The following is a 71292-nucleotide window of genomic DNA, read 5'->3' as shown; positions in this document are numbered from 1 at the left end:
ATACAGATCTTTACAATCTCTTCCTGAAAAGTTCATAGACTTCAAAAAATGCGTTTATTCATCTTCTGTTTTGTTGTTTTCGAGTTGGCACTTGTGTGGCAGTTTTCGGTCAGCATGTGGCAACAGCTGTTAAGTTCTATGGCAGCCAGATGGTTTCTGCCAAATGCAATGAAGACGAGCCTGGCAATCGGGTAGTAGAGTGCAGGAAAACAGTGCCATGTTGTTTCTCAAATTGGAGACCTGTGGAAGACAAGAACTTGCAACTTATTGATATACTGTAATACACTTCCAGTAGAGTGTCTTTAGAAAATGCAACAGGTATGAACAAAGTGTGAACAGTTGGATAAGTGACTCAGAGATGCAGTAATAATCGCATTGGGACATCTTCAAAACTACAAGACATGACTTGTGAAAGACCAAAAGTCCACTATTCTTACCCTGAAAAAGTGAAGCTAGATGCAGCTTGATAAAATTCACTCAAAGGCAGTCTCTTGGCTCTTTCTTACACAACGGGCCACTTTTCTTTTGAATTCCCCATGTCGGTCTTCCCTCCACTCTTTCTGCAGGGGGAATCAAAGGTGCAAAAACATTTAAGTTCAAAGATGATGACAGTTCTGCTCTCCACAAAAATATGTTAGAGAACCTGCAACATTCAGAATATATTCAGAATTATGTGCACTAAAGAGACAGAATCTAAAAATCCCCATTTACTCCTTTTGTACCAAACAACAATCCACTGATTGTCTATGTATAAAGAACTAATCCGTGTGAGCTTAGACCAGTGATTTGGCCCCTCGGGTGAAAATGAGACTCACTGCAGCGTCGACATTGGCAGGCGAGTCTCCGTTCGGGTCCGCCAACATAGAGATAACACTAATCATGATGGTTTCCACTGTGTGGATGGGCAGCCAGCGCTCCTCAGGCTTCTCATAGCCATACTTATCCTCACCAGGCTCGTGTAAAATAGATATACATACGTCTCCGTTCTTGTCAACTGCAAACAGCACAAGAGACATGAAATTAGACTTGTGTTCTATTGAAACCTTTCATGTAAACATCTATCTATATATATATATATAATTTTTTTTTTCCATACTGAATAGGTATTCAATTCAGATCGATGAACCCAAATATCAAGTTAAATGCCATAATCTGGCTACACAGGTGGAAAAAGGGGGGGAATAAATAAATGTGACACTGGATTGTTTGTTGTCATGACTGATAATGGCCCATTCATTCAGTGTCTGACATCATTAGCAACATGATCATTGAATAGGTAAGAAAAGCACCACTTATTTTTAAAATTAGGAATCCAATGTGCCACTTGTTTTATCTGTGTTTACGTGACTAATGCTACTACTTTTTGGAAAATGTGTTGTACACTTATGTATATGTATACGTATATATATATACATACACATATACGTACATAACAGTACAGTACAGTACAGTAATACAGTCATACATACATATGTGTGTGTGTGTAAACAAGGATTTTGGTGAATTCCATAAAAATCTTTACTTTAATGAGAAACACAACTGATCCTCCAGAGGGATAGCTGACATTTCACAAACAGTAAAACAGACCCCCCCCCCAAAAAAAGGTACTAACACTGAGGAGAAAATAAACAAAAAACAGCCAGTACAATTGACCCATACTTACCATTAGGGTGCCATATATCTGTGATGAATGTCATTTTAGGTGGCCTGAGAGGGTAGTCTTTGGGAAACGTGAGGTGTGCTTTGAACACACCACCTTCACTGTGAACATGAAGGCAGAGAGAAATGCCTGTCGTTATGGTCAAATAGCAGGGGGTTGGTAAGATCAAGACATTTTGACAGACAACTGCTGTACATGACGTATACATTAGTGGTGCTCGGGTTGACTCATAACCCGCAGTCCCCATGGTCATGGGGAGTTAGGTCTATCGCATTTTCTCCCTGGTCCCTAAACGTCTTTGCTTCGAGACTGAAGCAGAGAAAACAGATGGGTTGTTAGCGATAGCTGAACCGCGCACCGCTAAAATACATACCCACATACAAATACTCCCCAGCTGACTCATCAACCCATCCACACAGCAAACTCAAGAGTGGAACTGGGCTGGCAGACTTACTAGCATGTGTCTGGTGGGCCGATGATTAAGACTTCCCATCTGTAGAGGTCGTTATCGTCTATCAAACCTGCTGAGAATCCCTCCACTGGGTTCTTATTGAGCTCTGGGAAATAAAGAGAAAACATTCTAACAGTTTTTTTTCCATCCGAAAAACACACAAAAAATATAGTAGTGTCTCTACGGTGATGTTTGACAGTGCTGTTCTACGGTGCTGTTCTACGGTGATGTTTGACAGTGCTGTTCTACGGTGCTGTTTGACAGTGCTGTTCTACGGTGCTGTTCTACGGTGATGTTTGACGGTGCTGTTCTACGGTGATGTTTGACGGTGCTGTTCTACGGTGATGTTTGACAGTGCTGTTCTACGGTGATGTTTGACGGTGCTGTTCTACGGTGATGTTTGACGGTGCTGTTCTACGGTGATGTTTGATGTTCGGTGATGTTCTGCTGTTCGGTGATGTTTGACGGTGCTGTTCTACGGTGATGTTTGACGGTGCTGTTCTACGGTGATGTTTGACGGTGCTGTTCTACGGTGATGTTTGACGGTGCTGTTCTACGGTGATGTTTGACAGTGCTGTTCTACGGTGATGTTTGACAGTGCTGTTCTACGGTGATGTTTGACGGTGCTGTTCTACGGTGCTGTTCTACGGTGATGTTTGACGGTGCTGTTCTACGGTGATGTTTGACGGTGCTGTTCTACGGTGATGTTTGACGGTGCTGTTCTACGGTGATGTTTGACGGTGCTGTTCTACGGTGATGTTTGACGGTGCTGTTCTACGGTGCTGTTCTACGGTGCTGTTTGACGGTGCTGTTCTACGGTGATGTTTGACGGTGCTGTTCTACGGTGATGTTTGACAGTGCTGTTCTACGGTGATGTTTGACAGTGCTGTTCTACGGTGATGTTTGACAGTGCTGTTCTACGGTGATGTTTGACAGTGCTGTTCTACGGTGATGTTTGACAGTGCTGTTCTACGGTGATGTTTGACAGTGCTGTTCTACGGTGATGTTTGACAGTGCTGTTCTACGGTGATGTTTGACAGTGCTGTTCTACAGTGATGTTTGACAGTGCTGTTCAGGTGATGTTTGACAGTGCTGTTCTACGGTGATGTTTGACAGTGCTGTTCTACGGTGATGTTTGACAGTGCTGTTCTACGGTGATGTTTGACAGTGCTGTTCTACGGTGATGTTTGACAGTGCTGTTCTACGGTGATGTTTGACAGTGCTGTTCTACGGTGATGTTTGACAGTGCTGTTCTACGGTGATGTTTGACAGTGCTGTTCTACGGTGATGTTTGACAGTGCTGTTCTACGGTGATGTTTGACAGTGCTGATTGACAGTGCTGTTCTACAGTGCTGTTCTACGGTGATGTTTGACAGTGCTGTTCTACGGTGATGTTTGACAGTGCTGTTCTATGGTGATGTTTGACAGTGCTGTTCTACAGTGCTGTTCTACGGTGATGTTTGACAGTGCTGTTCTACGGTGATGTTTGACAGTGCTGTTCTACGGTGCTGTTTGACTTTTGAACTCTATCCAGTCAATAAAGTGAGACATCAATCTCACTAATTAGTATGTGGAAAATGCTGAAGTCAGCCTTCTCAGACTGAAAATGTTCCTCTGTGAACATAAATCGTTTATTCCACAAATCATCCTTATCCCTAAAACTTCAAATAAAAAGTGATATCCCTATAAAGTGCCCATTATACCAAATAAACAGCTTCCTAAGTAGCAGTTTAAACTGAACTCAGAAGTTCACTGTGGTTTAGATGTGCTGTTGCCGTGGCAGCCAGTCTCCTGCTGTGCTGAAACACCAGCACAGTCAAACAACTGTACCCATCTGTCACACCCTGGGCTCTGGTCCTAAAAGAATCAACTTGGTATGTGGATTTCAACCATTTCATTTCCTCACGAAACAACCATCTCAACAGTGAAGTCAACCTATAGAGGGCATATTAAAATTTTTCCAATAACGCACCTCTTATTGTGTAAATAAGTAGTCAAGCATTCTAAATACAGCAATTATTCATAAACGCTAACTTGATCAGGGCTTGCTCAGCTCCACCTTCACCTCAAAGCACAGAGTAGTAAACAGTGACTATTGCTGTTACTGGGGGGGTGAGCGACTATTACTACGACTGCTGTTACTGTGGGTGGAGCGACTATTACTACGACTGCTGTTACTGGGGGGGTGAGCGACTATTACTACGACTGCTGTTACTGGGGGTGGAGCGACTATTACTACGACTGCTGTTACTGGGGGTGGAGCGACTATTACTACGACTGCTGTTACTGGGGGTGAGCGACTATTACTACGACTGCTGTTACTGGGGGGGGTGAGCGACTATTACTACGACTGCTGTTACTGGGGGGTGAGCGATGACAGTGCTGTTACTGGGGTGGAGCGACTATTACTACGACTGCTGTTACTGTGGGTGGTGGAGCGACTATTACTACGACTGCTGTTACTGGGGGGTGAGTTATTACTACTGTTACTGGGGTGAGCGACTATTACTACGACTGCTGTTACTGGGGGTGGAGCGTATTACTACGACTGCTGTTACTGGGGGGTGAGCGACTATTACTACGACTGCTGTTACTGGGGGGTGAGCGAATTACTACGACTGCTGTTACTGGGGGTGGAGCGACTATTACTACGATGCTGTTACTGGGGGTGGAGCGACTATTACTCGACTGCTGTTACTGGGGGGGGTGAACTATTACTACGACTGCTGTTACTGGGGGTGAGCGACTATTACTACGACTGCTGTTACTGGGGGGTGAGCGAATATTACTACGACTGCTGTTACTGGGGGTGAGCGACTATTACTACGACTGCTGTTACTGGGGGTGAGCGACTATTACTAACTGCTGTTACTGGGGGTGAGCGACTATTACTACGACTGCTGTTACTGGGGTGGAGCGACTATTACTACGACTGCTGTTACTGGGGGGAGCGACTATTACTACGACTGCTGTTACTGGGGGGAGCACAGTCAATTACTGTGGGTGGAGCGACTGCTGCTGTTACTGGGGGTGAGCGACTATTACTACGACTGCTGTTACTGGGGGGTGAGCGACTATTACTACGATCTGTTACTGGGGGGTGAAGTCAACCTTACTACGAGGGTTACTGGGGGTGGAGCGACTATTACTACGACTGCTGTTACTGGGGGTGGAGTCTGTTACTAAAGCAATTATTACTACGACTGCTGTTACTGGGGGGTGGAGCGACTATTACTACGACTGCTGTTACTGGGGGGTGAGCGAACATTACTACGACTGCTGTTACTGGGGGGGGTGAGCGACTATTACTACGACTGCTGTTACTGGGGGGTGAGCGACTATTACTACGACTGCTGTTACTGGGGGTGAGCGACTATTACTACGACTGCTGTTACTGGGGGTGAGCGACTATTACTACGACTGCTGTTACTGGGGTGGAGCGACTATTACTACGACTGCTGTTACTGGGGGTGGAGCGACTATTACTACGACTGCTGTTACTGGGGGGAGCGACTATTACTACGACTGCTGTTACTGGGGGTGGAGCGACTATTACTACGACTGCTGTTACTGGGGGGTGAGCGACTATTACTACGACTGCTGTTACTGGGGGTGGAGCGACTATTACTACGACTGCTGTTACTGGGGGTGAGCGACTATTACTACGACTGCTGTTACTGGGGGGTGAGCGACTATTACGACTATTACTGGGGGGTGAGCGACTATTACGACTGCTGTTACTGGGGGGTGAGCGACTATTACTACGACTGCTGTTACTGGGGGTGAGCGATTACTACGACTGCTGTTACTGGGGGGTGAGCGACTATTACTACGACTGCTGTTACTGGGGGTGAGCGACTATTACTACGACTGCTGTTACTGGGGGTGGCGACTATTACTACGACTGCTGTTACTGGGGGTGAGCGACTATTACTACGACTGCTGTTACTGGGGGTGGCGACTATTACTACGACTGCTGTTACTGGGGGTGGAGCGACTATTACTACGACTGCTGTTACTGGGGGGAGCGACTATTACTACGACTGCTGTTACTGTGGGTGGAGCTATTACTACGACTGCTGTTACTGGGGGTGAGCGACTATTACTACGACTGCTGTTACTGGGGGTGGAGCGACTATTACTACGACTGCTGTTACTGGGGGTGGAGCGACTATTACTACGACTGCTGTTACTGGGGGTGGAGCGACTATTACTACGACTGCTGTTACTGGGGGGTGAGCGACTATTACTACGACTGCTGTTACTGGGGGGGGGTGAGCGACTATTACTGCGACTGCTGTTACTGGGGGTGAGTGACTATGACTATTAATAGGGGTGAGCGAGGAGTCAAAGGAAAACTGATGTAGTACCAATGATGTGTATAAACCCTGGACTGACAGGGGGCGCTGTATTGAAGCCAAAAGGGTAGCCATCTTGGCACTCAATTTAAAAAATATATTTATGAAGCTCTAGTAATGCATTTATTAACGTCTACACTAGTTTTTGCAACGTTTATTCTGACACCACACTGCATACTTTAAAACTACAATATGTGAGCTAAATATAAAAATATATAAAAACATTTCTTTAAAGCATTTTATTTTGAGAGTAGTAATGTTACTGCCCCCACCACAATAGAAAATATGTGATTGTTTCCGTGAAACATTTAATTGAAATACTGTAAAACTCCATTTCTAGAGGACTGCTATCCTACTAAGGCGTACCAATATGGCCGACTGGTGGCTTCAAAGCCAATCACTGGCCAATACATAGCATCAGCAATCCAGGGTTTATATCCAGTACTAGTCAAAAGTTTGGAAACACCTACTCATTCAAGGGTTTATCTTAATTTTTACTATTTTCAACATTGTAGAATAATAGTGAAGACGTCAAAACTATGAAATAACAGATATGGAATCATGTAGTAACTCAAAAAAAGTGTTATACAAAATGTATTTTATATTTGAGATTCTTCAAAATAGCCACCCTTTGCCTTCATGACAGCTTTGCACACTCTTGGCATTCTCTCGACCAGCTTCATGAGGTAGTCACCTGGAAAGCATTTCAATTAACAGGTGCCCCTTGTTAATTTGTGGAATTTCTTTCCTTCTTAATGAGTTTGAGCCAATCAGTTGTGTTGTGACAAGGTAGGGGTGGTATACAGAAGATGGCCCTATTTGGTAACAGACCAAGTCCATATTATGGCAAGAACAGCTCAAATAAGAGAAACAACAGTCCATCATTACTTTAAGACATGAAGGTCAGTCAATGCGAAACATTAAAGAACTTTTAAAGTTTCTTCAAGTGAAGTCACAAAAACCATCAAGCGCTGTGATGACACTGACTCTAATGAGGACCGCCACAGGAAAGGAATACACCTCAGATTGCAGCCCAAATAAATGCTTCAGAGTTCAAGTAAGACACATCAACTGTTCAGAGGAGACTGTGTGAATCTGGCCTTCATGGTCAAATTGCTACAACAACAAAAAAAACTACTAAAAGGACAATAAAAACGAGCCAAGAAACACAAGCAATGGACATTAGAACCGTGGAAATCTGTCCAAATTAGAAAGATTTGGTTCCAACCAACGTGTCTTTGTGAGTCGCAGAGTAGCTGAACGGATGATCTCCACATGTGTGGTTCCCACCATGAGACATGAAGGAGGAGGTGTGATGGTGCTTTGCTGGTGACACTGTCTGTGATTTATTTAGAATTCAAGGCACACTTAACCAGCATGGCTACTACAGCATTCTGCAGTCATACACCATCTCATCTGGTGTGTGCTTAGTGGGACAATCATTTGTTTTTTTAACAGGACAATGACCCAACACATCTGCAGGCTGTGTAAGGGCTATTTGCCCAAGAAGGAGAGTGATAGAGTGCTGCATCTGGCCTCCGCAATCACCCGATCTCAATCCAATTGAGATGGTGTGGGATGAGTTGGACCACAGAGTGAAGGAAAAGCAGTCAACAAGTGCTCAGCACATGTGGGAACTCCTTAAAACTGTTGGAAAAGCATTCCTTGTGAAGCTGGTTGAGAGAATGCCAAGAGTGTGCAAAGCTGTCATCAAGGCAAAGGGTGGCTACTTTGAAGAACCTCAAATATACATAGTTTGATTTAACACTTTTTGGGGGTTACTACATGATTCAATGTGTTAATTCATTGTCTTTATGTCTTTATTTTTACATTGTAGAAAAGTCTAAAATAAAACCTTTGAATGAGTAGTTGTGTTCAAACTTTTGACTGGTAGTGTACGTTATGAAGTAGTACATCCCCTTTGAACAGCAACCCTGGCGATCATGTTTAGGGCCAGCGAAGGCCACTGGAACACAGCCACATGGGGCTTCAGATTGATCTGTTCTCAGCTGAGAAGCTTTGGCAAGGTGCAGCAATAGCCAAGTAAAACACAACGATAAAGTGTAACTCAGACTACATCGAGTCACTGTCAGTCGCTACGAGGAAACAGCCGGTGGTTGTATTTTACGAACGTTTTAATGAAAAGTATGGATTACAGCAAACAAATTAAGGCACGCCGCTACGGAGTTTCAACAGATGTACACGGTAAGGGTTTAGATTTCGACCTTCGGCGACTCGATGTAGTCGGAGATAGTCCACACACACGTCTCCGCTCAACTTTGTTGAAGTCAAGTACATCGTGGAGTTTAATTGTAATTGGCGAGAAGCAGCAGTATGTTTATGCATGTCTGTCTAGCTTTTACATGTGTATGAAAAAGGAAATAAAATAGCATAGTGAAATCATGGGCTATTATACACTTTCTATATCCCCCTTAACATAAAACATTTTTGAACAATATAAACATGATATCTATCACTGAATAGGTAATTGAAGTTTGACAGACACAGCCATATTAGGCTAGCTAGGTACATTTCTGAATGTACACCAGTCACCTCGGTTATTTGCGGTAGCTGGCGAGCTACGCATTGCCGTCAATCCAGGAAATCGGTGGCGTGCAGGGATTATGCCATGCCTAGTTAACCAGACACTATGCTGCCCTTTACTGTCAAGAGACAATTTGTTCTGCATGGAGGGGAAAACACATATATAACGGGTGGTTCAGTAAAACTCCTGCACGGCCCTTAATTTAAAAATCAAGCTGCCACCTGTCCAATGACCACCGACTGATAGTTGACGTGTGTCTAACGTTGAGTTAGAAATCGACATCACGTTCAAAACAAAGGGGTGGGATATTACACACGTTACGTTTAGCTTGCTATCTAGTTAGCTTAGCTAAAGTTGAACCATGTAAAACGTGAACGTTACCCCCAAACATACGTGGATGGATGGCTGGCCACCGAACGACTAAATATTACCCCAAACTTGGTGGAAAGATAGAAAATAGTGTAGCGATGTTAGTTAAATTACTGCCAACTGTAACGTTAGTTCGCTGCCACTGGTTAGCTAACGTGAGATGATTTAGTTTAACGTTGACACAACAAGGGAGGGGGTTTAAAGACCACATTTTATGACTCGCTATATTCAACTATCAAAATGAAGTAAGCCAAGATGTGACATTTCACACCATATACACGATAGTAGTTTGATTAAAAGTAAAAGCCGAAACAAAGATTTTACGTGGGCCAAATGAGATGGATTAAGCTAACGTTAGCTAGCTTAGCAACCCGACCAGCGGAAAAAAATAAACCGTTTACAACTAAGTATAACGTTTTAAATGAGTTGACGTTAGCCACCAGTTTTATAAATTACCTGCCAGCTGTCTCCTGAGTAATAGTGCTGCCTGAGGCTCCGTCATGTTTGTTTGTTTTAACAACTTGGATTACAAAATGACAAATGTTAATATTGCTTGGTGAGAGAATTAGCTAGCTATCTATTTTCAATAAATAACGACAGCGCCGGTGCAGTTCTTCTTCTTCGGTATAACAGCAGTCCGTAAACAAACGTTAGCGGTGCATGCCACAAACCTACTGTGCTGGAGTGTGTGATTAATCCCGGTCTACAATTCTTCTTCATCTTCTTTGATGAGGTTTAACGGCGGTTGGCATCCAATACATGTTACGTTAGCGCCACATACTAGACTGGAGTATAACTCCCTTACACTTTGCTTGAAAATAATAATAATTTATAAATCCTCCTACTTAATTTAGTACGTCTAAAAAAAAATAAAAAAATAAAGAGCCCTACTAACTTCTAATAGACCCTCCCCGTCCCAGAAAGAAAAATACAACCCCGTCCAACCTCAATGATCCTACACTTTCCCTCTCTTCAACATACTGTAATGATAGAATACTTACAACAATATAGCAACACATGCTCCACCGTTTCATCGACCATACACTCCAGACACAAACCACTCACGTGCTGCCAATCAGATGTAATGACGAGTTCAATGAACAATGTCCTAAACGCAATCGAGCAAACAACACCTCTTCCTTCCTAATCTGACTTTTCAATCTTTGTCCATCCACCTTTCTTTGTGAAGCATATAAATGCCGGCCCTTGGGCTCAGAGTCCCATCTCTTCTGCCACACATCAATCAAAATGGCTCTGATCTTACATTTGTCCTCACCTCTGCTCAGTGGAACATTAATTATCAATTATATCTTGTTTCAAAGCTCTTTTAGCTAACTGGTCTACAATTTCATTCCCTTCCACACCCGAATGTGCTGGGACCCAACAGAATCTCAATAATACACATATTCTCTCAATTCCCCATAATTACATTAATACCTCCAACAGTAGGTCACTCCTATTAGATTTAGCAGATGATAAACTATTTAATACAGACAGAGAATCTGAGCAAACTATAATTCTAACAGGCTGTACGTCCTCCACCCACTGGAGGGCAACTACTACGGCCAACTGTTTAACTGAGTATACCGACAGTTCATCTGTTAATCTTCTGCACATCAAATTCAGGAATGTAAACGCCTGCTCCTGTGCGCCCACTGTCTGGGTCCTTGGATCCATCTGGGCCTTTGGATCCATCTGGAGCCTTTGGATCCATCTGGGGCCTTTGGATCCATCTGGGGCCTTTGGATCCATCTGAGGCCTTTGGATCCATCTGGGGCCTTTGGATCCATCTGAGGCCTTTGGATCCATCTGGGGCCTTTGGATCCATCTGGGGCCTTTGGATCCATCTGGGGCCTTTGGATCCATCTGAGGCCTTTGGATCCATCTGGGGCCTTTGGATCCATCTGGGGCCTTTGGATCCATCTGGGGCCTTTGGATCCATCTGGGGCCTTTGGATCCATCTGGGGCCTTTGGATCCATCTGGGGCCTTTGGATCCATCTGGGGCCTTTGGATCCATCTGGGGCCTTTGGATCCATCTGGGGCCTTTGGATCCATCTGGGGCCTTTGGATCCATCTGTGAAAAGCTGTAAAAAAGCATAACTCTACCAATGTAATAGTCAACCAGTTTTCCTATATCAGTGGCTTCGGACCACTCTTTATTTTTCTCTACCAAGGTTAGATGGACGACAGGATCTGGGAGTGACCATGGAGGAACATCCCCTATCACCACAGAAGGGCCAACCTCCAACTCCCCCAAACCACTCTCATAAGCAAGCTTTCCAACTGTCCAACCAAAACCACTGCCTTGTCTACTAGTATATTCCAACAGTCATCTAGAACAGTAGCAGTGGGATGCTCAACCTCACAGCATTCGACCTAACACTATAAGCAAATGACAATTTTGTTGTGCCTTATTTTCCATCTAGGGACTGAATATACTCTCCTGCAACCCGCCTCACCCAATGTGGTACGGATCAGTTAGCCAATGCTAGCAGTCTTCACTGTTAACTCGGACAACACTCAGCTCGGTCAATACCTGCCAGTCTGCACAGCGCAATATCAACTCAGAGCATATCGGACTGCTTTTTCTCTACCACATCTCCGGATTCCTACCACAAGCTCTGAACCTTTACCACGGATCGTCGCAGCTAGCGAGCTGCAATCCAAATGGCTGACGCCTCTGTCCCGAAGCAAGCATCAGTTAAGCTAGAGCTAGCCTCGAGCTAGGCCCATCTCCCGGCTTGCCGAAGAGGTCCACCAGCTAATTCTCAGACAGAGTTCAGTGTGTCAAATCGGAGGGCCGGTTGTCCGGACCTCTGGCAGTCTCGTTGGGGGTGCCACAGGGTTCAATTCTCGGGCCGACTCTTTTCTCTGTATATATCAATGATGTCGCTCTTGCTGCTGGTGATTCTCTGATCCACCTCTACGCAGATGACACCATTCTGTATACATCTGGCCCTTCTTTGGACACTGTGTTAACAAATCCCCAAACTAACTTCAATGCCATACAACACTGCCTCCGTGGCCTCCAACTGCTTTTAAATGCTAGTGATTGCTGCCTGCACCCACCCGCCTGACTAGCATCACTACTCTGGACGGTTCTGAGTTAGAATATGTGGACAACTGTAAATGCCTAGGTGTCTGGCTAGACTGTAAACTCTCTTTCCTTACTCACATTAAGCATCTCCAATCCAAAATTATATCTAGAATCGGCTTCCTATTTCGCAACAAAGCCTCCTTCAGTCATGCCGCCAAACATACCCTCGTAAAACTGACTATCCTACCGATCCTTGACTTCGGTGATGTCATTTACAAAATAGCCTCCAACACTCTACTCAGATTACATCCAGTTTGCTATCACAGTGCCATCCATTTTGTCACCAAAGCCCCACATAGTACCCACCACTGCGACCTGTATGCTCTCGTTGGCTGGTCCTCGTGGAACAGTATAGCTTCCGTCCCTCTCCTCGCCCCTACCTGGGCTCGAACCATGGACCCTCTGCACACATCAACAACTGACACCCACGAAGCATCGTTACCCATCGCTCATCAAAAGCCGCGGCCCTTGCAGAGCAAGGGGGACAACTACTTCAAGGTCTCAGAACGAGTGACGTCACCGATTGAAAAGTTATTAGCGCGCACCACCGCTAACTAGCTAGCCATTTCACATCGGTTACACTCACCCCCCTTTTGACCTCCTCCTTTTCCACAGCAACCAGTAATCCGGGTCAACAGCATCAATGGAACAGTATAGCTTCCATCCCTCTCCTCGCCCCTACCTGGGCTCGAACCAGGGACCCTCTGCACACATTGACAAATGCCACCCTCGAAGCATCATTACCCATCGCGCCACAAAAGCCACAGCCCTTGCAGGGCAAGGGGAACAACTACTTCAAGGTCTCAGAGCGAGTGATGTAACCACTTTAAACGCTATTAGCGCGCACCACCGCTAACTAGCTAGCCATTTCACATCGGTTACACTCGCTACATATTCGTCGCCAAACCCACTGGCTCCAGGTCATCTATAAATCTTTGCTGGGTAAAGCCCCGCCTTATCTCAGCTCACTGGTCACCATAGCAGCACGCGCTCCAGCAGGTGTATTTCACTGTTCATCCCCAAAGCCAACACTTACTTTGGCCGCCTTTCCTTCCAGTTCGCTGCTGCCATTGACTGGAACAAATTGCAAAAATCACTGAAGCTGTAGACTTATATCTCCCTCTCTAACTTTAAGCATCAGCTGTCAGAGCAGCTTACTGATCACTGTACCTGTACACAGCCAATCTGTAAATAGCCCACCCAACTACCTCTTCCCCATATTGTTATTTATCTTCTTGCTATTTTGCACCCCAGTATCTCTACTTGCACATCATCATCTGCACATCTATCACTTCAGTGTTAATTCTAAATTGTAATTATTTGACCTCCGTGGCCTATTTCTTGCCTTACCTCCCTAATCTTCTACATTTACACACACTGTACATATTTTTCTATTGTGTTATTGACTGTACGTTTGTTTATGTGTGACTCTGTGTTGTTGTTTTTGCCACACTGCTTTGCTTTATCTTGGCCAGGTCGCAATTGTAAATGAGAACTTGTTCTCAAGTGGCCTACCTGGTTAAATAAAGGTGAAATAAAATTACAAATTAAAAAAAATATCCAAAGGCATCGCACCTGCCTCCACTAGTAGGCACATACAGACATTGATTTAAATGCATCAACATATATCCTTAAAGCTATATACTGGATTTTGTCCAGCCTGTGAAGCCATTTCTTCGCCGCTTGTTCCATGAACTAAACACCCGTCATAAATTGTCGTCCTGATCAGAGCTCTTTAAATATCCACCCACGACGGTCTATCATCACCCCGTTTATAACCAGAGACAAAGCACATAAGATTCACCACCTTCTTACACTATGATTGAACTTTTCGGTAATATTACAGGTAATATTACTGCGTGTTTCCAACCACAAGGTATAACCCCCTCACTCCAAATCTTATTCAATAATCCAAGGGGAACATGTATGACCTCGTCAGGTAGACGCTTAAACATTGCGTAGCCCAACTGATCATGACCCGGGTCTTTTTATTTTATTTTTTTATTTTACCTTTATTTAACCAGGCAAGTCAGTTAAGAACAAGTTCTTATTTTCAATGACGGCCTAGGAACAGTGGGTTAACTGCCTGTTCAAGGGCAGAACGACAGATTTGTACCTTGTCAGCTCGGGGGTTTGAACTTGCTACCTTCCAGTTACTAGTCCAACGCTCTAACCACTAGGCTTCCCTGCCGTCTATATATCCACAGCATATTAAGGCTGAGCACATCTCATGTATGGTTAAACCAGCATCCAAAGAAGAGTCAACAGTATCCCTTTTCTTATACACATTAACATAAGCGTTTACATTCTCAAACCTGCATTGCTTATTTATATACATCATCCAAAGTCACCCCACCATGTATCCTAGCAAATGTCTCCCCCAACAAGTCAGTTTTTTTCTTTATCAGATCCCGGACCTTTTTTGACCCATAACCAAAACTGGAAGTCGAGCATCTTCCAGTCCTCTTCTTCAACATAGAGCATACATCCACCAGCTCAGTACCCTGCCTATTGTAGAGCAGAACTGTCTCCATGCATTTCTCCCGACAGACTTAATGACACTACATAGTAAAGCTCTCTTCTTTTGAAAATCAACTATGTTCTCAGGAGTCATATTTGCACACAACACTCTGTAAACCTTATTTAGTTCTCGTATAGCAGCAGTGCACTCTTCTGTCCACCAAGGAACCACCTTCCTTTTCTCACCCACTTCACACACTGGCACATGTACATTTGCAGCACTTAAAGTCAGAGGTCACAGAAGGCAGCACATACATCAACCCGGCCTCTCTAAAGACAAACTGTCCAACAGACTTTAAGTAATGATCACCAAACTTTTCCCAGTCTGCTTTATGAAATCACCATCTTCTGGATGGTACTCTATCTGGGGCGGCAGGTAGCCTAGGGGTTAGAGCGTTGGTCCATCGAATCCCCGAGCTGACAAGGTAAAAAATCTGTCCTTCTGCCCCTGAACAAGGCAGTTTAACCCACTGTTTCTAGGCCTTCATACCCCATAATGACAAAGCAAAAACAGAAGACTGAAATATAACAAAACATTAGATTATTTTTTATTTTTTTGCTGATTAATTATGAAAAATATGAATAACATTCCACCCATGAGGCCACTAGAGGGCGATTTGGTCATTTGACTTCAGGAAAGGATTCTACTCAATGGTGTGCTTGACACCCCCTCATTTTCATATTAGAGGAATAAATGAAGAAATAATATAAATGAATGAAAATGGGATTTATTATTGAAATTATTAGTGATGTATTTATGTTTGCATTCATTCATTCATGTATTTATGTATCTATTTATATGTGCATTTATTTATTCATGTATTTATGGGTGCATGTACCTATTTCTAAATATGGCAGGTTTGGTCCTCCATACATGGAAGGTGTAGGGGCCTGGTCAACCAGACAAAACAGGAAGGTGTAGGGGCCTGGTCAACCAGACAAAACAGGAAGGTGTAGGGGCCTGGTCAACCAGACAAAACAGGAAGGTGTAGGGCCCTGGTCAACCAGACAAAACAGGAAGGTGTAGGGGCCTGGTCAACCAGACAAAACAGGAAGGTGTAGGGGCCTGGTCAACCAGACAAAACAGGAAGGTGTAGGGGCCTGGTCAACCAGACAAAACAGGAAGGTGTAGGGGTCAACTTAGACAAAACAGGAAGGTGTAGGCCTGGTCAACCAGACAAAACAGGAAGGTGTAGGGGCCTGGTCAGAGACAAAACAGGAAGGTGTAGGGGCCTGGTCAACCAGACAAAACAGGAAGGTGTAGGGGCCTGGTCAACCAGACAAAACAGGAAGGTGTAGGGGCCTGGTCAACCAGACAAAACAGGAAGGTGTAGGGCCCTGGACCACAACCATGGATTCCATTCCGATGACCACACGGATTTAATCTGCAATAATAACTTTAAAAGTATTCATGTCGTGTTTGTCGAGGATTAGACGGCTTTTAGGACTAAGCAGGTTATTGAGAGTGCCCTCCTAACACATTTTCAACAACTTTATTTTATTTTTATTTTTAAATCAGTCAGCGACTAGAAGCTCTGTGGAAACACCGTAGCACTTTAGAAAGTGAGAACGGGGATATTTGTGTACAACTTAGTCAATATGTTTTACTGTAGGCCTAAACCTGTTTCAAAATAGTAAACCGGAATCATGTCATTAACATTGTTCAGTTTTGATTATATTGTTTCTGTAAATGCAGTAAATGTGATTTATTTACATGTTACACATCTTTATTTCACCTTGCTTATCAACCATTTTAGGAATTTTATAAGTTATTATTTTTTACCTTTATTTAACCAGGCAAGTCAGTTAAGAACAAATTCTTATGTTCAATGACGGCCTCGGAACAGTGGGTTAACTGTCTGTTCAGGGGCAGAACGACAGATTTGTACCTTGTCAGCTCGGGGATTTGAACTTGCAACCTTTTGGTTACTAGTCCAACACTCTAACCACTAGGCTACCCTGCCACCCCAAAGTGAGAATAAGTGAGAATTCACTGTTTTTTAAAAACTTTTCTAGCCATATCAATCAAATGTATTTTATAGAGCCTTTTTTATATCATCAGTTGTCACAAAGTGCTTTACAGGTACCCAACCTAAACCCCTAAAGTGCTTTACAGGTACCCAACCTAAACCCCTAAAGTGCTTTACAGGTACCCAACCTAAACCCCTAAAGTGCTTTACAGATACCCAACCTAAACCCCTAAAGTGCTTTACAGGTACCCAACCTAAACCCCTAAAGTGCTTTACAGATACCCAACCTAAACCCCTAAACCCCTAAAGTGCTTTAAGTGCTTTACAGATACCCAACCTAAACCCCTAAAGTGCTTTACAGATACCCAAACCCCTAAACCCCCCAACCTAAAGTGCTTTACAGATACCCAACCTAAACCCCTAAAGTGCTTTACAGATACCCAACCTAAACCCCTAAAGTGCTTTACAGATCCCCAACCTAAACCCCTAAAGTGCTTTACAGATACCCAACCTAAACCCCTAAAGAACACACAATGCAGGAGCATTGGGAAAAACTCCAGAGAAGGAAGAAACCTAGAGAGGAACCATGCTCTGATGGCTGGCCAGTCCTCTTCATAAAGGTGCATTTATACAAGCATATTCTTATTCCTCTTGTATGTCTGTCCACAGAGCCCAGTATAGGAGTACCCAGAAATGTTGTGCATCTATTTTCACCAGTAGATGGAGGAGGAGATACCGGTCAGTGATCATATCTTCAAAACAAGCTTGGGTAAGTTCATGATACATTGTCACACTTGACTGCACTGTAGGTATGATTCAGAAAAAAGCTCTTGATGGGACATGATATAAATCAAATCAAATCAAATTTTATTTGTCACATACACATGGTTAGCAGATGTTAATGCGAGTGTAGCGAAATGCTTGTGCTTATAGTTCCGACAATGCAGTAATAACCAACAAGTAATCTAACTAACAATTCCAAAACTACTACCTTATACACACAAGTGTAAGGGGATAAAGAATATGTACATAAAGATATATGAATGAGTGATGGTACAGAGCGGCATAGGCTAGATACAGTAGATGGTATCGAGTACAGTATATACATATGAGATGAGTATGTAAACAAAGTGGCATAGTTAAAGTGGCTAGTGATACATGTATTACATAAAGATGCAGTAGATGATATAGAGTACAGTATATACGTATACATATGAGATGAATAATGTAAACATTATATTAGGTAGCATTGTTTAAAGTGGCTAGTGATATATTTACATCATTTCCCATCAATTCCCATTATTAAGGTGGCTGGAGTTGAGTCAGTGTCAGTGTGTTGGCAGCAGCCACTCAATGTTAGTGGTGGCTTTTTAACAGTCTGATGGCCTTGAGATAGAAGCTGTTTTTCAGTCTCTCGGTCCCAGCTTTGATGCACGTGTACTGACCTCGCCTTCTGGATGATAGCGGGGTGAACAGGCAGTGGCTCGGGTGGTTGTTGTCCTTGATGATCTTTATGGCCTTCCTGTGACATCGGGTGGTGTAGGTGTCCTGGAGGGCAGGACACCTACACGCCTACCACTGTTGTGTCGTCCGCAAACTTGATGATTGAGTTGGAGGCGTGCGTGGCCACGCAGTCGTGGGTGAACAGGGAGTACAGGAGAGGGCTCAGAACGCACCCTTGTGGGGCCCCAGTGTTGAGGATCAGCGGGGTGGAGATGTTGTTGCCTACCCTCACCACCTGGGGGTGGCCCGTCAGGAAGTCCAGTGCCCAGTTGCACAGGGCGGGGTCGAGACCCAGGGTCTCGAGCTTGATGAAGATCTTGGAGGGTACTATGGTGTTAAATGCCGAGCTGTAGTCGATGAACAGCATTCTCACATAGGTATTCCTCTTGTCCAGATGGGTTAGGGCAGTGTGCAGTGTGGTTGAGATTGCATTGTCTGTGGACCTATTTGGGCGGTAAGCAAATTGGAGTGGGTCTAGGGTGTCAGGTAGGGTGGAGGTGATATGGTCTCCTTGACTAGTCTCTCAAAGCACTTCTTGATGACGGCAGTGAGTGCTACGGGGCGGTAGTCGTTTAGCTCAGTTACCTTAGCTTTCTTGGGAACAGGAACAATGGTGGTCCTCTTGAAGCATGTGGGAACAGCAGACTGGGATAGGGATTGATTGAATATGTCCGTAAACACACCAGCCAGCTGGTCTGCGCATGCTCTGAGGGCGCAGCTGGGGATGCCGTCTGGGCCTGCAGCTTTGCGAGGGTTAACACGTTTAAATGTTTTCCTCACGTCGGCTGCAGTGAAGGAGAGGCCGCATGTTTTGGTTGCAGGCCGTGTCAGTGGCACTGTATTGTCCTCAAAGCGGGCAAAAAAGTTATTTAGTCTGCCTGGGAGCAAGACATCCTGGTCCGTGACGGGGCTGGTTTTCTTTTTGTAGTCCGTGATTGACTGTAGACCCTGCCACATACCTCTTGTGTCTGAGCCGTTGAATTGCGATTCTACTCTGTCTCTATACTGACGCTTAGCTTGTTTGATTACCTTGCGGAGGGAATAGCTACACTGGTGTTAAACAGACGTTAAACAGACGTTCTCCAGAACAGATCATGTGTCTACTTTTGTTTATTTACTCCTCTACAGCCAAAAGGGTTAAGAAGACAGATAAAATAACAAACAAGATTTTGCAGGTAGCAGAGACATGGGTGTTTCTAATAGTCTTTTTGGTAAGGTAATATCTTTTATTATTATTTTTGTAGTTGAAGGCAATGAAGGATATTGTTTGAGTGCAAGACATTTAACTGACTGCCAAATGGATATCACATATTATCCATGTTTATTGTTGTGAACAACATGCAATATGATTTAGACATCTTCACGGTTGTGTCCAAAGGCTACAGACAAACAACAGCACTGTCTCTCTGTGTTATTTAATTTCAAAGTTGCATAATGGCCTGTTATGTTGTCCTGGTAACTGCTTTGCAGGACACATCAAGTTAAATCTGTTAGGATATCTGGGCTGTGAAGAGGTATCCCAAATTCTGGTGTGTCACTTAGTGTTTACTCCAAGTCCATTCTGCATTTTGAGAGCTTTGAAATCCTATCATTTTGAATGCACAACTAGTCCACTCGACTTATATGTTGAAGTAGCCTAAAGCAGTTGAATGACAACAGGCTTTTTTTTTTGTGCTTCAAAGTTACCTTGTATTTGGCTCATTTATTGAGCTGTTGGATCCGAACATTTAGTATTGTATGTAGAGTGCAGTAAGAGATAGCAATGTGTTAGTTTCCAATGTGGCCATTGGCTTGTTTTCAACATTGCATCACAGTGAAGAACTGTGTGATTGCATATGCCCAACCCAGAGGGGGCTGGCCCCTTGTGCTAACTGTTAACTTAATATCCCCGCAGCATATTACCATTTGAGCCTGCGGAGGATTTCCTGCATGCTCTCCGTCTCTGTCTCAGCTTTGGAGACAACACACTGTGACTTCCCATCATCATCTAGAAACAACATGTTCAAGATTTCAAGACTTCATTAACCAAAATGTAAGATATATTTGATTTTTTATTTATTTTTTAATTCAGTCTGATCGTTAAAGTAGCCTACTGTTGACGTTGCCATTACGCTGAGTTCTACAACTGCGTTTTTGACCTGTCATGACAAGAAAACTCAAGTTATATTCTAACTACAGAACCCCATGTCCATGTGTGTAGGCTATATCATGTTTAAAAAACATACCCAGATGCAGTGGTGTAAAGTACATAAGTTAAACCTACTTTAAAGTACTACTTAATGTAGTTTTTTTAGGGTATCTGCACTTTACTATTTTATATTTTTTACCATTTTTACTTTTACTTCACTACAGAAAAATCATGTACTTTTTACTCCATAACATTTTCACTGACAATCAGTTGTAGTCATTACATTTTGAATGCTTAGCAGAACAGGACAATGGTCCAATTCATGCAGTTATCAAGAGAATATCCCTGGTCATCCCTTCTGCCTCTGATCTGGTGGGCTCACGAAACAGAGAATATCTCTGGTCATCCCTACTGCCTCTGATCTGGTGGGCTCACGAAACAGAGAATATCTCTGGTCATCCCTACTTTCTCTGATCTGGTGGGCTCATGAAACAGAGAATATCTCTGGTCATCCCTACTTTCTCTGATCTGGTGGGCTCACGAAACAGAGAATATCTCTGGTCATCCCTACTTTCTCTGATCTGGTGGGCTCACGAAACAGAGAATATCTCTGGTCATCCCTACTGCCTCTGATCTGGTGGGCTCACAAAACAGAGAATATCTCTGGTCATCCCTACTGCCTCTGATCTGGTGGGCTCACGAAACAGAGAATATCTCTGGTCATCCCTACTGCCTCTGATCTGGTGGGCTCACGAAACAGAGAATATCTCTGGTCATCCCTACTGCCTCTGATCTGGTGGGCTCACGAAACAGAGAATATCTCTGGTCATCCCTACTGCCTCTGATCTGGTGGGCTCACGAAACAGAGAATATCTCTGGTCATCCCTACTGCCTCTGATCTGGTGGGATCACGAAACAGAGAATATCTCTGGTCATCCCTACTGCCTCTGATCTGGTGGGCTCACGAAACAGAGAATATCTCTGGTCATCCCTACTTTCTCTGATCTGGTGGGCTCTATCTCTGGTCATCCCTACTGCCTCTGATCTGGTGGGCTCACAAAACAGAGAATATCTCTGGTCATCCCTACTGCCTCTGATCTGGTGGGCTCACGAAACAGAGAATATCTCTGGTCATCCCTACTGCCTCTGATCTGTTGGGCTCACGAAACAGAGAATATCTCTGGTCATCCCTACTGCCTCTGATCTGGTGGGCTCACGAAACAGAGAATATCTCTGGTCATCCCTACTGCCTCTGATCTGGTGGGCTCACGAAACAGAGAATATCTCTGGTCATCCCTACTTTCTCTGATCTGGTGGACTCACGAAACAGAGAATATCTCTGGTCATTCCTACTGCCTCTGATCTGGTGGGCTCACGAAACAGAGAATATCTCTGGTCATCACCACTTTCTCTGATCTGGTGGACTCACTTAACACAAATGCTACGTGTTGGAGTCACTGGCTATCTGTAACATACAAACACAAGAAAAGTGTGCCATCTGGTTTGCTTAATATAAGGAATATGAAATGATTTATACTTTAAATTTTACTTTTGATACTTAAGTATATTGGAGTAATTACATTTACTGCTGATACTTAAGTATATTTAAAACAAAATACTTTTAGACTTTTACTCAAGTAGTATTTTACTGGGTGACATTCACTTTTACTTGAGTCATTTTCTATTAAGGTATCTTTACTTTTACTCAAGTATGACAATTGAATACTTTTTCTACAACTGCCCAGTTGTTGGTGTGTTTATGTCTGAACAATGCCAGTGTATTGTAGTATGTTGCTCTGGGAAGAAGAAGCTGCGCAGATAATTGTTGTATTGTTGCGCTGGACCTGACAGATTCTCTCAGACTTTACTGCTACTGTTGACGTAAACAACCACCGCAGCTTATCGTTTTAAAAAGCATCAAAATGTTTGATTACATTGCATATTTACAACACACAGTGTGATATTAGTGAACTATGTCAATATTAGTCAAAATGTCAATGTATTTCATTTGCAAATCACTGAGGTGTTGAAATAGCTGATACGTCGAGGACAACAAGATTAAAATAATTATATCTTGCCCCACATTCTTTTGCATACCACTTTTGATTGAATCGAGATCTAACTACATCCTACCATTAGGCCTAACGGGGCCTTCTGTTTACATGCTCTAAATCAATAGCTTGAAACACAGAGCACATCCCCATCAATCAGATCTCCTACTATATTCAGAGGTTATCAGCCCAGAAAAGTCTATAACAAACACAGGAAAGTTAAACATAAACAGTTTTGATAAACATAAACCCTTTTGAACTCTGGCCACCATTGTTACACCATAAATTGCCTGTTTAACAACACACCTTGTGTTCTGAATGACATAGTGATGTAACTATGGTTACTTCTTTGCGAGAAACCCAGGAGGAGGAGGCTGGTGTATCTGTGGAACGTTGACGCAGACAAATACTATTGTACGTTGAGACACTTTGTAGAGGATTGCTAAACTTTTCTTCCTTCCTCTTCATCTAACAACCACATTTATCCGGTTTACAGCGTTTTAAAATTAGTTCCCACTATTCTGATTGGTCTGTATCACAAGGGTGATTTGCAGTGTTTCCTCAAACAAGATAAACATATTTTGGCATTGACTAAAATAGAAATGTCCAATGACATTTGTTGGGGGCGGTGAAACATTTTATTTGTCACATGACCCAAATACAGCGGGTCTAAGACCTTCCTAAAGATACTGAGTTAAAAAAGAATCATCCAAATAAAAATAGTAACACGAGAAATAAAATATACAAGAATGGAGCTACACAGGGAGTGTCAGTAGTAGATGGAAAAGGTATCCAGAAAACAGGAAAGCACTCACCCGGAGGCGGCGCTCCTAGTGGCTGGGGACTTAAATGCAAGGAAACTTAAATCGTTCTTACCAAATTTCTATCAGCATGTTAAATGTGCAACCAGAAGGGGAAATTAAACTCTGGACCACCTTAACTCCACACACAGAGACGCATACAAAGCTCTCCCTCGCCCTACATTTGGCAAATCTGGCCATAATTCTGTCCTCCTGATTCCTGCTTACAAGCTAAAATTAAAACGGGAAGCACCAGCGACTCAATAAAAAAGTGGTCAGATGAAGCAGATGGTAAGCTACAGGACTGTTTTGCTAGCACAGACTGGAATATGTTCCGGAATATGTTCCTCCGATGGCATTGAGGAGTACACCACATCAGTCATTGGCTTCATCAATAAGTGCATCGATGATGTCGTCCCCATAGTGACTGTACGTACATACCCCAACCAGAAGCCATGGACTACAGGCAACATCCGCACTGAGCTAAAGGCTATAGCTGCCGCTTTCAAGGAGCGGGACTCTAACCCGGAAGCTTATAAGAAATCCCGCTACGCCCTGCGACGAACCATCAAACAGGCAAAGCATCAATACAGGACGAAGATCTAATCATACTACACCGGCTCTGACGCTCGTCGGATGTGGCAGGGCTTGCAAACTATTACAGACTACTAAGAGAAGCCCAAACTAGAGCTTCCCAGTGAAGCAAGCCTACCAGACGAGCTGAACTACTTCTATGCTCGCTTTAAGGCAAATAACACTGAAACATGCATGAGAGCACCAGCTGTCCCGGAAGACTGTGTGATCACGCTCTCCGCAGCCGATGTGGGTAAGACGTTTAAACAGGTCAACATTCGCAAGGCCGCAGGGCCAGACAGATTACCAGGACGTGTACTGTGAGCATGCGCTGACCAACTGGCAAGTGTCTTCACTGACATTTTCAACCTCTCTCGGTTCGAGTCTGTAAAACCAACATGTTTTAAGCAGTACTTCCGGCGCCGACAGAGATGGCCGCCTCGCTTCGCGTTCCTAGGAAACTATGCAGTTTTTTGTTTTTTTACATGTTATTTCTTACATTAGTACCCCAGGTCATCTTAGGTTTCATTACATACAGTCGAGAAGAACTACTGAATATAAGATCAGCGTCAACTCACCATCAGTACGACTAAAAATATGACTTTCGCGAAGCGGATCCTGTGTTCTGCCTTTCAACCAGGACAACGGAATGGATCCCAGCCGGCGACCCCAAAAAACGACTTCGTAAGAGGGAAACGAGGCGGTCTTCTGGTCAGACTACGTAGATGGGCACATCGTGCCCCACTTCCTAGCATTCTTCTCGCCAATGTCCAGTCTCTTGACAAGAAGGTTGATAAAATCCGAGCAATGGTAGCATTCCAGAGGGACATCAGAGACTGTAACGTTCTTTGCTTCACGGAAACATGGCTCACTGGAGAGACGCTTTCGGTGGTGGTGCAGCCAGCGGGTTTCTCCACGCATCGCTCCGACAGAAACAAACACCTTTCTGGTAAGAGGAGGGGCGGGGGCGTATGCCTTATGGCTAACGAGACGTGGTGTGATCACAGAAACATACAGGAACTCAAATCCTTCTGTTCACCTGATTTGGAATTCCTCACAATCAAATGTAGACCGCATTATCTACCAAGAGAATTCTCTTCGATTATAATCACAGCCGTATATATTCCCCCCCCCAAGCAGACACATCGATGGCTCTGAACGAACTTTATTTGACTCTTTGCAAACTGGAATCCATACATCCTGAGGCTGCATTCATTGTAGCTGGGGATTTTAACAAGGCTAATCTGAAAACAAGACTCCCTAAAATGTATCAGCATATCGATTGCGCCACCAGGGCTGGCAAAACCTTGGATCACTGTTATTCTAACTTCCGCGACGCATATAAGGCCCTGCCCCGCCCCCCTTTCGGAAAAGCTGACCACGACTCCATTTTGCTGATCCCTGCCTACAGACAGAAACTGAAACAAGAAGCTCCCACGCTGAGGTCTGTCCAACGCTAGTCCGACCAAGCTGATTCCACACTCCAAGACTGCTTCCATCACGTGGACTGGGACATGTTTCGTATTGCGTCAGGCAACAACATTGACGAATACGCTGATTCGGTGTGCGAGTTCATTAGAACGTGCGTTGAAGATGTCGTAAAGTGACTAGACATCAGGATATATAATAATAAGGTATTTGAGGTAGATATGTACATGAAGGCAGGGTAAAGTGACTAGACATCAGGATAGATAATAATAAGGTATTTGAGGTAGATATGTACATGAAGGCAGGGTAAAGTGACTAGGCATCAGGATAGATAATAATAAGGTATTTGAGGTAGATATGTACATGAAGGCAGGGTAAAGTGACTAGACATCAGGATAGATAATAATAAGGTATTTGAGGTAGATATGTACATGAAGGCAGGATAAAGTATCTCATCTGAGAAAGCATCATAGCGAGCTAAACAGCGCCCCTCTTTCTCTCTACAATATAGGCCATCTATCTGATACTGTCTTGACAACAAAAAAAGTATAACAATGTGCCAATCAGCGTTGAGCTGAACTGAGCAAATCAACTGAAAATGGTCCTGGCGAAAATTTAAAAAATGTCAAGGGAAGTCCGTTTTTATTTGGCATCTCTACTATCAAATCGCTTTCAGGGCATATGTCATGGACAGAAACAACTTGAATTGTTTCATCTCGTTGTGTTGTTGTCCTCCGGTGGCTGGCTAGCTAAACTTGTCCCTTTCCTCAATTAGCCATGGATGGAGATAGGGATATGGACTTGTGGTTTTACTTCATTCTCCGTACTGGCCAATGATTACAACATGATTCTAATCCAACCATTAATTCATACATTGTTGTGCCCCTGGCCTGAGAGGATTTGTACAGAAGCTAGATGTAAGAAAGCTTATGTTAACTAGCTAATGTTGCCCATGAATGGAAGTTAGGCTATTGAGCAAGCATTTTAGCCAAGTAGCCTTGGACAACAAAGAATAAAAGCATGTACGGTGTGACAGAGTGATAGACCATTTTCTCAACATGAAAGAGAGGAGGATGGCATTGGCGTTTCTCTACATGTAGGGTGAGTCAACTGCCTTCGCCAGAGCACATGCCTCTTTGTCCTTCCAGTCTCCAAAGTGCCCTTTTTGGGTGGGTGGTGGTGTAATTTCCCCACAAACGTGTTTTTTTTGCATACATTTTTTGTAATTGTTGTTTGGGAACCCACTGCCCACAAGTCATTGTCAAGTTCGCCACCCCATCCGTTGGTTGCACTGGTTGATCTGCCCTGTATGGAGATTGCACCGTTATCCCAAACATGCATGGCTTGAGAGATGCGTTCACCGGTCCAGTGTGTGTAGCTAGCAACCTGCTTTAAATATCAACAGCACTGCCACAGCAGCATAACACTTGATTTAGCATACATCTTCATCAATATACGGTCTGGTTGGCTGATATGCGCAGCAGAGAGATATAGAGAGCGTCTTTCATTTTGAGCACCTGTCCCCTGAAAAGGTCTGTGCACTGCCCTCATAAAGGCTGCCCAGAAACTGCAGCCTGGTCTCATAGACTAGACGTAACATAGTACACGTTCATGGAAGGTTACTTTAGGGTGGTTGGTTAGAGTGGATCAGACTGGTCCCATAGACTTCACATAACATAGTAAACGTAAACCCCGTATACTCAAATCAGTATGATATGTTACGTATTATAAACTGGGTGGTTCGAGCCCTGAATATTGATTGGCTAAAAGCCGTGGGATATCAGGTATATTTTTACCATTCTAATTACTTTGTTTAACAGTTTATAATAGCAATAAGGTTTGTTTATATATGGCCAATATACCACGGCTAAGGGCTGTATCCAGGCAATGCTCTTTGCATCATATGTATAAGAATAACCCTTATCCGTGGTATATTTGCCATACACCACATCCACGTGGGCTTTATTGCTTAATTGTATGGTTACATAAGACAGGCGGTTACTTAAGGAAAAAACGAAAAGTAGGGTGGTTGGTCAGACGAATATCTAGCAACCGAAAGCTGGCGAGTTCGAATCTCATCATGAACATATTTAGCATTTTAGCTAATTAGCAACTTTACAACTACTTACTACTTTTCAGCTACTTTGCAACTACTTACCTTTGCTAACCCTTACCTTAACCCTTTAACCTAACTCCAAACCTTAACCCCTAACCCTCTAAAGTTAGCTAACATTAGCGTTAGCAACCTAGCTAACGTTAGCGACAATAAATTGTAATCGGTACATATTGTATGAATTGCAATTCATAACATATTGTATATCATACAAATTGTAAAGTAATCAGGGCATAATGAGAAGCCACACCCCCTGAATCAGTCTCCTAGATGTTGTTGTTTACTTTCTCACTCAGTAACTCAATTATGACTGAGATTTCATCTTAAATGTATGTTTGCGGTAGTATGGTAGACTCATTTCTCGTGGACAGATCTACTTAAACATAACTGGTACCATAGAATTTGTCAGGAAAGAACGGGATGTGTGTGCTAACGAGCAGCATTAGTTCCGGTGTTTGGGTTTTTCTGTCACTGGTTATTTGAACAAATCATGATTTCGCCGGTGTTAGCATCTTTCGAATTTTGGAAGGGGAGGGGACATTCGGCCTGGGTTAACTGAGATTAGCTAGACTCAAACCTAGCTAGACGTCACATACACACTCTTGATTTTTACCAGTGGTATCTATGAATAAATGTGATAAAGCAATAGTCTTTCTCATCACCGGAACTCTGAGGAGCATGTCACTCTTAGTCAGAGGCGTTATGTCAACCTTAAAGGTGCAATCTGCAATACATGTAGTTATATCTATAGTTCCATATATGAATTTGGGAGTTGATAGAGTTTGGCCCACCCCTCAAATTGTGTCACCCTATTCATATGTTCCCTTCCTTGTTCAGATCTCAGGGTTGGGAGCCATGGAGACGAATGGTTCAGTGATGTCTCTGAAGGATGAAGAGAAGACTCGTCTGAGTTCAGTTTCCAATGAAACTTCCACACGCTACGGTTCCATAACTGACAGCCTTCCTACTGATGAACCATCCACAGCGGAGACAACAGTCCTCTCTCCACGACGCTCCTATATAACAGTAGCTGTGCTCTGTTATGTCAACTTAATCAATTACATGGACCGATACACAATCGCAGGTGAGAGTCTTTCAGCACTTCTCTTGAAAACAGCCAACACCTGTAGTCAAGCAACTTCCCCTTTTTGTGGTGGAACTGGCCACTTTTCAGTCAAGCGCACAACGTCACATCAGGGATTCGAACCAGCAACCTTTCACTTACTGACCAAAACGCTCATAACTGCTAAGTTTCCTGCCACTAACCTACATCAAGCTTGTGACTCTATACACTTGTTGGATGCATTTGTAGTTTGTTTTGTTTTAGATAATGCATAGGCATTCCCAGTGGCGATTTTAGCATGTAAATCTTGGTGGGGCAAACAAATGTAATAAAGTGGGACGCATGCTAGCAAAGCCACGACACAACACTAAACATTAATTACACTACAGCGGTGACAAATGGTGTCCACAAACTGTTAGGGCCTACATAAAGCTGTCCCAATAGCAGTCCCAACATCTTGCCACTGCTACACCTGGCTGTCAGCAGAGCCTTGTCTGGCAATGGAACAGTTAATTCAGCCTAATTTACTGCCTTTTAAAAAAAAACATAGCTGATATGGCTGAACAAATGTGGTTTCTAATGACAATTCAGATCTACAAACTCTGGCATAAGGGGACGACAAGCGGATAAGAGGCCATTTGTAATTTCGATTAGGACATTAATGAGTGAGCTAGGATGGACGTTGTCAATATAACTATTTGTTTAGTGCTTTTAAAATGTACAGCGGCACAATTCAGAAAATGGTCTGTTCTTACAGTGTTCTCCCTGTACACCAAGTCAGAACGTTAGGATAAATAAAGGGGGCTTATACGCAGACAATGAAAGCTCTTACAACATTCAATGATTACATTTCTCTGAAACAGGTTATAGGCTACATGTGCACCACCAAGTCAGAACAGTAGGAGAAATTAAGAGTGGTAAATAGACCAAATTATTAGAGCACACTACCAACACCTAAGCTCCTTATTTTCCAATGGCTGCCCAACCATCACAAAAAGCACTGAGCTAGGCTGAAACACCTGCATTTTGGAGTTGCCTCACCTGCCCTGAATGACTGGTCACCACTGGGCATTTCTGATGCTGATAAGTATTGGAGGGTCCCTTTTGTACTAACTAATGCAATACTGTTTATCTTTTTTGTCTCACAGGGGTCCTTCTCAGTATCCAGAAGTTCTTTGATATAACTGACAGCACGTCTGGACTACTACAGACAGGTATATGATGATTCAAATGTACATTCATTTCACACCCTTTTCTGTTAATGTGTTCACAACCACATTATGCTGAGGGTGCAGACTACAGATACCCTCACATTACAAGAAAACAGGAAGAAAATAGATCAACGATTACTTCACTTCCTGTGCAATATGCATTGACACCATCTCAGATAATCTGTTTTTACAGTGCCTTCAGAACACTATTCATACGACTCTTCACATGTTGTTGTGTTACAACTTGAATTGAAAATGGATTACATTGAGAATGTTTGGTTACTGGCCTACACAAAATACCCCATCATGTCAAAGTGTACATTTTTACAAATGAATAAAAACTGAAATGTCTAGGCAACTGTATTCAAACAATGGTACGCAAGTATAAACACCATGGGACCACACAGCTGGCATACCGCTCAGGAAGGAGATGCGTTCTTTCTCTTAGAGATGAATGTACTTTGGTGCGAAAAATGCTAATCAATCTCAGAACAACAGCAAAGGACCTTATGAAGATGATGGAGAAAACAGGTACAAAAGCATCTATAGCCACAGTAAAACGAGTCCTATATCGACATAACCTGAAAGTCCGCTCAGCAAGGAAGAAGCCACTGCTCCAAAACCTCCATAAAAAAGCCAGACTACGGTTTGCGTCTGCACATGGGGACTAAGATGGTACTTTTTGGAGAAATGTCCTCTGGTCTGATGAAACAAAAATAGATCTGTTTGGCCATAATGACCATCGTTATGTTTGGAGGAAAAAGGGGGAGGCTTGCAAGCCGAAGAACATCATCCCAACCGTGGAGCACGGGAGGTGGCAGCATCATGTTGTGGGGGTGCTTTGCTGCAGGAGGGACTGGTGCACTTCACAAAATAGATGGCATCATCTAATTTAAAGGCAATGTTACCAAACACTAATTGAGTGTATGTAAACTTCTGACCCCCTGGGAATGTGATGAAAGAAGTAAAAGCTGAAATAAAGAATTCTCTCTACTATTATTCTGACATTTCACATTCTTAAAATAAAGTGGTGATCCTAACTGACCCAAGACAGGGAATTTTTACTAGGATTAAATGCCAACATTTGAAGTATACAAGCAGTGGACACTATTTCTGTGCTTTTAGGGCCCATAATGCACTTCTCCAAAAGATGGGCGTGGCTTCACACCATTTTCAGATTTGAAGAAAATGGCGTTCGAAGTCCGACGAGATTGGAAACAAATTCATTGCTTTAACTAATTATGACAAATGTTAAGAAAATGTTGCGCAATGTAATATAAAAAGTAATGACTTTCCAAATATGTTACTGTACGTTCCATGTTACGCTGGCTGACAATTTGTTAGCTTTGCTAGCTTTATGAACTGCATAGTATATCATTACAGCTGTTGCTTGTATGTACCCTTATGTTAGCTAGCTACCTATATGCAAACTATACGCGAACTACCAAACGTTTATTCACTTGATTATCCGTGTCTTTCTTAGCATAGCGAAGTGGTATAGTCGTTGTGCTTTCTCAATGGACATTGTTATTGAAGTCATAAGATGTCTAGCTAGTAGTTTGTTATGCTAACACGCTAGCAAGAAGTTGCATAGCAACGGCATCAACTTACGGTAGACCGGTGAAGCGCTATACTAAAATTAACCAATAGTATGTAGTATACAGTGTGTTAGGATAGGTATTTGAACACAGCTCAGGTGTTGGAAATCTCTTACAGACTTACCCAAAAAGACTCACAGCTGTAAAGGTGCTTCTACAAAGTATTAACTCTGGGGTGTGAATACTTATGTAAATGAGATATTTCTGTATTTCATTTTCAATAAATAAGCAATAATGTCTAAAAACATGTTTTCACTTTATGGTGTATTATGTGTAGATGGGTGATAGAAACAAAATCTATTTAATCCATTTGGAATTCAGGCTGTAACACAATAAAATGTGGAATGAGTCAAGGGGTGTGAATACGTTCTGAAGGGTCTGTTCATGTGTGTTTTTACCACATGTTTTTAACTCCTAATCATGTCCATTTAGTTCTGGGTCTGTTGGTCCTGATTGTGTTTTCACATGTAACATATTGTCCAGCGTTCTTCACGGAGATCAAGTATTCTGGCGACATTCATACTTTATCTACTCCGACTGAATCCTAATGACCATCTGCTCCTGTGGACCAGCACGAGTGTCGGAAAACAGAGCACCTCTTACTCTAACACTGACTGGGCCATTTAATGAAGGCATTGTGGAGATGCACCACCGAGGTAGACTTAACCAATACAAGCTGATTTAGGCAACAACATTCGACTACCTCAGAGACTTTTTTGTTTTCACCCCTAGGCTTTTCAGTCAGAAGCATAGTGCAGCAGTATTTGTCAAAAGTTTTAACGATGCTTTCCTGACTGTGGTGTATTGCATTATCAACATAAACATTTCCCTTGCATTGTGGCTGCAGTTATTGGTAAAACGAAACAAACTGCAGTGTCATGATGGCAGGCATTTTGTTTTGAATGCCTTCATGAGGAGATAGTAGTATGCTTTACTACCCACTCAGTTCCTCACTCTGACAAAATGAATCATCCAGTCTCATGATCTTGCATACTGTGAAACATTATTTCAATTTAAACATTTTTTTTGAGGGGTAGATAAACTGTAATATTGCAGATTGTGGTTTCTATCAATGTAGTAGTTGGGATTATTTTCAATCCACATATATATCTTTTTCTGTACATACAGTACCAGACAAAAGTTTGGACACATCTACTCATTCAAGAGTTTTTCTTTTTACTATTTTGTACATTGTAAAAATAATGGCGAAGACATAAAAAACTATGAATTAACACATTGAATCATGTAGTAACCAAAAAAGTGTTAAATCAAACTATATTTAATGTTTGAGATTCTTCAAAGTAGCCACCCTTTGCCTTGATGACAGCTTTGCACACTCTTTGGCATTCTTTCAACCAGCTTCACCTGGAATAATTTTCCAACAGTCTTGAAGAAGATCCCACATATGCTGAGCACTAGTTGGCTGCTTTTCCTTCACTCTGCGGTCCAACTCATCCCAAACCATCTCAATTGGGTTGAGGTCGGGCTATCGTTGAGGCCAGGTCATCTGATGCAGCATTCCATCACCCTCCTTCTTGGTCAAATAGCCCTTACACAGCCTGGAGGCGTGTTGGATCATTGTCCTGTTGAAAAACCAATGATAGTCCTATAGCGCAAATCAGAATGGGTGGTATTTCACTGCTGAATGTTGTGGTATCCATGCTAGTTAAGTGTGCCTTGAATTCTAAATAAATCACAGACAGTGTAACCAGCAAGGCACCCCTACACCATCATACCTCCTCCTCCATGCTTCACGGTGGAAACCACACGTGGAGATCATCCATTCACCTACTCTGCATCTCACAGAGACACGGCGGTTGGAACCAAAAATCTCAAATTTGGACTTATCAGACCAAAGGTCAGATTTCTACCGGTCTCATGTCCATTGTTTGTGTTGCTTGGCCCAAGCAAGTCTCTTCTGCTTATTGGTGTCCTTTAGTATTGGTTTCTTTGCAGCAGTTTGACCATGAAGGCCTAATTCACACAGTCTCCTCTGAACAGATTATGTTGTTATTGTTATGGAACCTTTATTTTAACTAGGCATGTCAGTTTTAAGAACAAATTCTTATTTACAATGACTGCCTACCCCGGCCAAACCCGGAGGACGCTGGGCCAATTGTGCGCCACCCTATGGTCCTCCCAATCACGAACGGTTGTGATATAGCCTGGAATCGAACCAAGGTTTGTAGTGATGTCTCTAGGAGTGAGATGTGGTGCCTGAGACCGCTGCGCCACTCGGGAATCCCCATGTTGAGATGTGTCTGTTACTTGAACTCTGTGAAGCATTTATTTGGGCTGCAATTTCTGAGGCTGGTAACTCTAATGAACTTATCCTCTGCAGCAGAGGTAACTCTGGGTGTTCCTTTCCTGTGACGATCCTCATGAGAGCCAGTTTCATCATAGCGCTTGATGTTTTTCACAAATTAACAAGGCACGCCTGGTGGCTACTTTGAAAAATCTCAAATATAAAACACGTTTGACTTGTTTCACTTTTTTGGTTACTACATGTTTCTATATGTGTTTTTTCATTGTTTTGATGTCTTCACTATTATTCTACAATGTAGAAAATATTAATAAAAAAAAAACCTTGAATGTGTAGGTGTGTCTAAACTTTTGACTAGTACTGTGTATTATTTCCCCCTTAACCCTAATTCGAGTAAACTAATGGACAACAATAAGGCTTCCACCTCCACCAATACTTAGGTTTCTACTTCTCACAGGAATAATCCTGTCTCATGATATTGCAATCTGTAAACACACTTAAATTGTTAATGCGTTTACAGTTTTCATCTGCAGTTTCATTATTTTGGCTCCAATCTTTGGGTACCTTGGCGACCGCTACAACAGGAAGTTCATCATGATTGGTGGGCTGAGTGTGTGGGTGGTGATGACCTTGTGCAGCTCTTTTGTCACAGAATCGGTAAGTAAAACATTGGCCGGAAATTGTGGTGTATCATGGGTAAATTGTGACTGAATGATCTGCAAATAATATTTAGTAGTTATTTATGATGCAAGGTGATTTGTAGATCAGTCAGGCTCAACACACATTTACATACACCTTAACCAAAAGCATTTAAATTCAGTTTTTAACAATTCCTGACATTTAATCCTAGTAAAAAAAATCCCTGTATTAGGTCAGTTAGGATCACCACTTTATTTTAAGAATGTGAAATGTCAGAATAATAGTAGGTTTAAGTTTGAAGGTAGGCCTTGAAATACATCCACAGTTACACCTCCAATTGACTCAAATGATGTGAATTAGCCTATCAGAAGGTTCTAAAGCCATGACATCATTTTCTGGAATTGTCCAAGCTGTTTAAAGGCACAGTCAACTTAGTGTATGTAAACTTCTGACCCACTGGGATTGTGATACAGTGAATTATAAGTGAAATAATCTGTCTGTAAACAACTGTTGGAAAAATTACTTGTGTCATACACAAAGTAGATGTCCTAACCGACATGCCAAAACTATAGTTTATTGACAAGAAATTTGTGGAGTGGTTGGTCTTTTAACTTCATCGCTTCACTGAGGGGGGCAGTCATTCTCCCCTGGAATGGACTGGTAAAGTTTCAGTATTGTTGCATTGTCAGTATTTCTGGCTGCTGGTGCTGTTGAGAGCCCTGGTGGGGACAGGAGAGGCCAGCTACTCCACCATCGCCCCAACCATTATAGGAGACCTGTTCTCTGGAGCCAAGAGGACCGTCATGATCTCTGCCTTCTACATCTTCATCCCTGTTGGAAGGTCAGATTCCACACCGTAGCTTATTAATCCTCATGATGCCCTCAACACACTACTAATGGTGTGTGGCTGAAATGGCACCCTATTCCCTATTTAGTGCACTACTATAGCACCCTATTCCCTATATAGTGCACTACTATTGCACCCTGTTCCCTATTTAGTGCACTACTAGAGTACCCTATTCCCTATATAGTGCACTACTATAGCACCCTGTTCCTATTTAGTGCACTACTAGAGCACCCTATTCCCTATTTAGTGCACTACTAGAGCAACCTATTCCTTATATAGTGCACTACTATTGCACCCTGTTCCTATTTAGTGCACTACTAGAGCACCCTATTCCCTATTTAGTGCACTACTAGAGCACCCTATTCCCTATTTAGTGCACTACTATTGCACCCTGTTCCCTATTTAGTGCACTACTAGAGTACCCTATTCCCTATATAGTGCACTACTATAGCACCCTGTTCCTATTTAGTGCACTACTAGAGCACCCTATTCCCTATTTAGTGCACTACTAGAGCAACCTATTCCTTATATAGTGCACTACTATTGCACCCTGTTCCTATTTAGTGCACTACACGATTTGACTAGATCCACGTGGAATAGGGGAGCATTCAGACTCTCATCTTGCTCTAGTGGTTTTGCAAAATAGCAGAAATCTCGTAATCAAGTCACAGGCAAAAGGGGAATCACACTGGAGAAAGAAAGCAAACAAAGTCTAAAATCAGTGTCTCTGCACCCAAACAGAACGTTGGGCACTAGCATTCCTTTTGGGCATTAGGCTCGTTCACATTCCAATGTCAATGTCCTCCTGTTTGTGTTTTTCAGTGGTCTGGGATACATAATAGGATCCTCTGTTGCCAATGCCACTGGAGACTGGCGTTGGGCCTTACGGGTAAGTCCCAGAAACACAACCTATTGTATTGAAATAAAGCAGCACACCTCTAGTTCTCATGTTGTGACACGCACATCTTTATAACACACCTCTAATCCACACACCGTGGCACATTATCTTCTCAATATTTCATCAGGTGTGTATTCATTCCGAAAAAAACATTTACCGTGTAAGAACCAAACGGAATGAAACGGGGCAGGACCAACAAATTCCTTAATTTGTCCAATATGAACTTTTGTTTGTGTTTTCCATTTGGAGTGAACGGTTTCTGTTGTAACAGACAAAACTTTTTGCTACAGAATCGGCATAATGTTTAGACCCCTGATGTGTTCTTGCAGCTTCCTGTTCACAAGCAGGGTCTGTCATGAAATAATGTCATTTGAGATCGGACAGTAGTTGTTCTATCTGAAGAAGCAGATGAAATCATGCCATCCCTCCTTGAGTCCTGTTGCCTGGCGACAGAGCGCAAGAGCAGTAGACATTCTCTCCTGGTTTGTTGACTCATATTTGTCTGCCGTTCTCACTGTCTGTCTGTTGGTATCTCTGTCTGTCCATCTGTCTGTCTCAGCTCAATCCCATCCTGGGTTCCCTGGGTCTGCTCCTGCTGGCTGTGTTGTGCCCCAACCCCCCACGAGGGGCCTCTGACGGCCATGGAGGAAGTACCATAGAGCACACCTCTTACCTGGAGGACGTCAAGTATCTTCTGAAGAAGTGGGACAAAATGAGAACACATAATGCATCTTGTCTCCTTGATTGAATACTGTGTCTCCGACTCAGGGCCGGCAGTAGCCTTTTCGGGGCCTACCCACCTCGTGGGCAAAACATATAGTAACCCCTCTCTTGGCGGTGGAGAGAGAAGATAGCAATTTTACAGCTACACTATATATACAAAAGTATGTGGACACCCCTTCAAATTAGTGGATTCAGCTATTTCAGCCACACCCGTTGCTGACAGGTGTATAAAATCGAACACACAGTCATGCAATCTTCATAGACAAATATTGGCAGCAGAATGGCCTTACCGAGGAGCTCAGTGACCGTCATAGGATGCCACCTTTCCAACAAGCCAGTTCGGAAAATGTCTGCCCTGCTAGAGCTGCCCTGGTCAACTGTAAGTGCTATTATTGTGAAATGGAAATGTCTAGGAGAAACAACGGCTTAGCCGTGAAGTGGTAGGCCAAACAAGCTCACAGAACGGGACCGCTGAAGCGCGTAGCGTGTAAAAATAGTCCGTCCTCGGTTGTAACACTCACTACCGAGTTGCATCCAGAGGCCGTTTGGAACATCAACACAAGAACTGTTTGTTGGGAGCTTCATTTAAATGGTTTGTATATTTTATTTAACCATTATTTAACTAGGCAAGTCAGTTATCATATTCTTATTTACAATGACAGCCTACCCCGGCCAAACCCTAACCCTGATGACAATGGGCCAATTGTGGGTTTCCGTGGCCGAGCAGACACACACAAGCCTAAGATCACTATGCGCAATGCCAAGCTACGGCTGGAGTGATGGAAAGCTCGATTGGACTCTGGAGCAGTGGAAACGCGTTCGCTGGAGTGTTGAATCATGCTTCACCATCTGGCAGTCTGAAGGATGAATCTATGTTTGGCGGATGCCAAGAGAATGCTATTTGCCCGACTGCATAGTGACAACTGTAAAGTTCGGTGGAGGAGAAATAATGGTCTGGGGCTGTTTTTCATCTTAATGCTGCAGCATACAATGACATTCTAAACAATTCTGTGCTTCCAACTTTGTGGCAACAATTTGGGCAAGGCCCTTTCCTGTTTCAGCATGACAGTTCACCTGTGCATAAAACGAGGTCCATACAGAAATGGTTTGTTGAGATTGGTGTGGAAGAACTTGACTGGCCTGCACAGAGCCCTGACCTCAACCCCATCGAACACATTTGGGATTAATTGGAATGCCGACTGCAAGTCGGGCCTAAACGCCTAATATCAGCGCCCGACCTCAATAATGCTTTTGTGGCTGTATGGCATCAAGTCTCTGCAGAAAGCCTTCCCGGAAGAGTGGAGGCTGTTATAGCAGCAAAGGGGGAACCAACTCCATATTAATGCTCATGATTTTGGAATGAGATGTTTGACAAGCAGGTGTCCATATACTTTTGGTCGTGTAGTGTATTTTCACATTTTGTAGTTTTAAGATTATTTCCTGCAATTATACACATTTTGTCATGATTTATGCCATGTTAATATGATGAGAGGGACTAACAAAATCAATGGGGGCCCTCAGGAGGTCCGTAGCCTGCCTGCCCGGTTGGTAATTCAGCCAGGATTACTACCAGGTTTAGATAGCTGGCTTGACTAACTTACCTCGCAATCTAAACATTTTAGCTGACATGGGCTAATTGAGTGACTGTCAGTGACTGACACAACAAGAGGAAAACTGCTGATGCACAACCACATTTCAAAATTGCACCTTTGTCTAACTAAGTTAAGACCCCGACTGAGTTCCTTTAAACAAAAACAAAAAAGTGGGTGGGAGGCCCCTAGCCCCATGCCGTAGAGTTACAAGGGAAGGGTATATTACCGGTAACTTTCAAAGTTTACCAGTAAACTACCGGAATTTTGGAAACTTTCAGGATTTTATGGAATTTTCATAACATGTCAAATGTATAAAATTATTTTAAAATAAAAAAAATAGAATGACAAAGCTGTGAAACATTCTCCAAAATATAACTCACCAACTTAGTGAATGCTGTTTGTTTAATATGTCTGTTTGTTTCTCCATGCAGTAAGAGTTTTGTGTGGTCATCACTGGGAGTTACTGCCATGGCTTTTCTGACTGGAGCTCTGGCCTTCTGGACACCCATCTTCCTGAGCCGTGCTCAGGTCGCTCAGGGCATCCAGACACCCTGCAACACTGAACCCTGCGACACCTCTGACAGGTATGAACGAATAAATTAATGAGTGGATAGATTAATGAACAAATTAATGAAAGCCTTTTTTTTGCCTTGAACTCTGACCTTTTTATTCTCTTTACTTGAATTCCTTAAAACAATAACATTTCAGTTACATGTTTCAACTGTTTAAAAAAATATATCTTTCTGTCCAGTTACATCTTTGGGGTCGTGACGGTGGTGACTGGTATTTTGGGTGTTTCGTTGGGCAGCACCATCTCCAGGAAACTGAGGGACAGGGTGCCCAACGCAGACCCCCTCATCTGTGCTGTGGGCATGCTCAGCTCCGCCCCCTGCTTCTTCGCCGCCATCGTACTGGCGTCTACAAGCATCCCTGCCACTTATGTATGACAACAGCTCTTTAGCTTTTCCTGCTTGCTCTTTGGGGTTGCCAGGTTACTGTAAAAATCACTTTGTGACAAGTGCTGATGGACAAAATACTTCAGAAATTAATTTGATTGAGGTCCTGCTCTCACTAGGAGCTGCTAAAATGCTTTTGAACAAATGTTACGTTGACCAGATGTTGTTTTGGATACCTGTGAATGTCTCATTCTGCTCAGGTGTTCATCGGCATTGGGGAGACTCTACTGTCACTGAACTGGGCCGTTCTAGCTGATATCCTACTGGTGAGTCTGATTCGTTTGACTCTTCAGATGGCAAATGGCATTAACCAAGCAGTTTCAGTGAGTTAGGCATATGTTTCTGTATACCTTTCCAACCCTGCATCTAAAGAATTGACTTGAGCAAGCTATTGATTCTTGATTCTACTTATGTGACAAAGCCTGATATATATATATATATTCCTTCTCCTCTCAGTATGTGGTGGTGCCAACCAGGAGAGCTACAGCTGAAGCTCTGCAAATCATGGTCTGTCATCTCCTAGGAGATGCCGGAAGCCCTTACCTGATAGGATCTGTAAGACTGTCATTCATGGTTCAATCAAAACTCTTAGGCCTACAGTATGGTGTGTATGTCGCAGATTGACATTTATTGGGATGAGTCTTATCCTTGAGGCAGAACTGAGCGATTTTTGCTAGATGGGCCAGCTGCATAGTCAAATTTGACTATATTGTAAGAAGTCATGAAAACAAAAATGAGCTTTTTGGTCTTAATTTAAGGTAAGGGTAAGTCAGTAGGGTTAACAGTGTGGTTAGGGTTAGGTCTAAAATCAGATTTGATGACTTTGTGGTGATGCCAGCTAGTGACCACTCAGAGGTTTGCCTCCAGAACAACATTCATGCCAAAAATGCTAACCTGCGTGCATGTACGTCAGTAACCAGTGACCATCAAGGTTGAGGTCAATTTCAATTTAAAAAAAATGTTCTCATTAAATTATCATTGATTTGACAAAATTTAATATGGAATTGAGTCAGACCCCTGTGACTACTGCCTCTTTTCTTGCCCTTATCGGTCCGTAGATCTCAGACGCTCTGCGTACATACCAGCCTGACTCTCATACGTGGAGTTTCCGTAGTCTGGAGTACAGTTTCCTGCTGTGCCCTTTCGTAGGGGTGCTGGGTGGGCTCTTCTTCCTCATGACAGCCCTCTACATCACAAAGGACAGGAAGAACGCAGAGCTACTCACTGCAGGTACTATAGGGACGTATGGTTTCATATGGATATATGGTTGATGTATGGCTACATATGGGTATATGGTTGATGTGTGTTCTGCTTGTATGTTTTTTGACTAAACATGCCAGAACAGTGAGGGTTAGGTTTGAGTTAGTCTCTTGTGATACGGTTAAATAAATGTTTCGTTAATGGCACGTGAGATTTGATTCTTGGCGCCAAGGTTAGATTTGATACTATTTGGGTTTTTATATGGCATACATCCTACCTTTTGAATGTTCTGGAAGTATGATGCAAAGCCAAATAAGTGTGTGTGTGTGTGTGTGTGTGTGTGTGTACATGCGCATTTGAGGCTGGCAGTAGACTAAGAGCTCTTGGAGTGTGTTTGGTCGTTGTGTTCGCTAGCGTTGGTGCCGAACAGAGTCATGACACATGATCGTGATGCTTACTCAAGGCCGTGCCTGGACAGAGGCTCTCTTTGTCCCCTTCATAACTCTTCTGAACCATCCCGACACGCTTCCTCTCAGAAACTGCTCTTCCTCACAACCCAGATTGACAACACACACACACACACACACAATCAGTACAGGTCCTTGATTAGGTTAAAAAGGAAACAGGCGGTGAGAGGGCAAGGCACCCTCCACAGACAACGACAACATTGTGTTTTAAGTTTAGTATCTTGTCAGTGTAGTTTCTCAGATACCTCACAATCCTCTTCAGTCTGTGGGCCTGTGTTTATGAGTCGTGATAGAAGACCCACCACCTCAGGAGATAAGAGTTGCTTCCTTCCTGATGAGCTTTTCTGTAATCTCTCTCTCTGATTTCCGATCTGTATTACTCAAAACAGTCATCTGCAAAGCAATTGTTTCACATGCATGATACCGTCTAGTGGTTGCCTTTGTGTTCCAGACAGAAAACCTTTTCATGTCTAATACTGTTTCCCTGGGTCTCTGTCTTACTGCACCTCTCCCTGTGTGTTTCAGGGGTGGGTGATCCAGTAGATCCTCCTACTCAGTTTAGTGCCATGGCAGGCTCCGCAGATTGCTGAGGTGAAACTGGGATCCTTGGAGGACACTCGGGCCAGAGGAAGATATGTTAGGTTAGATGTTGTTTGGTATGTGACCAAACTGAGAGTTGGGGTGATTGTCTGTAGTACCCCAGACCACTCTATATGAGAAAATAATGCAACTGGTAAAACGGAATCCAAAGCTGCACACTGATCCAAAGAAAATGAGTTGTGGTCCATCGTACACAGAACTGTTGTTAAATGATGTGCCTTTTATTGCAAAAAATGTACACCCATTTTATAATTACTGTCTTTTTGTCTGACCACATCAATGTTTTTATCTCACACAACCTTAATTGGGGTGGCAGGTAGCCTAGTGCTTAGAGTGTTGGGACAGTAATTGAAATGTTGCTAGATCGAATCCCCGAGCTGGTAAAGATAAAAGGTAAAAATCGGTTGTTCTGCCCCATGAACAAGGCAGTTAACCTCTGTTCACCGGTAGACCGTCATTTTAAGTAAGAATTTGTTCGTAACAGACTTGCCTAGTTAAATAAAGGTTACATTTTTTTTTTATCTAAAAAATAGTCCTTGTTGTGTCCTAAACCATACCTGCCCCTGAACAACTGAATTTTCTGGGGAACAAACCAGCAACAATTGAAAAAACAACAACATTTAAGACCAACGGATGAATCTGTCAACCCATCCATTTTGTTAGGACGTTCCAGATTGACCTCTCCCTCCCCAGGCCCAAGCGTCCCTCTTCCACCCAGCAGCCAGCTGCTTCTTGCTAATGAGGACGGTAGGGGCTGTAGCAGGAGGTCCTGGGTTTGAGATGGAGGCTTCTCCACTCACACCACCTCACAGTGTGCAAGGGAATCCCCTGCCAATTCTCACTTTTTTTTCTATCTTGGTCAATCCACCTATTAAAATAACTGCAAAATGATTAGAATAATGACCATGTGGCAAGAAATGTGGAGTTAAGTTGCTGTTGAGTATATGTACACTGAGCAAAAATATAAAAGCAACATGCAACAATTGAAAAGATTTTACTGAGTTACTTATAAGGAAATCGGTAAATTGAAATAAATGAATGAGGCAGTAATCTATGTATTTCACATGACTGGGAAGGGGTGGAGCCATGGGTGGGCCTTGGAGGGCATAGGCCCACCCACTTGGCAGCCAGGCCCACCCACTGGGAAGCTAGGTCCAGCCAATCAGAATGAGTTTTTCCCAACAAACGGGATTTATTACAGACAGAAATATGCCATGTTTTCCCCAGCACAAGGTGCACCTGTGTAATGTTCATTCTGTTTTATCAGCTTCTTGGTATGCCACACCTGTCAGGTGGATGGGTTATTTTGGCAAAGGAGAAATGCTCATTAACAGGGATTAAGAAAAAATGTGTGCACACAATTTGAGAGAAATAAGCTTTTTGTGCATATGGAAAATGTCTGGGATTTTTTTTTTTTCGGCTCATGAAACATGGGACCAGCACTTTACATGTTGCAATTATATTTTTGTTACGTGAAAATGTGTGTTTCTATCAAAGTAAAACATTTGGTGTATTTAAATTATTGTCAAGCCTAGTGCTCTTTGATTCTATGTTGCACTCTTTTTTCAGTCTAAACATATTCACTTGAAATGGCGATGTTTCATCAGGGAAACAATAAATGCAGTGATTCAGACATGGCTACAGAACAGTTCAGTGGAAATTGAGCAGGAATTAAATACATTACAATATTTTTTCTGAGACTATGAAATGTGCCTATGAATCTTGCAGGATGTGAATGTAGTCTACCATTAGGAAGGCTGCTTGTGTTCGAAGCAGAAATTGTGTAACGGATGTGAAATAGCTAGCTAGTTAGCGGTGGTGCGCGCGAAATAGCGTTTCAATCGGTGCCGTGACTTGCTCTGATACCTTGAAGTAGTAGTTCCCTTTGGCTTTTGTGGCGCGATGGGTAACGATGCTTCGTGTGTGACTGTTGTTGATGTGTGCAGAGGGTCCCTGGTTCGCGCCCGGGTATGGGTGAGGGGTTTGAAGTTATACAAAGTTATACATGTATTGTCTGTCCTGACAGTACGCTGGCATTACTGGCTGTGTGGAGACTGAATGGGGTTTAATATCCCTGTGTTCTGGGCTCTAGCCATTAATGAGCTCCCATCACCTCACTAATAAGCAGAGCTGGTAAGAGGTCATCTCAACAAACATTCAAGATGCTGTTATCCCACCTGCTCTCATCATAGTGGTACTGTTCCTAATTAACCATAACCATGGATTAAAACGATAAAGTATTAAATGGCACCACCTGGTGCCCGAATAGCAAATTACAGTAGATCTCACAGGGGAAGAGCTGTCCACATACAGTTGAAGTCGGAAGTTTACAATACACCTTATCCAAATATACATTTAAACTCAGTTTTTCCACAATTCCTGACATTTAATCCTAGTAAAAATTCCCTGTCTTGGGTCAGTTAGGATCATCACTTTATTTTAAGAATGTGAAATGTCGGAATAATAGTAGAAAGTGATTTATTTCAGCTTTTATTTCTTTCATCACATTCCCAGTGGGTCAGAAGTTTACATACACTCAATTAGTATTTGGTAGCATTGCCTTTAAATTGTTTAACTTGGGTCAAATGTTTTGGGTAGCCTTCCACAAGCTTCCCACAATAGGTTGGGTGAATTATGGTCCATTCCTCCTGACAGCTGGTGTAACGAAGTCAGGTTTGTAGGCCTCCTTGCCTGCACACGCTTTTTCAGTTCTGCCCACAAATGTTCTATTTGATTGAGGTCAGGGCTTTGTGATGGCCATTCCAATACCTTGACTTTGTTGTCGGTAAGCTATTTTGTCACAACTTAGGAAGTATGCTTGGGGTCATTGTCCATTCGGAAGAGCCATATGCGACCAAGCTTTAACTTCCTGACTAATGTCTTGATATGTTGCTTCAATATATCCACATAATTTTCCTACCTCATGATGCCATCTATTTTGTGAAGTGCACCAGTCCCTCCTGCAGCAAAGAACCCCCACAATATGATGCTGCCACCCCCGTGTTTCACGGTTGGGATGGTGTTCTTCGACTTGCAAGCATCCCCCTTTTTCCTCCAAACATAATGATGGTCATTATGGCCACACAGTTCTGTTTTTGTTTCATCAGACCAGAGGACATTTCTCCAAAAAGTACAAATCTTTGTCCCCATGTGCAGTTGCAAACCGTAGTCTGACTTTTTATGGCAATTTTGGAGCAGTGGCTTCTTCCTTGCTGAGCAGCCTTTTAGGTTTTGTCCATATAGGGCTCGTCTAACTGTGGATATAGATACTTTTGCACCTGTTTCCTCTAGCATCTTCACAGGGTTAATTGCTGTTGTTCTGGGATTGATTTGCACTTTTAGCACCAAAGTACGTTCATCTCTAGGAGACAGAACCCGTCTCCTTCCTGAGCAGTATGACGGCTGCGTGGTCCCATGGTGTTTATACTTGCGTACTATTGTTTGTACAGATGAATGTGGTACCTTCAGGTGTTTGGAAATTACTCCCAAGGATGAACCAGACTTGTGGAGGTCGACAATGATGTTTCTTAGATATTGGCTGTTTGCTTTTGATTTTCCCGTGACGTCAAGCACTGAGTTTGAAGGTAGGCCTTGAAATACATCCACAGGTACACCTCCAATTGACTCAAATGATGTCAATTAGCCTATCAGAAGGTTCTAAAGCCATGACATCATTTTCTGGAATTTTCCAATCTGTTTAAAGGCACAGTCAACTTAGTGTATGTAAACTTCTGACCCACTGGAATTGTGATACAGTGAATTATAAGTGAAATAATCTGTCTGTGAACAAGAAATATGTTCAGTGGTCGTAAAATGGGTTTTAATAATTCCGACCTAAGTGTATGTAAACTTCTGACTTCAACTGTATGACACATCACACCTTACTCAGTGGCAGATGGTTACAACACAGCATTGACATTATATATTCAAACATTTATTTAACAAATAAACAAATTCACACGTGTATTGTACGTCAACAGGGATAGGCTAAATCATGAATGTAAAACTAGCTACTAACAATAGAGGAGAAAATGATCTAGTAGTTCATACAAGTAAATTAACTTTAAAAAATGTATTTGGTAATGTTTACTTTGCTGTCTACAATTTTAAATTTGCTGTTGTGGCAAAATCAATTTGATTTCATCCCAGCAGGAACGCATCGAACCAAAATATTCTTTCGGGGAAGCTCCCAAGCCTTCAACCCATCGAACCAAAATATTCTTTGTAAACTTAGCAAGCTAGCTAGCGGATTAGGGGAAGCTCCCCTGGGTCCAAGCCTTCAAGACCCACGTTCTCCCCTCGCCATTGGCCGTTCCCCCTCAGCCCTACGCTTTCACCGCCACGTTCGAGGAGTAGCAGTCTGCCTGCCACAGTGCCACATCCAACCAGCTAATGTTCCCCCTCAGCCCTACGATTATTTCCCCCTCACCCTGACCCCCCCTAGCAAGCCCTAAATGCCCCCACAGCCCTCCATGTAAATTTATGTTCCCCCTCAGCCCAGTTCCCCCTCAGCCCTATGGATTAGATATGTTCAGCCCTATGTTCCCCCTCAGCCCTAAAATTGCTTGTTTTCAGATACAAAAATAGAGCTAAAGTTGCATCATTGGCATGGTGGTTTTGACCTGGGTCCACCCAATGTTCCCCCTCAGCCCAATGTTCCCCCTCAGCCCAATGTTCCCCCTCAGCCCTATGTTCCCCCTCAGCCCTATGTTCCCCCTCAGCCCATGTTCCCCCTCAGCCCTATTTCCCCCTCAGCCCTATGTTCCCCCTCAGCCCAATGTTCCCCCTCAGCCCAATGTTCCCCCTCAGCCCTATGTTCCCCCTCAGCCCTATGTTCCCCCTCAGCCCTATGTTCTCCCTCAGCCCTATGTTCTCCCTCAGCCCTATGTTCCCCCAGCCCTATGCCCCTCAGCCCTATGTTCCCCCTCAGCCCTATGTTCCCCATCAGCCCTATGTTCCCCCTCAGCCCTATGTTCCCCCTCAGCCCTATGTTCCCCCTCAGCCCTATGTTCCCCCTCAGCCCTATGTTCCCCCTCAGCCCTATGTTCCCCCTCAGCTGTTCCCCCTCAGCCCTATGTTCCCCCTCAGCCCTATGTTCCCCCTCAGCCCTATGTTCCCCCTCAGCCCTATGTTCCCCCTCAGCCCTATGTTCCCCCTCAGCCCTATGTTCCCCCTCAGCCCTATGTTCCCCCTCAGCCCTATGTTCCCCCTCAGCCCTATGTTCCCCCTCAGCTCTATGTTCCCCCTCCCCCTCAGCCCTATGTTCCCCCTCAGCCCTCAGCCCTATGTTCCCCCTCAGCCCTATGTTCCCCCTCAGCCCTATGTTCAGCCCTATGTTCCCCCTCAGCTCTGTTCCCCCTCAGCCCTATGTTCCCCCTCAGCCCTATGTTCCCCCTCAGCCCTATGTTCCCCCTCAGCCCTATGTTCCCCCTCAGCCCTATGTTCCCCCTCAGCCCTACCCTCAGCTCTATGTTCCCCCTCAGCCCTATGTTCCCCCTCAGCCCTATGTTCCCCCTCAGCCCTATGTTCCCCCAGCCCTATGTTCCCCCTCAGCCCTATCAGCCCTTCCCCCTCAGCCCTATTCCCCCTCAGCCCTATGTTCCCCTCAGCCCTTCCCCCTCAGCCCTATGTTCCCCCTCAGCCCTATGTTCCCCCTCAGCCCTATGTTCCCCCTCAGCCCTACCCTCAGCCCTATGTTCCCCCTCAGCCCAATCAGCCCTTGTTCCCCCTCAGCCCTATGTTCCCCCTCAGCCCTATGTTCCCCCTCAGCCCTATGTTCCCCCTCAGCCCAATGCCCTATGTTCCCCCTCAGCCCTCCCCCTCAGCCCTATGTTCCCCCTCAGCCCTATGTTCCCCTCAGCCCTATGTTCCCCCCCCTCAGCCCTATGTTCCCCCTCAGCCCTATGTTCCCCCTCAGCCCAATGTTCCCCCTCAGCTCTATGTTCCCCCTCAGCCCTATGTTCCCCCCCCCTCAGCCCTATGTTCCCCCTCAGCCCTAAGCCCTGTTCCCCCTCAGCCCAATGTTCCCCCTCCCCCTCAGCCCTATGTTCCCCCTCAGCCCTATGTTCCCCCTCAGCCCCCCCTCAGCCCTATGTTCCCCCTCAGCCCTATGTTCCCCCAGCCCTATCCCCCTCAGCCCTATGTTCCCCCTCAGCCCTATGTTCCCCTCATGTTCCCCCAGCCCAATCAGCCCTATGTTCCCCCTCAGCCCTATGTTCCCCCTCAGCCCTATGTTCCCCCTCAGCCCTATGTTCCCCCTCAGCCCTACCCTCAGCCCTATGTTCCCCCTCAGCCCTATGTTCCCCCTCAGCCCTACCCTCAGCCCTATGTTCCCCCTCAGCCCTATGTTCCCCCTGTTCCCCCTCAGCCCTATGTTCCCCCTCAGCCCTATGTTCCCCCTCAGCCCTATGTTCCCCCTCAGCCCTACCCTCAGCTCTATGTTCCCCCTCAGCCCTATGTTCCCCCTCAGCCCTATGTTCCCCCTCAGCCCTATGTTCCCCCTCAGCCCTATGTTCCCCCTCAGCCCTATGTTCCCCCTCAGCCCTATGTTCCCCCTCAGCCCAATGTTCCCCCTCAGCCCTATGTTCCCCCTCAGCCCTATGTTCCCCCTCAGCCCCCCCTCAATGTTCCCCCTCAGCCCTATGTTCCCCCTCAGCCCTATGTTCCCCCTCAGCCCTATGTTCCCCCAGCCCTCCCTATGTTCCCCCTCAGCCCTATGTTCCCCCTCAGCCCTATGTTCCCCCTCAGCCCTATGTTCCCCCTCAGCCCTATGTTCCCCTCAGCCCAATTCCCCCTCAGCCCAATCCCCCTCAGCCCTTGTTCCCCCTCAGCCCTATGTTCCCCCTCAGCCCTATGTTCCCCCTCAGCCCTATGTTCCCCCTCAGCCCTATGTTCCCCCTCAGCCCTATGTTCCCCCTCAGCCCAATGTTCCCCCTCAGCCCTATGTTCCCCCTCAGCCCAATGTTCCCCCCCCCTCAGCCCTAGCCCTATGTTCCCCCTCAGCCCTATGTTCCCCCTCAGCCCAATGTTCCCCCTCAGCCCTACCCTCAGCTCTATGTTCCCCTCAGCCCATGTTCCCCCTCATGTTCCCCCTCAGCCCTATGTTCCCCCTCAGCCCAATGTTCCCCCTCAGCCCTATGTTCCCTCAGTACCCACTGAACCAATTTCAATCAAAATTGTCTCAAATGCTTACTGCCCAAATAATTAGTTTTGTAATCAATTTTGGCCTTGTTTGGGGACGGAGATCATTAGAATAATACCCAGTGTGCTTTGCAAGTGTTACTTTTCACGTAGAAGTGTCTGCTAAATTAATAATATTACCACACTATAGTGTCATGGCACTTCTGATACCAATGCAGTACATTTGGGGTCATAGGGGGCATGGTTAGGGAGTAACAGATTTCATGTAATACCTTACATGTAACGGATTACAAAAAACAAACTGTAATCCATTAAATTACCAGCAAAAATATTGTAATCTGATTACAGATACTTTTGAAAAAGTAGATCATTATTAAAAAGGACTACTTGTAATTTCAGAAAGGATGTTTGTGTAAAAAAAAAACATTTCTGTTTTCACGACATTGAAAAGGCATATTGAAAAGGCACAAGTTTAAGTTTTCGGCCTGAGCAAGTCTGACCACAAGTCAGAGACCACTCTGATGACACACTATGATGCGTTTGATGGATCGCTGGAAAGGAGAAGGAATAGGCTTTTATAGGCTACAGTCTAAACTAGGTCTTCCAATAGTACGACTGCTGTCGACATCCAGAGATGATCCAATTTGAATAAACGCTTTGGGTAAGGATGACAGCAGTGGTGGAGCCGATACCTATCAATACCTATGTGAGAATGCTGTTCATCGACTACAGCTCGGCATTTAACACCATAGTACCCTCCAAGCTCGTCATCAAGCTCGAGACCCTGGGTCTCGACCCCGCCCTGTGCAACTGGGTACTGGACTTCCTGACGGGCCGCCCCCAGGTGGTGAGGGTAGGCAACAACATCTCCACCCCGCTGATCCTCAACACTGGGGCCCCACAAGGGTGCGTTCTGAGCCCTCTCCTGTACTCCCTGTTCACCCACGACTGCGCGGCCACGCACGCCTCCAACTCAATCATCAAGTTTGCGGACGACACAACAATGGTAGGCTTGATTACCAACAACGACGAGACGGCCTACAGGGAGGAGGTGAGGGCCCTCGGAGTGTGGTGTCAGGACAATAACCTCACACTCAACGTCAACAAAACTAAGGAGATGATTGTGGACTTCAGGAAACAGCAGAGGGAACACCCCCCTGTCCACATCGATGGAACAGTAGTGGAGAGGGTAGTAAGTTTTAAGTTCCTCGGCATACACATCACAGACAAACTGAATTGGTCCACTCACACAGACAGCATCGTGAAGAAGGCGCAGTAGCGCCTCTTCAACCTCAGGAGGCTGAAGAAATTCTACCTGCCCTTCAGGACACCTACACCACCCGATGTTACAGGAAGGCCATAAAGATCATCAAGGACAACACCCACCCGAGCCACTGCCTGTTCACCCCGCTATCATCCAGAAGGCGAGGTTAGTACAGGTGCATCAACGCTGGGACCGAGAGACTGAAAAACAGCTTCTATCTCAAGGCCATCAGACTGTTAAAAAGCCACCACTAACATTGAGTGGCTGCTGCCAACACACTGACTCAACTCCAGCCACTTTAATAATGGGAATTGATGGGAAATGATGTAAAATATATCACTAGCCACTTTAAACAATGCTACCTAATATAATGTTTACATACCCTACATTATTCATCTCATATGTATACGTATATACTGTACTCTATATCATCTACTGCATCCTTATGTAATACATGTATCACTAGCCACTTTAACTATGCCACTTTGTTTACATACTCATCTCATATGTATATACTGTACTCGATACCATCTCCTGTATCTTGCCTATGCTACTCTGCACCATCACTCATTCATATCTTTATGTACATATTCTTTATCCCCTTACACTGTGTATAAGAAATTAGTTTGGAATTGTTAGTTAGATTACTTGTTGGTTATTACTGCATTGTCGGAACTAGAAGCACAAGCATTTCGCTACACTCGCATTAACATCTGCTAACCATGTGTATGTGACAAATAAAATTTGATTTGATTTGAGCTGCTTTGTGTGGATCCCAGCCTATAGAATAAAAGGTTGAGGAGTTTCTCCCTTCTAAACTCCTGCGTGGTATTGTGCTCCACATGCTGTCAAAAACAAGTTTAATTTAAGAAGACAATGAGTTTGTCTTTTGTTGCTCAATCTAATTTGCGCTGATAAAGAAAATATCCATAGTCCTAATGGAGATGTGCAAACTGGTACACTTTTGATAGACATAAACGGCTGCAAATTACCAAGATATTGAAAGTGTCACCGACAAAAATGTAAACAATAGGCCTGTAGCAAATTCAGCATTAGGCATTTAGCACTCATCGGTAGTGCTCAAAGCATGCCGTTCTATGAGAGCAGCATTTATTTTTCAACTCGAAGCAATCAGTCCTCCATGACAACAAAATCATAAACAACAGAGAAGGCTAACTAGGAGGGGGAGTTGGAGAGGGACAAGCCTGGCTGGAGAAAGAGGGAATGAAGTATTTACCAATACTACAATGTAATTGTATTTATTTTTGTGACTTGCAAACCCGCTGTAAAATGAATAAGAGTTCTGGCCAAATTAGGAGATGAGGCCAAGTAATTATTATTCCTTGATTGCCATTATAGTTCGGAGCCAATGGTGGTCATTGGAGAGAGTGGAGAAGGCTCTATCCGAGGGATTGGGACGGGAGAACTGGGAGGGCATCAGACACTTCTATGAAGCACGTGTGGTGCCTCCACTCATCTCACTTCGGTCTCTCTGTGGACCCACTCTCCCCAAGTAGAGCCCCACCAGCCACTATACTTTCATTTCATTCACAAGTTATTACAAACTGACCACAGTATTTAAGTGCCAGTCTTTCTCCAGTGTATTTACAATGACATAATCCACAGATTTGTGGTACATTCGTGCAGAAGTAGGAATTTAAAAGCCCTAAAAAGGCACATCGCCTCAAAGTACATAGAAGTACTTTATGTTTTGTGTGTGTTCTCTGTTAATAAATGTTTGCTCAGCCTACATGTTCCTATCTGTTCACATGTTTTGTATATGTAATGTATACAATAACTACGTATTCGTTCACTGAAAACTGTTATTGGCAAAAAGATTTGGAACTCTTTCTTATTGGTCTATTATTAACTAATTTACCCAAAACTCCATCCCACCAAAACAGGCTGAAATTTCAGGCCATCTTTTCAAACAGCTCTTATACTACAAAGGCATTTTCATAATTTTTATTAATCGGAGACAACTCAAGCCATATGAACTAATAATCAACAATTCAGATTTATTCAAAATAGATAAACATCCTTTTTTATCAACCCCTTGTACAGCCGGCCCGCTCATTAGGCAGGATTAGCTGGGCCCGCTCATTAGGCAGGATTAGGCAGCCTCTCATTAGGCAGGATTAGGCAGTCTCTCATTAGGCAGGATTAGGTGGTCTCTCATTAGGCAGGATTAGGCAGTCTCTCATTAGGCAGGATTAGGCAGTCTCTCATTAGGCAGGATTAGGCAGTCTCTCATTAGGCAGGATTAGGCAGCCTCTCATTAGGCAGGATTAGGCGGCCTCTCATTAGGCAGCCTCTGATTAGGCAGACTCTCATTAGGCAGGATTAGGCAGCCTCTGATTAGGCGGCTTTTCAATAGGCCGGATTAGGTGGTTTTTCATTAGGCCGGATTAGGTGGTCTCATTAGGCAGGATTAGGCAGCCTCTCATTAGGCAGGATTAGGCAGCCTCTCATTAGGCAGGATTAGGCGGTCTCTCATTAGGCAGGATTAGGCAGCCTCTGATTAGGCGGTCTCTCATTAGGCAGGATTAGGTGGTCTCATTAGGCAGGATTAGGCAGTCTCTCATTAGGCAGGATTAGGCGGTCTCTCATTAGAATCGGCCTTGATTATCACATTCACGGACATTGATGTTTGGTCCGACCAAATCCAAACCTATCATAGACGTCTATGTTTTGTTCAGATTTGGTGCGGTCTGGACCAGACAAACACAGACGTTTATAAATTACATTACATTTAAATTACATTTTCAACTTTCATTCAGAACTGAAAATGTACCTGATATCATAGTCTGGAAAATACGTGGTCAATACATTGGTCAATCGGGATGTCGTGGAGTAAATTCAATAAAATAAAATAAAAATCAGTTAATTCAAATGTTGGTTCTTCATTGAAAATGAATATTTGTTTTGAATATTGTGTTTTATCGGCCCCCAAAGTGTTATATGAATCTATTGTGAGTTCCTCCTTCGGATGCAGCGGTGGAAGCGTTGCTGAGAGCCCATTGGCTATCGGAAAGGTTAATGTTGTGGGTATTGAAGGTTTGGGAGCTTTTCCCGGAAGAAACATTTAGGTTCAATTTGCCAGGAGGAACATCTCGTGTGACTTGCGGTAAGTAGGTGGCACTTTATTTTTCATTTTTTTTGCAAAGAAGCCAATAGGAAAACACTTATCATGATGACAACGTTTAGATACCCAATCTTAAATTACTTCTTACAGGAGCGCTCTCTTCCGGTAGTATAAAGATTGCCACGAGTTAGCTCGTCGAGTCGGAGAGTATCCATCTTGAAAAGCAGCCTCCGGGACCTTGCTCAATTTTAAACGGTAAACGCCATTTGTATTTGTTTACCGCTCACGTATTGAGTTATGTGATTCAACGATTTATGTCACCTGCCATTAAGCTAGCTAAATAATATATTAGTTACCTTAACGTTAGCTATTGCTAACTAGATTTGTCAAGTCAGGCACCACTGGCAGGCCGCGAACACTAACAGAGTAACCAACTAAATTTAGCTAGATTAATTGCTAGCTAGATCTGTTTTAAGATGTTTTTTTGTTTGTTGTTGCTGGCGTTTGAATTGTTTCTGTACAATTTGCATGAATCGTAATGAAGTAAAACGTTGGCTCAAAGTGATTTCGGTTAGCAACATTACATGCTAACTAGCCAGAGAAGCCGGTTAGCTTTATGGCCTGCGTCAGAATGTGCACGAATATCTACAACAAATGTCATGCATTTTTAGCTAACAGCCAGCTAACGTTTCCTTTATCCCCATGGGTAGGTGATCACTATGTCTGACGACGCTGAACAGCAATTAATGGAGACGTCCGAAAATGGAAACGAAGCAGAAGAGTTGAATAATGGAGCAGAAGAATCCACATTACAGGCCGAGACGGAGGAACAAGACAAACAGAGTTGTGAGGAAGAGGCTGCTGTGGAGGAAGTGGACGCCCAGAACGGAGCGGCAGAAGGGGGACAGATAAATGCAAGCAAAGGCGAGGATGACGCAGGGTAAGTTTATGTATGGTTGTTTTACATAGTCGTATTGTAATAACGTTAGCTGCAAACGTTTTATCTTTTGTTTAGTCTTGGCGCCATGCCCAGCCCATTTGGGGGATGGGCTTCAACTGGCTAGCATTGTTACACTTATGCAATCGGTGTTTTGAGTTGCGGTGATACAACCGAAGTGTGAACTCCCAGTTTTATTGGCCTGTACAAGTTTGTAAGCCACAATGTGCCCCCCCCCCGAACTTGAATGAAATTTAAGTGCCTGCTCAGTTGTCAGTTCATGAGCTTTGTCCTCGGTCCTTACTGATCTGTGTTTCTCTGCAGCAAAATGTTTGTTGGTGGACTTAGCTGGGACACTAGCAAAAAAGACCTGAAAGACTACTTCTCCAAATTTGGAGAGGTGACAGATTGTACCATCAAGATGGACTCAAACACAGGAAGGTCACGCGGGTTTGGGTTCATCTTGTTCCAAACGGCAGCAAGTGTAGACAAGGTGTGTGTTCCGTGGGAAAGGTGACATGAATTTGATATCTTACATTTGTGGAAGTTTGGCTTTGTAGACAATTATTTTTTTTATTTTTTTGGGCAACCTTGAAGGTTCTTGAGCAGAAAGAACACAGGCTAGATGGACGACAGATAGACCCAAAGAAGGCGATGGCAATGAAGAAGGAACCAGCCAAGAAGATCTTTGTTGGTGGTCTAAATCCAGAAGCCACAGAGGAGACCATCAGAGAATACTTTGGAACCTTTGGGGAGGTTTGTCACTGTCCCATCATTCTATGATGACCTCTGCATGACCCTCCTGTGTTTAAGTATCTACGGATGTTATTGATGTGTTATTAATTTGTTTCTTTCTCAAAACTTTTAGATTGAATCCATCGAACTCCCAGTGGACCCCAAATTCAAAAAAAGGAGGGGTTTTATCTTCATCACGTTCAAAGAAGAGTCCACTGTTAAAAAATGCCTTGAGAAAAAGTTCCACAATGTGTGTGGAACTAAAGTTACAGATGGAAAGGAAGGTCTTGTATGTATATTTCTTTATTTTTCTACTTACTGTTGGTGGAGATGTGCATGCTGGGTGCATCCTATCTGTGTGTGAAATGCTAACTTGTGTCTAATTGCAACTTTATTTGTGTATTGTCTTCGTTCCCTGCTGAAATGCTTTGGGGCATGGTCACTCACCCTGGCTTGAAATAATGTATCCTCACTAGGGCTGGGCGGTATACCATATATTATGATATACCGGTATTGATGCATGGACCAATTTGGGTTTTTACTCTACCTTCTATACCGGTATTTGAATGTTTGTTAAATGTGATAAGCCGTGGGTAACATCCATTTGCATAGTTGACTCGGATACTTGAGTCATCTCTCTCTCTCTCCATGCCGCTTTCTACAGACCTAGCCCCGCCCCCTGTCACTCAAAGAGCGCATTGTTGCTCCTCAACCACGAGACACTTGCTTTCAGTCACTCTGCATGATCAATGCAGCACATACAACAATGATGCTGTTCACTTTACTACTTAATATAAATCCACTAGCGTTCTATAATGACACTATTAGTTTGTTTCTTACATCAGCAAACCGCTCGTTTGTCTTAGCAAGTTGCCCTATATCTTGAGATGCAATTTGTTAGCCGCTAATAGCTAGCTATCTAATAAATGTACTGAGTAAGAGCAAACGTAGCTAGCTATTACAGCCTGATAATAGCGGTGATGGTGTAGACCTAAATCAGTGTGTTTGTGCAAATCAAGAATATGTTAGCTACATGAAGTAGCTAAGAGAACATGCAAAGTATCTGACTGTTATAGGGTCCCCTAGGAAACAGAATTAGAATAGTCCTATTGCAACAGTTATGCTTAACTTTTACTTCACGGCATTCCTAAAGAAAATACTGTACTTTTTACTCCATACATTGTCTGACACCTAAAAGTACTCGTTACGTTTTGAATGCTTAGCAGGACAGGGAAATGGTCCAATTCACACACTTGTCAAGAGAACATCCCTACTGCCTCTGATCTGGAGGACTCACTCAACACACATGCTTTGTTTTTAAATTATGTCGGAGTGTGCCCCTGGCTAGCCATATATATATAAAATGGTGCTCTCTGGTTTGCTTACTGTAAGGAATTAAGTTATTTGTACTGTGATACTTAAGTACATTTTATCAATTACTTTTGATACTAAGTGTATTTAAAACCAAATTCTTTTACTCAAGTAGTATTTTACTGGGTGACTTGCTTGAGTAACTTTGTATTAACATATCTTTACTTTTACTCAAGTATGACAATTGGTTACTTTTTCCACCACTGCAATTGGGTACAGGAAATTATAAAAGTGCTGAAATATGTTTTGGTTGCAGGTGAATTGTTTTATACTGTTCAATCAGAATGGAGAGACTAATTGAAACCACTTAGAATATGTGTTGCCACCCTAGAAGTACTCGCTACTCCGAGAGCACCCTGGGATCGCTCGCTACTCCGAGAGCAAATGTTGAGCTTTTATTATTCTAACTAAAAATACCATTAATTTTTTAAACACCGTGATATGGCCAAAATATTATATCTCCCAGCCCTAATCTCACTGACATTTTCATGTTGCATGAAAGAGTTTCAGACTTGTTTTCATGGTGTTTAATTATTTGACCGCTTCGTTACATCAATTTGAACACATTTTCTTATTTGCATTTTAGAAATCAGATCGAAGTTTTTTTTTCTGAATTGTATTGACATTCAGTGTCTGACTGAGATGGGGGCCCAGTGTGAGCTTTAAGCTAAAATCAATGCTTCAACTTAAGATGTGACTTGTCTGAATAACCCTGGCATGTTTGTACTCCATGCCGCGATCTCTTTGCAGCATCCTGTATAATTAAACATCCTCGTTTGTCATCCCAGTGTGAGATCAAAATCGCCCAGCCCAAAGAGGTGTACCAGCAGCAGCAATTTGGAGGCCGTGGTGGCGCCAGCTATGGAGGAGGCCGGGGAGGCAGAGGCCGTGGTGGTGGTGGTGAGTATTAACTCAACAGTGACATTGTGTTTTGAGTGACCAGGGCATAGAGAAGGTCTGTGTACACTGGGTTCTACCTGCAGGAAGACATTCTGGTCTAAGGCTTCGGGATGGGTGTGGTACTCTAGGCAGGGACGGCTCTGAGAAACTGGATTTGCTAATTGGCATCTCTGGACTATGAGTATCTGTTTTTGTGAAACCAATTTTTAGTCTTGACTTGGAACCAACCTTTTTGTTTCCCTCAGGCCAAAACCAATATGGCAACCAGGGTTATAATAACTACTGGAACCAGGGCTATGGCAACCAAGGCTATGGCAACCAAGGCTATGGCAACCAGGGCTATGGTTATGGTGGGCAGCAGGCCTATGGAAACTATGGAGCTTACGGCAACTATGACTACTCTGCTGGATACTACGGAGGTGGCTATGGAGGGGGCTACGACTACAGTGAGTATGCAGACCTCTGGCAAGCGCCTACCTGATTTATATGACTTGTCTTTGCACAGAAGCACTCAGTCCTCTCTCTCTATTCCTGCAGACCAGGGCAATACAAGCTATGGGAAAACTCCAAGACGTGGAGGTCACCAGGGTAGCTACAAGCCATACTGATCTCATGTAGTGCAGGTATGCATTTTAGTGCCTTGTAACATTGTGGTCCTATACATATAGCTGTTAGATTTGTGGCATTGATGCCAACAATTCCTTGCCACGATTTAGTCTGGCCCAGGGGGAAGGCTATTATGGATTAGAATGAAATTATCCACTCTTCATCAATTGGATTTAGAAAGTGCCGTTCTGTTGGGGGACAGGAAACTTTATTTAAAAGGACACAACCTCAAACCCTCAAATTTGCCTGCATAATCTGCATCAAAGATGCACCCCTACAACTACACTACTGGATCAATAAGGGTTGATGTTGCGGTGGACCATGTTCTAGAGCGGGAGATGGGAGACTATCTGCTTAAAGCTGCACAGCAAATTTAACAATGTCTGCCGTTTCCCTTAATGCTATGCTATGACCGATCTAACCAGCAGCATTGGCTTCCTAATCATCCCCTTCTTGCATGCTTGTTGCTCTAGCTGTTTGCTCTTTGATGCAGGGTGGTGGGGGTCGTGTCATAAGTGGTGTGGCAACAATTCCCTTTTTCTCCTCTCTTAAAGGACTCAAGTAATCCAGATTTGAGACTGGGGTGCGGCAGTGTGCAGGACTTCATTCTTTCCTTTGGGATGACAGACTTGAACTCCACTTGTACAGACCATCTGAGGAACTGGGGAAGCAAATGTCACTTTTCCACGGTTTTTTATTTTATCTTTTTTTTTTTTTTTTTTTTGGTCCACATTTCCAGAGATGGAAGTAATTTTTACTGTACTTTTTGGTACCTTTGAATCTAATGTATTGTATGGTATTTTACATGGCGACTGGATTTACATGAGCATCGAAAGCTGTCTGAGCTTTTAAAATAAAGCAATTCTGAGTAATTTTTTTCTGGTTTCTAGATTACTTTCTTTTCTGACTCTGCAAGTTGGCAACAGAACTTTCAACAAGGAATTCGGTGTAGGGTTGGCGATCATGTAAAAAAAGGGATTTATCTGATTTTTTTCCATTTAAGATTTGTCTCTAGAAAATGTCTGCTTGTAAATGGAAGCAACCAATATATTTTGGATTCATTTTTAATTTTGACCTGTGTTAAGTGGCATTTACACCTAGTTTTATGCTTAAAATATTGCAGGGGGGTTGCAAGCCCCCTGGAATTACATTCCACCAGTGTCTTTGGCAAATTGTTAGAAATAAACATTTTCGTTTATAATTTGTGTCCATCTCTGTTTTAATGCATAAGTTATGGATACTGTCCTTGGTGCTTAAGTTCATCAAATGGCTCATTTTACAATCCTCTTGTAAACTATTTGTGCTTCTCCAACTGAGGTTGCTGACACGTTTTGGCATATTTAAGTTAATTCGGTATTTTTTTTAACATTATGCTTTCATTTTATGGCTGGGTATACTTACACGGGCAGCCCAAGTTTGTTATTTTTGCCCAATTGGAGAAAGGTATGCTCCAATCAGTCAAAACCAATGAAATATTTAAAATCATATTTGGGCTGCCTATGTACATGAAGCTGTACTCATTGCAAAAATAACACACAACTAACATGTAGGTGACGTGGCCATTGCAAAGCACTGTCAGACAGTGTTAAAATTCTTTGAGTCTTGTCAGGTCTACAAAGGGACTTACCTCTAATCCTAAATTCCCACCTGTTAGTGTTCTGTTCTACGTGATTTAATTGCACGACTGGTGTACCAGGTCTAAATCTGTCCCTGATTAGAAGGGAACAATGGGAAATTAAGTGGAGCTAGGTGTTGGTCTATAGTTGAGTATTGCATGTGTTCTACACAATCCAGTGACAAATTGCCTGTGAAGCGTCTCACTTATTACACAGACTAGATCAATTGTAATTGAACATGGTGGCATTCTGTACTTTATGTTCTGGAATGTTCAATTGAACTGCAACAGTATGGTACTGAATGACCAGTTGAACATGGTTAGCATGGCCACTGCCCTATGTTTTGCGTGAACCCCAGGAAGCGTAGCTGCAGCTAATGGGGATCCTAATAAAAATACCAAAAAGGTCACTCATTGCTTCAAGCCACACCCAGCAAATGTACCCTGAAGTCTCTTCCAAAAAAGTTTGGGGGCAACTTGTCATTCAGTACTAACCGTTCTGCAACAGAGCGAACCAATGCACCTCATGTTCTTTCAGCCTGGTCCCAGATCTGTTTGTGCTTTTGCCTACTCCATTATCAAGCCTAACAAGTTGGCAGAAACTGACTGGCACCCAGGCTAGCCACTAATCAATGTTTCTTGAGCTACAGCTGCTATTCTGAGGTTCTGGGAAATGTGGAAGACTGCATCTGAAGAGATTCATATACTGGTTTTGATCTTTAGGCCTGTAGAAGAGATTCATATACTGGTTTTGATCTTTAGGCCTGTAGAAGAGATTCATATACTGGTTTTGATCTTTAGGCCTGTAGAAGAGATTCATATACTGGTTTTGATCTTTAGGCCTGTAGAAGAGATTCATATACTGAGATTCATATACTGGTTTTGATCTTTAGGCCTGTAGAAGAGATTCATATACTGGTTTTGATCTTTAGGCCTGTAGAAGAGATTCATATACTGGTTTTGATCTTTAGGCCTGTAGAAGAGATTCATATACTGGTTTTGATCTTTAGGCCTGTAGAAGAGAGTCATATACTGGTTTGATTTTAGATCATATACTGGTTTGATCTTTAGGCCTGTAGAAGAGATTCATATACTGGTTTTGATCTTTAGGCCTGTAGAAGAGAGTCATATACTGGTTTTGATCTTTAGGCCTGTAGAAGAGATTCATATACTGGTTTTGATCTTTAGGCCTGTAGTGTACTTTAATTTGAGGACGCATCCTGTTAACATGACAATGTAAGAAAAACGAACATATATTTTTTTTCAATGTCATCTTTATTACTCTGACTGAGGTGGTGTTTACACTGGCAGCAACACAGATATGTTTTTCAGAGCTGATCTGATTGGTGAAAATCAGATTTTAATATGGGCTGCCTGTGTAAACGTAGCCAGAAAGACGTACAAAACAAATTGAGCCATTAAGTGTTTGGAAAAACTCCTGCTCCTCTGGCTCTGACTGTAACATCCAATCCTAATACCCCTCTAGTATTTGACATGTTGAGCACCAGTGTGATAGTCTAGGTCTTGTTATAGTGGAGGTTCCCGGCAGACGGGCTTGATAATCAAATTAAAGTAGCTTGTCTGAAACTCTTCACTTCCTCTGGTCAATGCGATTGCTCTCGCTTCCTCTCTTCATCGATTGCTACAACAGAGAAACAGAGCAACATGTTGAACCCTTTGCAATGAAGACAGCCATCTCTGATATTCATGAATAATAAACATTCCATTTCCACTATTGAATGATATGGATGATCCACTATTGAATGATATGGATGATCCACTATTGAATGATATGGATGATCCACTATTGAATGACACGGATGATACAATGACCTCTCATCCTCGTTTAAGGCAAAATGGTCACTTTCACAGATTTCAGCTCTTGAGTTGAAGCACAAATGTTGACTCATCACCACTGTCACCATGTAAAATGTATGTAAATTTGGAGGACATCTCCCCCTGTTTGGGACAGGGTACAGTACAAGGTGTCTTTTACAAGGAATCTGTTAACGATTTTGCTTAATCTGTAACATATTTGCATTTCCGTTGTCGAATCAACCTATTATATATAATACCCCCTGAACACACACAGTTGCCCTTATATGGATGGGAGATAATGTCCCCTTTTTTTTGCCTGGTCATTTTTGCTAGGGAGAGATGCCAGTATGAAGAGTGATCCGTCTAGCAGCCAATGGCACGCCTCACAGGGCTGAGCCCTGGCTCAAAGTACATTCATCACCAGCTAGATTAACAAGATTCACTCACTTTCTTTGGTTGGCAATGGGTTCTTCACTCTGGTCTCCGTCTTCTTCAGCTTAGTCTTATCAAAGCTGGAGATTTCCCTCATGTTGGGTTTGTCAGACATGATGGCTGTAAGTGGAGAAAGAGAGCTGTAAATGAGACAGTAGTTAGTATCAATATGTTACTATCAGAATGGCTATGAGTATGGACACGCCTTAGAATGGAACATGACTCGTCCTCAGAGTTTTAAGATCGCTACCGCTGTCTGTCTGTATGTGTATGTAGGTGGGTTGTGAAGGGCAGCTGGTTCTAAGATCTATCCCCCTTCTATACCATCCTCCATTCTGTCTATCCCCCTTCTACCATCCTCCATTCCGTCTATCCCCCTTCTACCATCCTCCATTCTGTCTATCCCCCTTCTACCATCATCCATTCTGTCTATCCCCTCCTTCTACGCCTCCTTCATTCTCTCTATTTTTCCCTTCTACCCCTCGCAGTGAATCCAGCCTTCCTTTCTCCTCCTAGAGGTATCACGTTAGAGGTAATCAATCACCACCCAGGGAGAGAAAGTGTCTCGTTATATTCCAGTCTATTAGTAATATCCCCTCCTAAAATGTCCTCAGTCTTTTTGGGTAAGGCTGTCTAATTGCCAACCTGCTGTGATACTACAAGTAACTGACTTTATCGTCCAAGTAAATGTGTGGCATATGGACCGTGATGGATAATAAGCATACTGACACAGATTGTGTGCTCAACCAATCTGTTAACGACGTCGGGTTTCCCTGAAGACCACCCCACTGGGGGGTGAATGACGACATTCACTGATATCATATCACTGATATTAGGCTTATGGGCTAACTTTCCACATAAGCTAATAGATGTAGCATATGTAATATGATATACATTTAATATATGTACCGATGTAATGGAGAGTGTGTCTTACCTTAGAGCAGGGTGTGCTGGTTCCAGAAGCTGCACGTGCCAGTGTCTATGTCTCTCTATCAGCGAGTCCAGAGCTGCGTCTGACACTGCATGTGTGTTTCAGAAGGGTGTGGGCAGGGGGAAAGGGAGGTGGCTATTGATCTGCCCATCTCATCCTCCTCCATACATCCTGACACAACATTAAATATTCATGCCACGTAGTAGGAGGTGCAGCAGCACCAGTTCCCAGAGTAACACTGCTGATTCCACACTGATAGGAAAAAAAGTGGGGTCTGAAATTATTGACACCCTTGACAAAGATAATGACTATAAAATAAATTATTCAAATACTGGGGAAATTATATTATTTTATAGTAATAATTGCTCAGAGAAATGGATTTTGTTTAAACAAGTAATCATTGTTTTTCTCAAAAAGGTAGGGGTCAAAACATTATTGACACCTCTAAAGATTCTTATAAATAAAGTAGTCGAAAGTTTAGTATTTAGTCCCATATTCCTAGCGCGCAATGACTACGGTACAAGCTTGTGACTCTACAAACTTGTTGGGTGCATTTGCAGTTATTTTTTTGTTTGATATTATTTTGTGGCCAGTAAAAACAAGTGGTTATTAAATAATTTCTGGTGTCATTTCAGATGATCCTGAATGAACCGTGAATAATGATGAGTGGGGAAGTTACAGAGGGATAAAGGTTATTCTTCCAAGACATGCTAACGTCCCCTGTTATTGGTAATGGTGAGATGTTAGCATGTCTCGAGGGTGGAATCTTTAGCCCCTCATCATTATTCACCATTCATTCAGGATTGTCTGTAACCATGGCAGCATCCACATTCATGTAAAAGTGTTTAGAAATATATTATATTCTTATTTATAATAAAAGTGACTCCAAAATGTCACAATACATTATTTACCATTCATTTTTATTGGTCCATAAATCATCTCAAACACAACCAAAACTAACTGCAAATGCATCCAACAAGTATGTAGCGTCACAAACTTAATGTAGTCATTGCGTGCAAGGAATATGGGACCAAGTACTAAACTTTTAACTACTTTATTTTTAAGAATATTTAAAGGGTGTCAATTTTGACCCCTACCTTAAAAAAAAAGAAATACTTGTTAAACAAAATCATATTCTCTAAGCAACTGTATTAATTATAAAATAATATAATTTCCCTTTTTTTTTAACATACAATATAGCCCAGTATTTGAATGTATTTATTTCAAACAGTCATTATTGCTCATCTTTATAAAGGGTGTCAATCACTTCAGACCCCACTGTATATTAAGCTGCATCATGACGAGGTTAAGAGAGGCAATTATGTCATGGATGAAAATCAGGATTTTGAATAGCCGTAGGGAGATTATGCAGATGAGTCAATGCCGATGTGAAGTAGCAACAGGGTTTCTTCAAAAGGGGCGAGGGGGAGGGAGGGGGGTGTAGCCTGCCCAGAATGATAAAGATGAATTAGTTATGCCTGTTGAATTGCAGAGGCACTCTGACACTCCCCACCTGTGTATGCCTCTTCAGGACATCTCCACCATTGCCATAATGTATCCGTTCATCTAATCTCTCCATTGCATAATCTACCTTTCCCTTCGTACTGAACACAACACTGGGGGTAGTTTTCACAGACATTTAGTTATAAGAGCCATAGAAATATACTGTGATAAATTCAGAAGACATATATGCACAAACTGAGACAATGTCGACTCAGCGAGAGCTGAGAAAGACAAATATCAGTGTTCAAGGATACATTCTCGCCGTTCCACGCCGACTGGATATGTCTGCTCAATGCAATAGAGTGGCCTACACTCTGCAGCCTCCGTGCTCCACACATGGTGAGGGGCTCTGCCCATTGGACGTGTAACGGATGTGAAGCGGCTAGCTAGTTGGCGGTGGTGCAGCGCTAAATAGCGTTTCAATCGGCGACGTAATTTGCTCTGAGACCTTGAAGTAGTGGTTCCCCCTTTGCTCTGCAAGGGCCGCGGCTTTTGTGGAGCGATGGGTAACGGTGCTTCGAGGGGTGACTGTTGTTGATGTGTACAGAGGGTCCCTGGTTCGCGCCCGGGTATGGGCGAGGGGACGGTCTAAATTTATATTGTTACAGACACATGGTGATGATTCTTTGACTGCCAGCTGCATCCTTAGCCTGGGTGCCAGCCTGATTCTGCTCACTGGATAACTCCCTATGGAACTGTCTTGGAACTGTCAAAAACACAATCAGATCTGGGACCAGGCTATAGGAGGAGACAACAGATCTGGGACCAGGCTATAGGAGGAGACAACAGATCTGGGACCAGGCTATAGGAGGAGACAACAGATCTGGCTCAGGCTATAGGAGGAGACAACAGATCTGGGACCAGGCTATAGAAGGATACAACAGATCTGGGACCAGGCTATAGGAGGAGACAACAGATCTGGGACCAGACTATAGAAGGATACAACAGATCTGGGACCAGCCTACTGCATCCTGGATGTTCCATAAGAACAAGAGGAATGTCAGTCATTCAGACACACACAGCTGTTGACTGGGTCCAGGGTGCCTCTGTTAATCTGGGGTGGGGCAGGCTGGGTTGGGACACATCCAATCCCTGCTTTGAGGTGGCCGATGGCCATATGACAGAGATCTCTCAGTATCAATACGGTATTTGACAATAGTATGCATACATTAGATGCCGGAAAACTCTTGAAGGGTCCACAAAATGCGTGGATAAAAGTTCCCACCATTAAAGGTAATGTTACTAACATGACTTTTTTGAATGGCACAGTTAGACCTCTAGTCAATATGAATATCCAAATATAACCTGAAGAAAGAGACCTTTGTTGACCTTTGTTGTACCACAATTATAGAATATTCTATTTGTTTCTACAAAATGCATAATAGGCCTACATAAAGCACTTATGATAGCTAGGTTCTCGTAACTAACTGAATTGTCCGTACTCGCCAAGATTATCCCCGATAGCTTTTATGGAAGTTTCAAGTTTCATCTTCACCACTTGATGGAGACAGAGCACATGTCATATTACAACGAGTAAAACCCTGCCTTGTCCACATACCTTGTGTATCAGACTCACTCAACCCAGGTCTGCATGTCATATTACAACGAGTAAAACCCTGCCTTGTCCACATACCTTGTGTATCAGACTCACTCAACCCAGGTCTGCATGTCTGTTGTCTGTTCAGGCAAGCTGGGGGGTTTGTATCTCTCTGGTTATGTTCACACGTTGACTCTGTGTTTGGTTATATATTAGTATGTGAAGAATAACTCCACTGACAATATGAATATAGTGCCTCAATACAAGCACTGGACAGCACAGTCTACATTCAATGCTGAAGGAATATGTCAATTAGTCAGGCTACTGGTTGTTTCTTGTTGACAACTATGGACTCAGTTTGAGAATAACCATGACATCTCATTGCTCTTTTGCTGCAGTGTTTTGCAACTCCAGTCCTCCAGTACCCCCAACAGCCCAACTCCAGTCCTCCAGTACCCCCAACAGCCCAACTCCAGTCCTCCAGTACCCCCAACAGCCCAACTCCAGTCCTCCACTACCCCCAACAGCCCAACTCCAGTCCTCCAGTACCCCCAACAGCCCAACTCCAGTCCTCCAGTACCCCCAACAGCCCAACTCCAGTCCTCCAGTACCCCCAACAGCCCAACTCCAGTCCTCCAGGACCCCCAACAGCCCAACTCCAGTCCTCCAGTACCCCCAATAGCCCAACTCCAGTCCTCCAGTACCCCCCAACAGCCCAACTCCAGTCCTCCAGTACCCCCAATAGCCCAACTCCAGTCCTCCAGTACCCCAAACAGCCCAACTCCAGTCCTCCAGTACCCCCAACAGCCCAACTCCAGTCCTCCAGTACCCCCAATAGCCCAACTCCAGTCCTCCAGTACCCCCAACAGCCCAACTCCAGTCCTCCAATAGCCCCAACAGCCCAACTCCAGTCCTCCAGTACCCCCAACAGCCCAACTCCAGTCCTCCAGTACCCCCAACAGCCCAACTCCAGTCCTCCAGTACCCCCAACAGCCCAACTCCAGTTCTCCAGTATCCCCAACAGCCCAACTCCAGTTCTCCAGTACCCCCAACAGCCCAACTCCAGTCCTCCACTACCCCCAACAGCCCAACTCCAGTCCTCCAGTACCCCGAACAGCCCATCTACAGTCCTCCACTACCCCCAACAGCCCAACTCCAGTTCTCCAGTACCCCCAACAGCCCAACTCCAGTCCTCCACTACCCCCAACAGCCCGACTCCAGTCCTCCAGTACCCCGAACAGCCCATCTACAGTCCTCCACTACCCCCAACAGCCCAACTCCAGTTCTCCAGTACCCCCAACAGCCCAACTCCAGTTCTCCAGTACCCCCAACAGCCCAACTCCAGTTCTCCAGTACCCCCAACAGCCCAACTCCAGTCCTCCAGTACCCCCAACAGCCCAACTCCAGTCCTCCAGTACCCCAAACAGCCCAACTCCAGTCCTCCACTACCCCCAACAGCCCAACTCCAGTCCTCCAGTACCCCCAACAGCCCAACTCCAGTTCTCCAGTACCCCCAACAGCCCAACTCCAGTTCTCCAGTACCCCCAACAGCCCAACTCCAGTTCTCCAGTACCCCCAACAGCCCAACTCCAGTCCTCCAGTACCCCCAACAGCCCATCTCCAGTCCTCCACTACCCCCAACAGCCCAACTCCAGTTCTTCAGTACCCTCCAACAGTTCACATTGTTGTTATAGCCCTGGACAAACACACCTCATTCAGATCATTGAGGGCTTGATGATTAGTTGACAAGTTGAATCAGGTGTGCTTGTCCAGGGTTACAATAAAAATGTGTCCTGGAGGACCAGCGTATGGTTGTTGGGGTTACTGGAGCACCAGGGTTGGGTTGTTGGGGTTACTGGAGGACCAGGGTTGGGTTGTTGGGGTTACTGGAGGACCAGGGTTGGGTTGTTGGGGGTACTGGAGGACCAGGGTTGGGTTGTTGGGGGTACTGGAGGACCAGGGTTGGGTTGTTGGGGTTACTGGAGGACCAGGGTTGGTTTTTGGGGGTGCTGGAGGACCAGGGATGGGTTGTTGGGGGTACTGGAGGACCAGGGTTGGGGGTACTGGAGGACCAGGGTTGGGTTGTTGGGGGTACTGGAGGACCAGGGTTGCGTTGTTGGGGGTACTGAAGGACCAAGGTTGGGTTATTGGGGGTACTGGATGACCAGGGTTGGGCTGTTGGGGGTACTGAAGGACCAGGGTTGGATTGTTTGGGGTACTGGAGGACCAGGGTTGGGTTGTTGGGGGTACTGGAGGACCAGGGTTGGGGCTACTGGAGGACCAGGGTTGGGTTATTGGGGGTACTGGAGGACCAGGTTTGGGTTGTTGGGGGTACTGGAGGTCCAGGTTTGGGTTGTTGGGGGTACTGGAAGACCAGGGTTGGGTTGTTGGGGTTACTGGAGGACCAGGGTTGGGCTGTTGGGGGTTCTGTATGACCAGGTTTGGGTTGTTGGGTGTACTGGAGGACCAGGGATGGGTTTTTGGGGTTACTGGAGGACCAGGGTTGGGTTGTTGGGGTTACTGGAGGACCAGGGTTGGGTTGTTGGGGGTACTGGAGGACCAGGGTTGGGTTGTTGGGGGTACTGGGGGACCAGGGTTTGGTTGTTGGGGGTACTGAAGGACCAGGGATGGATTGTTGGGGTTACTGGAGGACCAGGTTTGGGTTGTTGGGGGTACTGGAGGACCAGGGTTGGGTTGTTGGGGGTACTGGAGGATCAGGGTTAGGTTGTTGGGGGTACTGGAGGACCAGGGATGGGTTGTTGGGGGTACTGGAGGACCAGGGTTGGGGGTACTGGAGGACCATGGTTGGGTTGTAGGGGGTACTGGAGGACCAGGGTTGGGTTGTTGGGGGTACTGAAAGACCAAGGTTGGGTTGTTGGGGGTACTGGATGACCAGGGTTGAGCTGTTGGGGGTACTGAAGGACCAGGGTTGGATTGTTGGGGGTACTGGAGGACCAGGGTTGGGCTGTTGGGGGTACTGAAGGACCAGGGTTGGGTTGTTGGGGGTACTGGAGGACCAGGGTTGGGGGTACTGGAGGACCAGGGTTGGGTTATTGGGGGTACTGGAGGACCAGGTTTGGGTTGTTGGGGGTACTGGAGGTCCAGGTTTGGGTTGTTGGGGGTACTGGAAGACCAGGGTTGGGTTGTTGGGGTTACTGGAGGACCAGGGTTGGGCTGTTGGGGGTACTGAAGGTCCAGGGTTGGGGGTACTGGAGGACCAGGTGTTGGGTTGTTGGGGGTACTGGATGACCAGGTTTGGGTTGTTGGGGTTACTGGAGGACCAGGGTTGGTTTGTTGGGGGTATGAAGGACCAGGGTTGGGTTGTTGGGGGTACTGAAGGACCAGGGTTGGGTTGTTGGGGGTACTGGAGGACCAGGGTTGGGTTGTTGGGGGTACTGAAGGACCAGGGTTGGGTTGTTGGGTGTACTGTATGACCAGGTTTGGGTTGTTGGGTGTACTGGAGGACCAGGGATGGGTTTTTGGGGTTACTGGAGGACCAGGGTTGGGTTGTTGGGGTTACTGGAGGACCAGGGTTGGGTTGTTGGGGGTACTGGAGGACCAGGGTTGGGTTTTTGGGGGTCCTGAAGGACCAGGGTTGGGTTGTTGGGGTTACTGGAGGACCAGGGTTGGGTTGTTGGGGGTACTGGAGGACCAGGGTTGGGTTGTTGGGGGTACTGAAGGACCAGGGTTGGGTTGTTGGGGGTACTGGAGGACCAGGGTTGGGTTGTTGGGGGTACTGGAGGACCAGGGTTGGGTTGTTGGGGGTCCTGAAGGACCAGGGTTGGGTTGTTGGGGTTACTGGAGGACCAGGGTTGGGTTGTTGGGGGTACTGGAGGACCAGGGTTGCGTTGTTGGGGGTACTGGAGGACCAGGGTTGGGTTGTTGGGGGTACTGGAGGACCAGGGTTTGGTTGTTGGTGGTACTGAAGGACCAAGGTTGGGTTGTTGGGGTTACTGGAGGACCAGGGTTGGGTTGTTGGGGGTACTGGAGGACCAGGGTTGGGTTGTTGGGGGTTGGAGGACCAGGGTTGGGTTGTTGGGGTACTGGAGGACCAGGGTTGGGTTGTTGGGGGTACTGGAGGACCAGGGTTGGGTTGTTGGGGGTACTGGAGGACCAGGGTTGGGTTGTTGGGGTACTGGAGGACCAGGGTTGGGTTGTTGGGGGTACTGGAGGACCAGGTTGGGTTGTTGGGGGTACTGGAGGACCAGGGTTGGGTTGTTGGGGTACTGGAGGACCAGGTTGGGTTGTTGGGGGTACTGGAGGACCAGGGTTGGGTTGTTGGGGGTACTGGAGGACCAGGGTTGGGTTGTTGGGGGTACTGGAGGACCAGGGTTGGGTTGTTGGGGGTACTGGAGGACCAGGGTTGGGTTTTTGGGGGTTGAAGGACCAGGGTTGGGTTGTTGGGGTTACTGGAGGACCAGGGTTGGGTTGTTGGGGGTACTGGAGGACCAGGGTTGGGTTGTTGGGGGTACTGAAGGACCAGGGTTGGGTTGTTGGGGTACTGGAGGACCAGGGTTGCGTTGTTGGGGGTACTGGAGGACCAGGGTTGGGTTGTTGGGGGTCCTGAAGGACCAGGGTTGGGTTGTTGGGGGTACTGGAGGACCAGGGTTGGGTTGTTGGGGGTACTGGAGGACCAGGGTTGCGTTGTTGGGGGTACTGGAGGACCAGGGTTGGGTTGTTGGGGGTCCTGAAGGACCAGGGTTTGGTTGTTGGTGGTACTGAAGGACCAAGGTTGGGTTGTTGGGGTTACTGGAGGACCAGGGTTGGGTTGTTGGGGGTACTGGAGGACCAGGGTTGGGTTGTTGGGGGTACTGGAGGACCAGGGTTGGGTTGTTGGGGGTACTGGAGGACCAGGGTTGGGTTGTTGGGGGTACTGGAGGACCAGGGTTGGGTTGTTGGGGGTACTGGAGGACCAGGGTTGGGTTGTTGGGGGTACTGGAGGACCAGGGTTGGGTTGTTGGGGTACTGGAGGACCAGGGTTGGGTTGTTGGGGTACTGGAGGACCAGGGTTGGGTTGTTGGGGTTGGGGGTACTGGAGGACCAGGGTTGTGGTTTTGGGGGTCCTGAAGGACCAGGGTTGGGTTGTTGGGGTTACTGGAGGACCAGGGTTGGGTTGTTGGGGGTACTGGAGGACCAGGGTTGGGTTGTTGGGGGTACTGAAGGACCAGGGTTGGGTTGTTGGGGGTACTGGAGGACCAGGGTTGGGTTGTTGGGGGTACTGGAGGACCAGGGTTGGGTTGTTGGGGGTCCTGAAGGACCAGGGTTGTGTTGTTGGGGTTACTGGAGGACCAGGGTTGGGTTGTTGGGGGTACTGGAGGACCAGGGTTGCGTTGTTGGGGGTACTGGAGGACCAGGGTTGGGTTGTTGGGGGTCCTGAAGGACCAGGGTTTGGTTGTTGGTGGTACTGAAGGACCAAGGTTGGGTTGTTGGGGTTACTGGAGGACCAGGGTTGGGTTGTTGGGGGTACTGGAGGACCAGGGTTGGGTTGTTGGGGGTACTGGAGGACCAGGGTTGGGTTGTTGGGGGTACTGGAGGACCAGGGTTGGGTTGTTGGGGGTACTGGAGGACCAGGGTTGGGTTGTTGGGGGTACTGGAGGACCAGGGTTGGGTTGTTGGGGGTACTGGAGGACCAGGGTTGGAAACCACTGTCAGGTGAATACAGGGTATAGTCTGGGCACACTGTCATACCCCAGGGCCCATTTTTTAAAGTTATTTGATCAGATAGGATTAAATGTTAGAATTAGTATTTTCAAAACTGAAAAATTGGATTCTGATCCTCCCAATAGGGATTTGG

The 71292-nt window shown here is 44.4% G+C and overlaps 4 protein-coding genes across 9 annotated transcripts in view; 2 read left to right on the top strand and 2 right to left on the bottom strand.

Moving 5' to 3' along the window:
* The window catches only part of LOC135551032 (ubiquitin-conjugating enzyme E2 G1-like), an 11487-nt gene extending 1256 nt beyond the window's left edge, over positions 1-10231 (bottom strand). The window contains exons 1-6 of one of the 2 annotated variants that reach the window (XM_064982407.1): positions 10055-10231; positions 2115-2217; positions 1664-1761; positions 816-994; positions 438-560; positions 1-240 (exon numbers count right to left, since the gene is read on the bottom strand). The exon at positions 1-240 is cut by the window's left edge and continues 1256 nt beyond it. In XM_064982407.1, the coding sequence (XP_064838479.1) occupies positions 474-560; positions 816-994; positions 1664-1761; positions 2115-2217; positions 10055-10103 (516 nt within the window). In that variant the 5' untranslated portion in view covers positions 10104-10231 and the 3' untranslated portion in view covers positions 1-240; positions 438-473. The other variant, XM_064982408.1, reaches the window with a different exon arrangement.
* A 10137-nt stretch (positions 10232-20368) lies between these two features.
* spns3 (SPNS lysolipid transporter 3, sphingosine-1-phosphate (putative)) lies at positions 20369-43146 on the top strand. Of its 2 annotated transcripts, XM_064982401.1 has the most exons (13): positions 20369-20506; positions 28405-28651; positions 29779-29844; positions 34223-34359; positions 35031-35182; positions 36011-36077; positions 36646-36788; positions 38833-38985; positions 39153-39342; positions 39558-39623; positions 39814-39912; positions 40416-40587; positions 41550-43146. In XM_064982401.1, the coding sequence occupies exons 2-13, from the start codon at positions 28423-28425 to the stop codon at positions 41612-41614; spliced, it is 1539 nt and encodes a 512-aa protein (XP_064838473.1). In that variant the 5' UTR covers positions 20369-20506; positions 28405-28422; the 3' UTR covers positions 41615-43146. The 2 variants fall into 2 exon arrangements, with proteins under 2 accessions (XP_064838473.1, XP_064838474.1); XM_064982402.1 differs by lacking the exons at positions 20369-20506; positions 28405-28651 and having other exon boundaries at positions 29773-29844; positions 34236-34359.
* Positions 43147-53065: 9919 nt separating this feature from the next.
* On the top strand, positions 53066-58863 carry LOC135551028 (heterogeneous nuclear ribonucleoprotein A/B-like). Of its 3 annotated transcripts, XM_064982396.1 has the most exons (10): positions 53066-53155; positions 53264-53368; positions 53824-54053; positions 54375-54543; positions 54648-54806; positions 54919-55074; positions 56945-57056; positions 57302-57502; positions 57594-57679; positions 58217-58863. In XM_064982396.1, the coding sequence occupies exons 3-9, from the start codon at positions 53833-53835 to the stop codon at positions 57662-57664; spliced, it is 1089 nt and encodes a 362-aa protein (XP_064838468.1). In that variant the 5' UTR covers positions 53066-53155; positions 53264-53368; positions 53824-53832; the 3' UTR covers positions 57665-57679; positions 58217-58863. The 3 variants fall into 3 exon arrangements, with proteins under 3 accessions (XP_064838468.1, XP_064838470.1, XP_064838469.1); XM_064982398.1 differs by lacking the exon at positions 57594-57679; XM_064982397.1 differs by lacking the exon at positions 53264-53368 and having other exon boundaries at positions 53098-53155.
* Positions 58864-60521: 1658 nt separating this feature from the next.
* Positions 60522-62572, bottom strand: LOC135549247 (thymosin beta-11-like). Of its 2 annotated transcripts, none has more exons than XM_064979274.1 (3): positions 62462-62572; positions 61543-61667; positions 60522-60919 (listed from the first exon to the last, which is right to left on the bottom strand). In XM_064979274.1, exons 2-3 carry the CDS (start codon positions 61640-61642, stop codon positions 60882-60884), a joined length of 138 nt encoding a protein of 45 aa, XP_064835346.1. In that variant the 5' UTR covers positions 61643-61667; positions 62462-62572; the 3' UTR covers positions 60522-60881. The 2 variants fall into 2 exon arrangements, with proteins under 2 accessions (XP_064835346.1, XP_064835347.1); XM_064979275.1 differs by having other exon boundaries at positions 61543-61647.
* Between the last annotated feature and the right edge of the window lie 8720 nt (positions 62573-71292).

This window comes from Oncorhynchus masou, chromosome 12, assembly GCF_036934945.1.
Source record: "Oncorhynchus masou masou isolate Uvic2021 chromosome 12, UVic_Omas_1.1, whole genome shotgun sequence".
Classification (NCBI taxonomy): domain Eukaryota; kingdom Metazoa; phylum Chordata; class Actinopteri; order Salmoniformes; family Salmonidae; genus Oncorhynchus; species Oncorhynchus masou.
The sequence above is the reverse complement of the archived record's forward strand: the minus strand, read 5'-3'. Positions and strand labels throughout refer to the sequence as shown.

What these genes read in the sequence shown, in the direction of transcription:
- spns3 (XM_064982401.1), top strand. Translation starts at nt 28,423, where the DNA reads ATGGAGACGAATGGTTCAGTGATGTCTCTGAAGGATGAAGAGAAGACT. An exon ending in GCCCTTACCTGATAGGATCT is followed by an intron (nt 39,913 to 40,415) that starts GTAAGACTGTCA and finishes ATCGGTCCGTAG; the next exon opens with ATCTCAGACGCTCTGCGTAC. An exon ending in CGCAGAGCTACTCACTGCAG is followed by an intron (nt 40,588 to 41,549) that starts GTACTATAGGGA and finishes TGTGTGTTTCAG; the next exon opens with GGGTGGGTGATCCAGTAGAT.
- LOC135551028 (XM_064982396.1), top strand. Translation starts at nt 53,833, where the DNA reads ATGTCTGACGACGCTGAACAGCAATTAATGGAGACGTCCGAAAATGGA. An exon ending in ACTTTGGAACCTTTGGGGAG is followed by an intron (nt 54,807 to 54,918) that starts GTTTGTCACTGT and finishes CAAAACTTTTAG; the next exon opens with ATTGAATCCATCGAACTCCC. An exon ending in CAGAGGCCGTGGTGGTGGTG is followed by an intron (nt 57,057 to 57,301) that starts GTGAGTATTAAC and finishes TGTTTCCCTCAG; the next exon opens with GCCAAAACCAATATGGCAAC.
- LOC135549247 (XM_064979274.1), bottom strand. Translation starts at nt 61,642, where the DNA reads ATGTCTGACAAACCCAACATGAGGGAAATCTCCAGCTTTGATAAGACT. An exon ending in CCCATTGCCAACCAAAGAAA is followed by an intron (nt 60,920 to 61,542) that starts GTGAGTGAATCT and finishes TCTCTGTTGTAG; the next exon opens with CAATCGATGAAGAGAGGAAG.